Source organism: Hippopotamus amphibius, chromosome 1, assembly GCF_030028045.1.
Source record: "Hippopotamus amphibius kiboko isolate mHipAmp2 chromosome 1, mHipAmp2.hap2, whole genome shotgun sequence".
Lineage (NCBI taxonomy): Eukaryota > Metazoa > Chordata > Mammalia > Artiodactyla > Hippopotamidae > Hippopotamus > Hippopotamus amphibius.
Window position 1 is genome coordinate 110,107,452 of NC_080186.1, and position 72,089 is coordinate 110,179,540.

General features: G+C 40.3%; 1 protein-coding gene across 1 annotated transcript; it reads left to right on the plus strand.

Moving 5' to 3' along the window:
* Nucleotides 1-14,445: 14,445 nt before the first annotated feature.
* On the plus strand, nt 14,446-35,690 carry LOC130835174 (myomegalin-like). Its single transcript, XM_057706569.1, has 10 exons — nt 14,446-14,524; nt 16,487-16,618; nt 18,875-19,064; nt 19,670-19,794; nt 28,274-28,513; nt 29,866-29,982; nt 30,538-30,764; nt 31,911-32,054; nt 33,139-33,277; nt 35,545-35,690. Exons 1-10 carry the CDS (start codon nt 14,446-14,448, stop codon nt 35,688-35,690), a joined length of 1,539 nt encoding a protein of 512 aa, XP_057562552.1.
* The last annotated feature ends 36,399 nt before the right edge of the window (nt 35,691-72,089 follow it).

Genomic DNA, 72,089 nt, shown 5'->3' on the forward strand with positions numbered 1-72,089 from the left:
CATCAGACATATGGCCTTTTGTATTTGGCTTCTTCATTACCATAACGTTTTCATGGTTCATCCATGTTTTTGCATGTCTCATTATTTTATTTTTTTTTACACCTAAATAATATTTCACTTTATGACTCTACTACATTGTGTTTATTCATTCCTCAGTTGGTGGACATTTGGTGTTGTTTCTACTTTTGACGTCTATGAATAATGCTGCTTTGAGTATTCAGGTGCAAGTTTGTGACCATGTTTTCAATTCTCTTGGGTACAAACCTGGGAGTGGAACTGCTCCCAGTATGTCAGTGTCAACTCTATATTGAATTTGAGAAACTGATAACTGTTTCCAAGACAATTGCAACATTTTATATTCCCGCTAGCAGTGTAAGAGGATTCCAGTTTCTGCACACCTTTCACATCTCCCTGTGTATGTTTTTATCACAGTCATACTAGCGGGGGTGAAGTGGTACCTTATTGTGGGTTTCATTTCCATTTGCTTAATGACTAATGGTGTTGAGCATCTTTTCACATGCTTACTGGCCATTTTTAAGTCTTCTAAGGAGAATGATTGTTCAAATCCCTTTTGCATTAATATATTCGGTTTTTTCTCCTTTTCCTCTTGAATTGTAAGAGTTCTTTACATCTTGTGGATACTAGACACTTTGTCAGATATAAGTTTTGCAACACTTTTCTCTGCTTGTGTGGATTGTCTTTTCACTTCCTTATTCGTATCCACTGAAGCACAAAAGATTTTAATTTTTTTTTTTTATAAATGTGTGCTGTTTTAATGTGTTTTGGTTTGTGGTATTTTGTTGTACAATAGATAAATAACACAAGAGGTATGGCCTCTAAAATCCCCAGACCCGCATCTCAAAATTTGGAACTTGAATGGATCTGAAGGCCACTTTGTCACCTTTCTTGTTCAAAAATCCTAACAGAGGGCTCTGAATGGCCCAGCTTGCATCAGGTTTCCACCCTACTAATTACCAGGGAGGTTGGAATCAGTAAGAAGATAGCAGTCCCATTCTGAATTAAACAGAATATTTTCCAGAATAAGAGCAAGTATGGGCAGGCAGAACAATAGGTGTTCATTGCAAAGGATGAATCATATAAACTTGTTATTTTCTCATAATCCAGAGGTAGATATAAATGAGTTAATAGTCTATGAAAATGCAATAGTTTATGGGTTGCAGTTCAGGAAGTACCGGTCAGAAAGGGACCTTTCACACAGGCTTGAGAGTCAGGAAAGAATTTCCAGGCAAAGTGACAACAAGATAGACCCTGAAAACTGAATAAGAGTAATAAATAGGTAAATAAAGGGCAGGTAAGAATGTCTCAGACACAGGGAACATCATGTAGAAAAACCCAGGAGCCAGAGAAAGAATGAAGTGTTTGGTGACTTCAGATATTTTTAATCAGTCAGATCATAGCATGAAGCACGTGGGGAAAGGGCCAAGAGGGAGGCTGAAGAAACTTGTCAGGGCTGGAAAATAAAGACCTTGTATTGGTCAGCGTTCTTATTGACAAATCATACCACTCCCCTCGGTAGCTCACAGGGTTAAGACACCATGAAGCACAAAAGATTTTAATTTTGATGAAATCCTTTGATCTATTTATTCACTGTTGTTTTTGCTTAAGATGCCATCTAAGAAATCATTACCTCATCAAAGATCACAAAGATTATGCCTGGGTGTTTTCCAACACATTGCTTCGGATGAGAACTTCCTTGGGTTTTTAGGATGGGGGACACGTTTGAATTTTGTTTCCTATCAATGAATATATATACATTGTATATATACAATGACAGACCTGATTGATATCCACAGGCTTGTCACCCACTGCAGTGGAGCCTTCATGTGCTATAACAGCGATCTGGGAAACCGTATTAATATCCTGGCTGTGATTCAAGTGAGAGTTCTGGTGATGTGGTTCAGTTTAGCCTTGACCCCTCCTGGTTTCAAAAATTGTTCAGTATCTTTAGCGTGGAACAACTGATTGTTTTTCTGAGGAACACTTGGGAGTCAAGGTTGTTCTAAAGCTATAGTGGACTTCCTCATTTCATTCCAGACAGGGAAGACTGCAGGGGTGAGCCCTGGTCAAGACTTTCATCTCTCTTTTAGAAGGAAACTAGCCATGCTCCAGGGTTGAAGGATGGCTGTTCAAAAGGCTCTTGTCCCTCTCCAATTCTTTCTACTATTAACAGGACTTCTTTCTAGAAATGGTGGGAAAATAGTTATTTTAGGACACATTATGTGTTCTCTGCCAATTGCATTCTATCAGTTTAAGGTGAATAAAGGAGAACAAAGTCAAGTATGTTCTTAGCACTTGTTATAGTTCAAGTGATCATATTTAATCCTCTGAACAATCTTATAAGTCAGGTGTTGTTCTTTTCCTCATGACACAAAAGCTCAGAATGGTTATAAAACTTCCTGACATCAAAATTTGGCAAGGAGAGGTTTGATCATTAGAAACCATTTCAATTTGTCCTTCAAAGGCAACCCTGTACCTTTACATTAAACTGAATGGCAGTACTTTTACAAGACTACATCTGCATTTGTTGTTCTAGGGTGATTTTTCCCAAGGGGGCAGTGTGTCATTTTAATATCATTTGGACTTTTAAATTTTATTACTTTTCTCATTAAGTATACTTTTGAGTGTTTGTTTTGTTCCATTGCTTTGGGTTTCTTCTCAAGGGAGCCTGTTATTTATATGTTGAATATCTCATCTATTTTCTGTCGTTTATCACTTGTTTTACCCTTTGTCATCCCTCTTTTCAATGCCTTCAGTTCTACATTGAGGTGTAATTTGCCTAGAACAAAATGCAAAAAACCTAGAAGTACAGATCAGTGAATTTAACATACGGATGCATTGTATCATCACCATCCAGATCAAGGTATAGAACATTCCCCACCGTTCCCCAAAGTTCTGTTGCGTTACTTGCCAGACCATCCCCTTCTGCCAAAGACAAACATGTTTTGATCTCCTCATCAGAGATAATTTTGTTTACTCTTGCACTTCATATGAATGGCATGATGCAGTATGTTCTCTTTTTCCTGGGTTCTTTCACACGATATCTGGTTTTGAGGTTCAATCTTAATTGGCCACGTCGATAATTTGGCTTTATTTTTATGCTAAGAAATATTCTGTTTTATGATTATAGCACAATTGGACTATCCATTTTTCAGGTAATAAACAGATTTGTTTTTGGCTACTCTGCACAAAGTAAGTATGAATAATGGTGCACAAATTATTTTGTCCACACATCCACGTGTTTCTCCTAGGTACATACACCTAAGAAGAGAATTGCTTGGTCAATGAATGGAAACTGACACAGAGGTTGCAAAATAGTTGCGTCATTTTACATTTCTCCCCCCAATATAGAGCTGTTCCAGTTTCTGTATGTTCCCACATACTTTATATATTCAGTCTTTTAAATTTTAGCCATTCTGATGTCTATAGTGGCTTCCCATTTCGGTTTCCAAAAGCTGATTGGTCATTTGGCTATCTTCTACTGAGAAATGCTGCTTCAAATCTCCTGCTCAAAAATACACTACATTGTTTGTAATTTTCTTTGTGATATATAAAAGTTCTTTATATATTTTACAGAAGTCTCTTGTCAGATATATGTATTGCAAGGAATAACTGCGGGTCTATGGGTTGCCTTTTCACTTTTTAAATGGAAATTATGGTAAGTTAAAGATTCAATAATGTATGAAATCCAGTTTATTCAATTTTTTAATCTGTGGTGAGTGCCTTGGCATTTTGTATAAGAAATTTTTGTCTATGCCTTAGTCAAGAAAACATTCCATCATTCTTTAAAAAGCATTGCAATTTTAAAAAGAACATCTCCAATTAACTTTAGTATATGGAGAGAAGTGATTTTTTTTTTTTTTCTGTTATCCTGTCCCATGTGTTGGCTGGAATTCTTTTTTTTTTTTTGGGGGGGGGGTACACCAAGTTCAATCATCTGTTTTTATAAAGAAGTGATTTTTAATATTAAATTATTTCTAAATGAATAGTCATTTGTTTTATCATATTTTGCAGAAAAGCTTTTCATTACTCTGCTATGCATATTGGTGACTTTATTTAAAAAATCAAATAATTGCATACGGATGTGGGTAAATTTTTTACTCTCTACTCTTTCACATTGATATAATTGTGTTGTGTTTACATATACCAATAGTATAGTGTCTTAATTACTATAGTTTTCACCTGAATTTTGAAATCCAGTAGAGTAAGTCTTCCAACTTAATTTTTCTTCAGTGTGTCTTGGCCAATCTACATACTTTGACTTCATATACATTTCATAATTAGCCTGCAAATTCCCCCACAAAATGCCTGCTGCAATATTATTCGGAATAACATTGATTTGACATTCTAAAAATGTTGACTCATCTAATTTATGTATATGACATATGTTTCCATTTATTTAGGTCTTTAATTTCTCTCAGCAATGGTTTTCAGGAGTCTTCAGTATATGTGTTCTTAAGCATTTAATGATTATGGATGTGAATCTCTATTATGTTTCACTGAATTTTATTTTCTAAACACTGCTAGTATGAAGAAAGAATTGCAGTGGATTTTTATATGGATCCTCTTGAGATATGATACAGGTAGAAGAGACTGCACCACTTTAAAGTATACAATAAGGGACTTCATAGGTGGCGCAGTGGTGACAAATCTGCCTGCCATTGCATGGGACACGGGTTCGATCCCTGTCCCAATGACATCCCACATACTGTGGAACAACTAAGCCTGTACAACACAACTGTTGAGCCTGTGTCCCACAATTACTGAAGCCTGCACACCTAGAGCTGTGCTCCTCAGCAAGAGAAGCCACCACAATGAGGAGCCTGCACACCACAATGAAGAGTATCCCCCACACACCAAAACTACAGAAAGCCTGTGTGCAGCAACGAAGACCCAACACAACCAATAAGTAAGTAAGTAAGGTAGTAAGTAAGTAAATAAATAAATAAATAAATAAATAAATAAATAATTTTTTGCCAAAAAAAAGAGTTAGGAATAGCTCTGTGACTTACTTTGGCCAAAGCAATATGCGTGGAAGTGACATGCTTCACTTCTGGGTAGATGCTGAAAAAAATAAAGTATACAATTCAACGCATTTTGATAGATGTATATACTATTAAAACCACAGCTACAATCAAGATCCAGGGTATTTCCCTTCTGTCACAACTTTCCTGTGCCCCTTTGCAGTCCAGCACTCCCTCAACTCTCAGCCACAGGCAACCACTGCCAGAATAGATGAATCTGCCTTTTTAACAACTTTATATAAGTGGATCCATATACATACTCTTTTCTGTCTGCTTTCCTTCATGCAGCATAATGATTAAAGTATATCCATCTTATTATATGCATCAACAGTGCGTTCTTTTTATTGCTAAGTAGTATTCCATTTGTATGAATATATCAGCTCTGTTTATACATGCATCTTTTCTTTTTATTGGTTATTGTTTATACACCTTTATTGGAGTATAATTGCTTTACAATGTTGTGCTAAATTCTGCTATACAACTAAGTGACTCAGCTATATGTATACATATATTCCCATATCTCCTCCCTCTTCAGCCTCCCTCCCACCCTCCCTATCCCATCCCTCTCGATTGTCACAGAGGACCGAGCTTATCTCCCTGTGTATGCAGTAGCTTCCCACCAGCTATCTATTTTACCTTTGGTAGTGTATATATGTCAATGCTACTCTCTCACTACACCTCATTTTTCCCTTTTCCTTCTGTGTTCTCTAGTCTGGTCTCTACACCTGCATCTTTATTCCCACTCTGCCATGCTATTCGCCAGTATTATTTTTCTAGATTCCATATATATACGTTAGCATACGGTATTTGTTTCTCTCTTTGTGACTTACTTCACTCTGTATGACAGTCTCTAGGTCCATCCACCTCACTACAAATAACTCAATTTCATTCCGTTTTATGGCTGAGTAATATTCCATTGTGTATATGTGCCACATCTTCTTTATCCATTCATGTGTCGATAGACATGACACATGTCCTGGCTATTGTAAACAGTGCTAATGTTTCCACGTACTGGCTATTGTAAACACTACTGCAGTGAACACTGTGGTACATGTATCTTTTTGAATTATGGTTTTCTCAGGGTATATGCCCAGTAATGGGATTGCTGGGTCATATGGTAGTTCTATTTTTAGTTTTTTAAGGAATCTCCATACTGCTTTCCACAGTAGCTGTATCTATTTATATTCCCACCAACAGTTTACTTTCCCTTTTCTCCACACCCTCTCCAGCATGTGTTGTTCCTAGGGTTTTTGATGATGGCTATTCTGACCAGTGTGAGGTGATACATAGGTTTGATTTGCATTTCTCTATCGATAAGTGATGGGCATCTTTTCATGTGCCTCTTGGCTATCTGTAGGTCTTCTTTGGAGAAATGTCTATTTAGGTCTTCTGCCCATTTTTGGATTGGGTTGTTTGTTTTTCTGATATTGAGCTGCATGAGCTGCTTGTATATTTTGGAGGTTAATCCTTTGTTAGTTGCTTCATTTGCAAATTTTTTCTCCCATTCTGAGGGTTGTCTTTTCATCTTCTTAACTTTCAAGTTTCATTAGGTCCCATTTGTTTATTTTTGTTTTTATTTCCATTCCTCTTAGGAGGTGGGTCAAAAAGGATCTTGCTGTCATTTATGTCATAGAGTGTTCTGCCTATGTTTTCCTCTAAGAGTTTTATAGTGTCTGGCCTCATATTTAGGTCTTTAGTCTATTTCAAATTTATTTCTGTGTTTGGTGTTCTCATTTCATTCTTTTACATGTAGCTGTCCAGTTTTCCCAGCACCACTTATTGAAGAGGCTCTCTTTTCTCCATTGCATATTCTTGCCTCCTTTGTCAAAGATAAGGTGCCCGTATGTGCGTGCATTTACCTCTGGGCTTTCTATCCTGGTCCATTGATCTATATTTCTGTTTTTGTGCCAGTACCATACTGTCTTGACTACTGTAGCTTTGTAGACTCATCAAGAAGGTGAGTCAAAAATTATCCACGTTCTGGCTGTAGAATTTAGTTTAACTTTTAGAAAAGACAAATACATCATTTTCCAACATAATCTCCTTGCTTTTCAATACACTTTGTCCGTGTGTTAAAAAACTTTCATTTTCCCTCATTAAAAAATGTTTTAGGCTGAGCTGCGAGCCACGAATGCACCACTGTCTTCACTTCTTCATCAGAAGTGAATCTTCGTCCTCACAGGGATGTTTTCAGGGGACCAAACAGGTGAAAGTTCAATGGAGCAAGATCAGAACTATAGGGAGGCCACTTTAACACCTCAAAACGAAGTAATCCATGATAGACTTAGGTTTCAAAAAGTGTCTGTGAGATGGGTACCCAAAACAACTCATGGAACAGCATAAACAGAAGTGCTTGGATATCTGCAAAGAAAATTTGGAGCCATACTCTAAGGAAGGTGAAAGTTTCTTAAAGAGAATCATTACTGGTGATGAGCTGTGGATTCATCATTACGAGCTTCAGAGTAAATGGAAGAGGATGGAATGGAAACATCCTCAACCACTGACCAAGAAAAAGTTCAAAACTCAACCATCATCAGGAAAATTGATGCTTACAATTTCCTGCGATACCCAAGGGCCAATATTGGAACATTGCCAGGAAAAATGTTCAACAATCAACAGTGGTCGTTACAGTGAGATGTTTATTGAAGAGCTGAAACCTAAACTTCAGATTAAATGCAGAGGACTGCTATCCGAGGGCATGGTAATCTTGCATGACAATGCACATCTGCACATTTCTGCCCACACTTTCGAGACTCTGCAAAAACTTCATATTTCATCAGGTCTTTTGACCAATTCTTTTTTTTTTTAATTAATTAATTTATTTATTTTAATATTTTTAATTTTTTAGAACCTTTATTGAAGTACAATAGACACACAATAAACTGCATATATTTAAAGTGTACAATTTGATAATTATTTTCTTATTAGTAATGTATATATGGCAATCTCAATCTTCCAATTCATCCCACCCCAACCCCCGACCAATTTTTTTATTGCACTGTCTTATTGTACAAAACATGTGTAAGAACAATACAATGAAAACCCAGAACATTACTTTGACAAATTAAAGAACTGAATAAATGGAGAATAAATAAATGGGAAACTTGTAGATTCGATGACTCAATGTTTTAAATGTCAATTCTCACCAAATTAATCAACAGATCTCTACAAACCCAACCAAACTTCCAGAAGATATTTTGGTAGACATTTATAAGCTAATCTAAAAGATATATAGAAATTTGAATGTTCTTGATTCATCAAAGCAGTTTTACAAGAGAAGAGTTAGGTGGATGACTTACATTGCCTGTTTCCAGAATTACTATACAAATCTTTTCCCCAATGTAACGTTGATCTCTTTGTCTTCTTTTTCAGTTTTAAGAGTTTCTGTATAGTCTGGGTATAAGTCCTCTATCAAATATGCAATTTATAAATATTTTTTACTAACTGTGGCTTGACTTGCCATTACTTACCAGTGCCTTTTAAGTATATATTGATTTAGCTGCACTGGATCTTAGCTGGGGCATACGGGATCTTTACTGTGGCATACAGGATCTTTTGTTGTGGCGCACAGGTTCTTTGTTGTGGCATGTGGGCTTCTCTCTCTAGTTGTGGTGTGTGGTCTCAGTAGTTACGGCATGTGGGCTCTGTAGTTGTGGCACACTGGCTCTCTAGTTGTGGCTTGCATGCTCAGTAGTTGCAGCTCGTGGGCTTCTTTGTCCCATGGTATGTGGGATCTTAGTTCCCGGACCAGGGATTGAACTTGTGTCCCATGCATTGGAAGGCAGATTCTTTACCACTGGGCCACCAGAGAAGCCCCCTAGTGCCTTTTAAAGACCAAAAGTTTTCAATGGTTATGAAGTCTTTTTTATCAACGTATTGTTCTATTGATTATATCTTTGGTATTGAGCTAAGAAATCTCTGTCTAAGCTGAAGTCACAACTACTTTCCTCGATGTTTTCTTCTACAAGTTTTACAGTTTTCAGGTTTATATTTAGATCTATGATCTATCTTGAGTTACTTATGGTACATGGTGTGAGATATGGATTCTGCTCATTTAGTTAACTACTTTTCATATGGATATAGATATCCACTAGCTGAAAAGGTTGAAAGAGATCATCACCATTTGAAAGATTTCTTCACCATTTGTTGAAAAGAGTGTCTTTTCTGGATTACCTTTTTTCATTGGTCAAAAAAGGTCAGGCTCTTTATAAATATGGGTTTATTTGGGGAGTCTTTATTCTCTTCCATTAATCTGTTGACTGACCACTACAGAATACCATAGTGATTTGATTACTACAACTTGAAAATAGTTCTTGAAACCAGGTAGAGTTAGCCATCCAACTTTTTTCCTCATTTTATAGAAAGTGTTTTGACTCTGCTATGTCTTGTGCATTTACAAATTCATTTTAAAATCAGCTGATCAGTTACCATCAAAGGTGCTCACTGTGTTTACTAGTTGGATTGCACTGAATCAAACTGGGGAAAATTGACACCTCAAAAATAGTGAGTCTTCTAACTCATGAGCAAAGAATTTATTTCCATTCTTTTCACAGTCCAAACAGTTGTTTCTGAATGTTCTGCCTATTTGACTGGACCCAAAACTCAGTATAAACATAGATTTACTCTCAGTGGTTTATGATCAACCAATTTAAGAGTTATGTACATTACATACCATTGTATACAGTGAGCTGGCTGACCCCGTCCTTTTTACCTGTTTCCTGTGGGGGGTCTGACAGGTGGTATAATGTCACTCACTACTTCCACTGACATTCCAGGATGACATTGTGGCAATCTGTACAAACAATTGCTATACATTGTTGTTTATCAAAATCATCATAAGCTGTGTGTAAAGCTGCATATTAGTGAGCATGATTACCCGTTAATATTTTGGTAGTCAGCTCTTCAGTTAGGTCAAAGACTATAATTTGAAAATGAGAAAGAACTTTATTATTTTTAGCTTGTGAAAAAAATATGCCATTTCCATTTCAGGTATGTGTGCTGATGTGCAGGTTCCTGAACTCCTCTCAAAGGTCCTTGGTGGTCCAAGACAATACAGGTTAATTATGTACAGGATGATTGCAGATAATGGGCTAAACAGTTAGTGTCCATGGGATACAAAATTTTGCTAAACATGTTTTAGTTACATGGAAGGTTCTTCTGAGTGAACTCATTTGCAGCTCCAAAAGCTCAAGACATTTTTCGCCACCACCTGTGGCTATTGTCATAAAACCTGCTCTGCCTCTTCCTAGGTCACCGACCATGGGATCTGTTTCATTCCATGGCCCTAGAGGAAGAGCCATTTTCAAGCTTATCTAATTTAAGTGCATTAAGGGCCCCTTGTTTCCATAAGACCAGTGGAAGTGAAAGGCTCTCTTTGTCATTTGGTAGGAAGGGTTATCATTTGGGTTATTTGAGGAATGTGCTGCCTTCACAAGTCATTAGATGCCTCTAAAGGCAATAAATTTTCTCTCACTGCATGACACTAAACCCCACCTATGCACTGCATTCCCTAAAACCTCACTTCCTGAATGGGATCTTGATCTTTTAAAGATTCATTGCCCAACCACACATTATTCATTCTTTTCAAGTCCAACCCTCTGCTTTTTCTCTTGAATTTGCTACCATCTAAACAGAATCTGGGAAAGGGAACACAGTGAGGGAGCCCATGCCAAGAATTTGTGACAGTCAAATATGACAGTTGGTACCCAGGACACTTTCTGGAGGAGACTCTCTAGGTGCTTTGTGACCTGACTCTTCAGGAGGGAGAAAGCCAGGTGCTGTCATTGCTCCTGTTCACATCTTCCCTTTGATCAGGATGAGGCTATTGCTGTCTGCTATTGATGTTCTCACCTACAGACACCCAGGCTGAGCTGGGCACCATCACCTTTCAACTTCTTTCAGTAAAGATTTATGTATCCTCCTTTTGTATCCTCCAGTGGAATGACCATAGTGATTTACTCACAAGGGCTCAGTAATGTCTTCATGGAGCTCCACTAACTGAGAATCCAAGTTATGTAGACGAGCAGAAATGTTATATTTCATAGAACTTGATAGGACAAAGAAGAGGAGGGAATTCGGGAGTGTTAGGTAATTCTGTTTTTAAGAAAACAAAAGTCATTGGGTTTATCAACCATCTGAATAGCAAAAGCCAGGATTTCAATCCCAGACCATCCTACATCTCACTGCAAACTTGGAGTTTGCTTTACTCCTTTTCACTTTAGTTATTTGATCTACAATTAGAGATAAAACACCAAATTCTACAAGTCTAGAAATATGGCTGATATTTAAATGATTTTTGATATGGAGAGAGAATCTTGAAGACTGGAGAGTATTTAACTTTGAGAGGAAACAGCTAATCACGCATCATGATGACAAGGATGAACCTATAGGACAAATCAAACTTGCCTCGTTGTCTCTCCAGCTGCCCAGGACATAGTCAGTAGCTACAGATATTAGCAGTTATCGCTGAAGACCGTGACAGTGTTGAATGCCTTGAGCCAACATGGAGCCCAGGTGTGAGTTGTATCCTGAGAAGCTGAAATCTGGCTGAGAACCAGGTTCTTGGGCCAGGAGAGACCATGTAGCTGTTGGAAAAAAGAGAAGGGGGACCAGGACCACCCATGAGGTCATCCCTAAGCAGCGCTGATCATCTCTTCCAATGAGCCCACCACCACTACACCTCTCATGATTTTGTTGTTACTCGATGGAGAGCTCCATGAAGTTTGGGACAACATTTGATTCGTCTGTGTGCATGACTCCTGGCACTGAGTCAAGAACCGAGGAGGCTCTCGGCAATATTTGTTCACTGACTGAATAAACATGCTTGCAAGTCTCCACTCATCTTAACGACATTTCTGTCCAACTGTCCTGTCAGGGATGCTCTGCTTTCTCCCAGGATGTAGCATCCCTTTCCTTAATAGGAGCCTTCCCTACGCTATCCTCATCCTAGGACACCTGCCTGTGGTGACTCTGATGAAGACACAACTGTCCTCAGGGATTCCTCTCAATGGTTCACTCTGTCATTAGGAAGAGAAGTCCTTGGCCTCCCCTCCCATCCTCTGGGCTGCCACAAAATCCCAACTGAGGGCCACCACGTTTTGTTGAAACTATGCACTTGTATTCTTCCTCTCACTGCTTTAATCTCCTCATGGAAATATTACTCATATAGGAACTCCAAATTGTTAACACAACATAAGGCAAATTAAGCACTCAACATATAGTTCAGAGATGTTGTATGTAAAGCCTTTGAAACGGTAAATGCAGAAGAATATTATTACTATCTCTGCTTCAGAAACAAGGGTCCCATTAGCTTGGTCCCTGGGAAGAATGAATATCTCTAATTCTTCTCCACACATTATTTATCCGTCTTAGTGAACACTTACTTGGGAGGGCATCCACCACTGGGAAGCTCCAAGTTTGAGTTTGGGGGGTCTAGGACAGAGCATCAAGGTCCCATCCTCTTCCCCCTGGAGTTGGTGCTTCCCAGAAGTATAAGCCAACCCTGAACCATCCTGTGGATCTCCTCGGCAGGTGCACAAGTTCACTGTGGAGTAACTTACTCTCCCAGTCCTCCCTGCTCAGCTGAGGTGCTCCTTGAGGACCTGGACGATGCTCTGTGCACGTCCCACTATCCCTTGATGTTTCTGGACTCAGCTTGTCCTTCGTCTCACCTCCCTTGGCAACCACCTCCCATACCATTACCTTGTTTTTCTCTGGATTTTTCTCATCCTTCAGACCAGTTGATTTTCTTTCTTCCATCTCCTCCCTCATTTCTGTGTTTTTGGTGTGTGAGCTCAGTTGAGGCTCCTGTAGGGGACACACAGAGAAGGGACCAAGGTCAGCTCTTGGCTGCGGGTCCCAGCGCACATTTAACATGCATCTCAGTCTCTCGTGCCCTCGGAAAAAAATTCAGCAAGAAGGGAGTTTGGAGAACCTGAATAACCTTATCTTACTGACGAGGAAGCTGAGATCTGTATGGAGATGTTCCCTACATGCCCATACCACTTGGTGGCAGCAGAGTCACCACACAAACCTTGACCATAAGCCTTTCTGTCCAAAAGCACCAGGAACCCATGGTTGAATTTCAGGGGACATTAGATCAAACATACGTATTTCCATTAGTAAGACAAAAATATCTGAAGGGGGACTTCCCTGGTTACACAGTGGTTACGAATCCACCTGCCAATGCAGGAAACACGGGTTCGATCCCTGGGCGGGGAAAATACCACATGCTGCAGAGCAACTAAGCCGGTGCGCCACAACTCCTAAGGCTGTGCTCTAGAGCCCTCGAGCCACATCTACTGAAGCCCATACGTCTAGAGCCTGTGCTCTGCGGCAAGAGAAGCCACCGCAATGGGAAGCCTGCACACTGCAATGAAGTAGCCCCGCTAGCCACAACTAGAAATAAAGCCCATAAGTAGCAACAAAGACCCAATGCAGCCAAAAAATGTCAAGTAATTAAAAAAAAAAAAACTGAAGGACATTCTCCAAAAATAATTTTATTGCTGTTCAATAGTCTTCTGTTGATACTCAGTTATCAATCCTGGCTGACACAATGGGACCAAGGTACCCATGAGTATTAAATACATCATCGTCATTAATTTAAAAAATATATCAATATGTATGTGATTCTCTACAAACATCTGGCTCCTGTGTTATGGGTCATCTTCCTGAGAGCAGGTGCTCTGCGTGCCTTGTTCCCCCCTCCTCCCCAGTGCCTGCTCAAGAGCCTGCCACATAGAACATTCAGTAAATACTTGTCAAGCAGTATTTATGTACTGCTAGTTACCAGGAGTTACTAACTTTTACCAGTGTCATCTACTCTCTACCCTAATTCCGATCAGTTTCTACCCTAGGTCTGTGCAAAAGCAATGAAAGCACAGTCCTAGGAAAAGCAGTCCAAGATGCAAATACCAACTCCACCAGGCACCTAGCTTGCTTTACATGGTGATTTCATTACCCCCTTGGAACATATGGATTGCAAGTTTAATAGAGAACACTGTACAATGTAAAAGAGAGAAAATAGTATTAACCTTGGATGAGTAACTGTGATATCATGCAGCAGACAGGCTCCAATCCCTGGGCACTAGCTGCACCCTATAGAACACTACGTCACGGTCACTATGGGACTGTTAAAAACTTCTGGGGAGACGGCACAAGAAACTGCATTTCAGACAAAAATCTGAAGGAGATTCTCACGCAAGGAAAGGCCGAACCATTACAGAAACAGCCTAGGAATCCCCAGTGGCAACAAGGATGACGCAGCTTAAGTACAGCACGTCCCTTGGCAAGGTGGCCTCCCAAGGAGAAATGTCTCCTTTCCCAGGATGGGGGCCCAACCCCGCCCAGCCCCACTCTCCTCCAGGGGCAGCACAGCGCTGGTCAGCAGTGGCCATGGGACAGGATGTGGCTTCCTGCAGAGAGCATATGTGGGGACCTCTCCCCTGGCTCCTGCGGGTATCAGCCCAGATCCAAACCCACAGGTAAAGCACAAAGCCGAGCAGCTCAGCCTGTGAAGTGACATCTCGTTGAGGAGCCACCCCTTTCCTACCTGGGTGGCTCTTCCATTTCTCCCCTGGTGTCTGGCTCACGGCGTGGGGATAAAAGGAAAGGGCCCTTTCAGTGCTTAGTCCTTCCTGAGTGCATCCGTTATCCTCCCTGCCCAGGGCCTCGGTGCTGAGCAGGGGTAGGAGCAAGTCCGCGGCCACCTCTGTGCTCTCACATTCATGTCCTTCTCTGTCCCTGCAGCCTGGGCCCCTCGCAGCCCACTCTCAGACCCTTCCAGAATGCCAGGCACCAACAGTCACAGAACATTCTTCCATCAGTCAGGAGTTGTACAGAAAGGGAGGCGTTTCTACACAGATCCCCACCCCATAAACATGTCTTGTGGAGAAAACCCAATTCAAACTCTCCCTCTCACTCCTAGCTCCCCTGGTCAGGTCCAAGAGGCATCTCACCACCTGGACAGGTGTAGCTGTACGGGAGAACGCTGGGATGCAGCTCAGTGCCAACAGCAAGAGAACTGTGATCTTCAGAAAAAGGCTGTGTCTAAAGCAAAATGAGGCAGTTGACGTAGTCTGTCATGAGCACCCCTCCCACTGCTCTTTTCTGCATCCTTTTTCTTTTCTTGGGGGTGTTTCTCCCAACTCTCTAATCAGCTTTCAGACCCCTGGATCGGTGCCATACTGACAAGGAGCAGGCCCTACTGGAGATGTTATTAGGCAAACACAGATGCAGCCATTCGTGTGGTGGACAGTTGTGACCGAGACCTAATTGGCTTTTCTAAATCAGAGTTAGTTTCTGTGTTGGAGGAAGAAGAGCAGAGAAAAGCCATTTTAGTGCTGTTTGCTAGTAAAAAAGACATGGGCCAGGCCATGTCTCCCTTGGAGATGGCATATTCACTTGGGTTACCAGCTTGGAGGACTAAGAATGGCAAGTATTGAAAACTTCAGCCACCAAAGGCACTGGCCTTGATGAGGCAATGGAACGGTTCGTTGAAACACTAAGGGAAGGCAGTAGTACAATCACTCCAGCTCCTCTGCAGTGGACACCACCTGACATGTCCCTGTGGAAACAGTTAAGTGGGCTTTCTTCCTTTCACGTTAAAAGTAATTTGAGGGAAGCATTGAGTAGTAGTCATTAACCACATAGGATGAGCTGACGTGAGGACCTAACTTTTACCTTAAGCCTTCTCTCTAAGGGTGGAGGAAGGGCTTTGTCCCTTGCTAACAAATGTTCAGTCAAGGGTCAGTAAGAGGAAAGGTAGTAGGGCAGAGGAGAGGCCTGCCTCATTACATGCAAACTTAGCTCAGGAGATGGCCAGACGTTTAGCAAGTGCTAGGCTGACTTCCACAGCCTTCAGTGATTTTTTAAAAATTTATTTATTAATGTATTTATTGATTGGCTGCATTGGGTCTTTGTTACTGCACGTGGGCTTCTCATTGTGGTGGCTTCTCATGTTGCAGAGCAGGGGCTCTAGGCGTATGGGCTTCAGTACTTGTGGCACATGGGCTCAGTAGTTGTGGTGCATGGGCTTAGTTGCATGTGGGATCTTCCCAGACCAGGGATCGAACCCATGTCCCCGAACTGGCAGGGGGATTCTTAACCACTGTGCCACCAAGAGAGTCCCTTCAGTGATTTTTTTTAAACCATGTGAAACCCCTGACACTTAGCACCTACCCTAGTAACTGTACATGTGCACTTACAACTCCCTTACACACACCCCTGTATGGAGGAGGCCCATGGGGCTTGGTTAGCATCAGCTGTCCTGTGTTTGAAGCCAACTGACTCTTTAAACCAGTCACCTGAGCTTCTAGATGCCCCTGTGAGAGGACAGTGATGTTTAGGGATCTTGCTGGCAGAGCCCCAGCCCCTAACGTGGGCTCCAAAGGCAGGGGGCCAGCTTCTCATCTCCAACCTCCTCCTGCCCTGCTGGGTGGCTGCAGGGACTGACCTGCTACATGAGCATCTTGGTGAAATCCAGAACCTGCGCCAGCGCCTGGAGGAGTCCATCTGCATTAACGACTGCCTGGGGGAGCGGCTGGAACACAGGCTCAGCTCCGCTGCCCACGGAAGCGGTAGGAGAGGCCCTCGGCTTCCTATTTCTGGTCATAAATTAGGGAGAATATGAAAGTTGCCCTTGGGCAGAGCTTCAAAATTTTCAAAGCACCTTGGTCTGCTTCCCTCCACTTGCTCCTTACAGTCAACAAGGCAGGGGGGTAAGTACTATTCTCCGCCCTTTGCAGCTGCATCTGAGCTCAGAGAGTAGCTTTCCTCACTGCACATCTAACCAGCTATGGTCCCCAGAATCCTCTCTCTCATCCATCCTTAACCTGCTCACATGCTGCCTGCTGACTTCTGTGCCCTGGTCCTGTGATTGGCAAGTGGTAGAGCCAGGTCTGCAGGGCCTCCCCCAGCCGCTTCCCGAGGTGGCCTTCCTCCCCGCACTCTCCCCCAGGCTGCTGACACTTGGAGGCCGTCCCTTCCACACGCCCTTGTCCTGCCCACACCGCAGCAGCCGCTATTTAGGGAGGAGAGCCTCCTGAACAGCTGCAGCCAGGGCATGCGAAATGCATGCAAAGAACCCACAGAGGAGCCCCTCGAAAGCCAGGCATTCGGCCCAACAGGCTTTAGGCCCAGGACTCAAGTCCTCAGGGTTTTCTGCTGGGTTGAGACAGTGCGTTTGGAGACACAGAGTGAGCAACACAGGGAGGCTCTGATACCCAACTGTGTGACTTGCCTGCTTGCACTTCCCGAGACAGGACCCACCTCTAACTTCTACAATCCAAGCCTGGAGTCCACGCCTCAGCTCTGCAGTGAGAACAGAGTCCTCAGGGAAGAAAACCGAAGCCTTCAGGCTCAGCTCAGTCATCTTTCCAGAGGTGAGTGGTCAAAAACCACAAACTGTGGTCACTCTTGGGTCCCTTTTTTCCCTGGCCACACCAGTCAGCAACTGGAGAAGCAAAGAGACAAGAAAGAGAGAACTGAGCTACCCAGACCCACCAACCCCAACTCCCAGAGCTATTATCAGCCTAGAAAGGGCTGCTTCCTGACAATTCCCACCCATGGGTCCTTAGACTCCTAGGCTCCAAGGATGAGGAGCTCTAGTAAACCCACCACTTCTGTGCAACCCACATTCAGTCATTAGCTATCAAACTGGATACCAGTTAGTGCCTGTTCTACCTGCACACAACTCACAGCTAGTTTGGACCCAGGAAAGGAAGGAACATGAAGCCTATGTGCTCTCTCAGGTTTCTCCAGACTTTGCTGCAGCTCTCTGTGTCCCTCCCAGTGCTGATCTGCTATCCCCATGTCTCCTCACCACCTCCCTACTCATATACCCAGGGCTCCTCTTTGGTCCCTAGTCCTCATGACTCTGTGTCTGGAGGTGCTACCAAAACGTCCTCCAGAGCGTTCCCAACACTATTCAGTGGGCATCCACGTGTGGGCATCATTTCCTGTGTGGCCTGGGGGACAGCTGACCTTAGTGTTAGTTGACTTAATGAAATCAATGTTTTCAATCACAAATTATTTTTATTTACAAATATTTATTGAATAGCCATAACAGACAAAGAATAGTGGCTAAGAGGATGAAGCCCAGAATGAAAGAATGCTTGTGGAAAAGGAAAAAGACATCAAGAGATATTGCCAAGTTAGCCTCCTCGGAGCAAGAGATGTGAGAGGAAAGGTCACCATTTGGGAAGATAACAAAAGCCATAGATAAGGGAGAAGGTAGAACTACTAAACTACCACTGTGTGCCTGGAAAGACCAGAACAGACCTCACAGGTGAGAAGACAGGAAGATTTAAATGAGCTCAGTCTGCCAGGCCCAGGTGATTCCACCCCAGACGACTGACAGCACCAGAGCCCTGTTCTCAGAGTCCCTGTCAATAGCCTTTGAGAAATCCTGAAGATCAGAGAGATGCTGCCAGACCAGGAAAGAACAGAGGGCTCTCTTTTCAATATGATGAAAATACTATATACTAAAAACTGTAGTCAAGAAATTTTTATGTTGATCCCTGGAAAAACTCAAGAATGGATTATTGCACAGTAGGTACGTGAGCGGTTAGAAAATAAAGAGCGTTAGGAAGCAGAGTGTTTTCTCTAAAAGCATGGTGGGCCGTATTAAATCAGGGGATCAAAGGGCATTGCAGAGAAAGAGGTTCCCATTCCCCTGAGTGTGTGGACAGTCAGACAGTCACTTTGCCTCCCCTGGCAGCATAAGCTGGCCTTCCTTTTGCCTTAGTTCTGATTGTCATGATGGATATGCTTGGGCTCATCTTCCTGTGACCTTTGGCCCTACAATATAAGTACTCCTGTGTTCTGCTCACCAGAGCACTCCCAGGAAACAGAATGTCTGAGGGAGGCTCTGCTGACCTCTCGGTCCCAACTTCAAGAGCTGGAAATGGAGCTAGAGCACCAAAAGGTGGAACGACAGCAGCTTTTGGAAGACTTGAAGGAGAAGCAACAGGAGATCTTGCATTTCCAGGAGGAACGGCTATCTCTCCAGGAGAAAGACTCCAGGTTAGAGGGAGCCCATTGATAAGGAAGGTGGCCCCATTTTCGGATTTAGAAAAAGGGATATTGGCAAGACAGTTAATGGTCCTTTTTGGAAACCTCAATATCCCCTCTGCTAATCTGGATTTATGGGTAACTTTGAACAGAAGGAAGGACTTCTCTGGGAATGCCTTTTTCACTCCAAAGTTGAGACAGTAAAACCCTGTTATGGAAGCCTTCAGCATATCAGATTCTACAGAAAGTACATTCTTGTGCTTCCAGTTAGTTTTAGGATGTTAGTCCCTCCATAACCTAGGAAGCTTCTACACCAGCCATAATGGTAGTCCCCAGCATAAACCCTGTAACTTCTTGACAACATGAAAAGAGCACTGTGGGGCAGTAAGAATACCAGGTAGTGTGTCCTAGGTATGGTAGCTAATGGCATGACTCCAAGCAAAGTTACTTTACCTTCCTGAGCCTCTGTTGCCACATCCGTAAATTAAAAGCAATGGTTTTCATGACCCCTGAGTTGACATCTAGGGCTGAAATTCTATGATGCCAAAGTTGGCTCATAGCCTCTTGCCCTGGTGGGGCCCTACCAGCTCAGTGGTCCCTTGCTTCTCCCCTGACAGGCTGCAGCATAAGCTGGCCCTCTTGCAGCAACAGTGTGAAGAGAAACAGCAGCTCTTCCAGTCCCTCCAGTCAGAGCTGCAGATCTACGAGGCACTTAATGGCAATTCCAAGAAGGGGCTGAAAGGTATGTTTTCCCCTCTTCCCCACCCTATGAGCTTCCCTGCTCTCGCTAAGGATCCTGATGAATTCTTTACCTTGGGAGTTGTGGAGATCTTGGAAACCTACCTTGTTCTGTCTCAGAAAAAAACCTCAGTCATTGAGGGTCCCAATAAGAAGAGAGGGGCGCTCTCACACACAAAGCCCAGAGGTTGGTGACATGAGCAAGATACAGCCTAGACATCCTTAAAAATAGGCCACAAGAGTCAAACTTCACCCACCTGGATGGTCTGAGACAAGTTAATCAAAGTCCAGATTATACAATGATTCAAAAAAAAAAACAAAATACAAAGAACTGTCCTGATGGTATCATCATTTGAAGACGTCTCAAATGTTGTGAATTCTGATCACCCATGCAGCCAATGTTGCAGGCAACCTGCTCCCACCCTGACCTTTCCCCAGTGAGAAAATTCAAAGATTTTTTAAAGAAATTTTTATTCTGGATATAATTAACCAGAAAAATAATTTGCAGATATTTTCTCCAAGTCTTTTTAGTGTCTTTGAAAGGCAAAACATTTAAATTTTGTTGAAGGTTAATTAATCCATTTTTTTCTATCATTTATGCTTTTCTTCATGTTGTAGCTAAAAAATCTTTATCTCAAGATCATAAAGATTTCCTTGTATTTTTCTTCTTGCAGTTTTATAGCTTTTGCTCTTATGTTTAGGCGTACATTTCATTTTGAGTTAATTTTGTATATGATGTGAGAAAAAGGTTAAAGTTCTTTTTGTCCCATATTGATATCCAGTTTTTCCAGCACCATTTGTTACAAAGACTACCCTTTTCCCATTGAATTTCCTTGGCAGCTTTGTTGACAATCAGTTGACCATAACTGCTGTTAGTAGGATTTTGTAATTTTTGGTATACTCATCATTCTTATTTTAATTTATATATAAATATTTCTCATGTGTGGGATACATGTGTGTGGGATAACATTTTTATTTCAATTGCCAAATAAAATTTTTTGCTAAGATATAGAAACACAATTGATTTTTCATCACCATGACATTGATTGGCATCTCTATTGAAAAACAATTGCCAAGGCAAAAAAAAAAATTACTAGCCAATATATGTGAGTCTACTTCTGAATTCTCCATTCTGTTCCGTTAATCAATATGCCTATTCTTACACCAGTACCAAACTGTCTTCATTGTTAGTTTTATAGTAAATTTTGAAATCAGGTTAAGTCTTCACACTTTTTTCTCTTTTTATTTTTTTTTCTCTTTTAAAAATTTTTTAAAATTTATTTTTTATATTGGAGTATATTTGATTTACAATGTTGTGTTCATTTCAGATGTACAGAAAAGTGATTTAGTTATACATATACATATATCTATGTTTTTCCGAATCTTTTCCCATATAGGTTATTACAGAGTATTAAGTAGAGTTCCCTGTGCTATACAGTAGGACCTTGTCGATTATCTATTTTATATTAGAATGTATATATGTTAATCCCAGCCTCCTAATTTATCCCTCTCCCACCTCCTTTCCCCTTCAGTAACCATAAGTTTGTGTTTTCTAAGTTCATGAGTCAGTTTCTGTTTTGTAAATAAGTTGGTTTGTATCATTTTTTAAGACTCCACATATAAGTGATATCATGATATTTGTGTTTCTCTGACTTACTTCACTTAGTATGATAATCTGTAGGTCCATCCATGTTGCTGCAAATGGCATTATTTTGTTCTTATGGCTAAGTAATATTCCATTGTATATATGTACCATATCTTCTTTATCCATTCATCTGTTGATGGACATTTAGGTTGCTTCCATGTCTTGGCTATTGTAAATAGTGCTGAGGTGAACATTGGGGTGCAAGTACCTTTTTGAAGTATGATTTCCTCCGGATATATGCTCAGGAGTGGGATTGCTGGATCATATGGTAGCTCTACTTTTAATTTTTTAAGGAACCTCCATACTGTTCTCCATAGTGGCTGTACCAATTTACATTCCCACCAACAGTATAGAAGGGTTCCCTTTTCTCTACATCATATCCAACATCTATTGTTTGTAAATTTTTAGATGATGGACATTCTGACCTCATTGTGGTTTTATTTGTATTTCTCTAATAATTAGCAATGTTGAGTATCTTTTCATGTGCTTTTTGGTCATCTGTATGTCTTCTTTGGAGAAATGTCTATTTAGATATTCTGCCCATTTTTTGATTGGGTGGTTTATTTTTTTCAATATTGAGCTGCATTTGCTGTTTGTGTATTTTGGAGATTAATCCCTTGTTGGTCACATTGATTGCAAATATTTTCTCCCAATCTGTGGGTTGTCTTTTCATTTTGTTGATGGTTTCTCTTGCTGTGCAAAAGCTTTTAAGTTTAATTAGGTCCCTTTTATTTATTTTGGTTTTTATTTCATTACTCTAGGAGATGGATCCAAAAAGATATTACTGCAGCCTATGACAAAGAGTGTTCTGCCTATGTTTTCCTTTAAGAGTTTCATAGTATCTGGTCTTACATTTAGATCTTTAATCCATTTTGAGTTTATTTTTTGTGTATGGTGTTAGAATGTTCTAATTTCATTCATTTACATGTAGCTGTCCAGTTTTCCCAGCACCACTAATGGAAGAGACTATCTTTTATCCATTGTATAATCTCGCCTCCTTTGTTGTTGATTAATTAACCATAGATGTATGGGTTTATTTGTGGGATTTCTATCCTGTTCCATTGATCTATAAGTCTGTCTTTGTGCCAATACCATACTGCTTTGATTACTGTAACTTTGTAGTATAGTCTGAAGTCAGGGAGCCCAATTCCTCCAGTTCCATTTTTCTCTCTCAAGATTGCTTTGGCTATTTGGGGTCTTTTGTATCTACATACGAATTTTAAGATTTTTTGTTCTAGATCTGCAAAAAATGCCATTGGTAATTGGATAGGGACTGCATCAAATCTGTAGATTGCCTTGGGTGGTATAGTCATTTTGACAATATTAATTCTTCCAATCCAAAAACATGGTATATCTTTTGATCTGTTTGTGTCATCTTCTATTTATCAGCATCTTATAGTTTTCAGAGTACAGGTCTTTTGCATCCTTAGGTAGGTTTATACCTAGGTAGTTTATTCTTTTTGATGTGATGATAAATGGGATTGTTTCTTGAATTTCTTTTTCTGATCTTTTGTCATTAGAGTATAGAAATGCAAGAGATTTCTGTGCATTAATTTTGTATCCTTCAACTTTACCAAATTCATTGATGAGCTCTCATAGTTTTCTGGTAGCATCTTTAGGATTTTCTGTGTATAGTATCATGTCATCTGCAAACAGTGACAGTTTTACATCTTCTTTTTCAATTTGGTTTCCTTTTATTTCTTTATCTTCTCTGATTGCCATGCCTAGGACTTCCAAAACTATGTTGAATAAAAGCAGTGAGAGTGGACATCCTTGTGTTGTTCCTGATCTTAGAGGAAATGCTTTCAGCTTTTCACCATTGAGTATGATGTTAGCTGTGGGTTTGTCATATATGGCCTTTATTTTGTTGAGGTAGGTTCCCTCTATGCCCACTTTCTGGAGAGTTTTTATCATAAATGGCATTGGATTTTGTCAAAAGCTTTCTCTGCATCTATTGAGATGATCATATCATTTTCATCCTTCAATTTGTTAATGTGGTTTATCACACTGATTGATTTATGGATATTGAAAAATCCTTGCATCCCTAGGATAAATCCCACTCGATCCTGGTGTGTGACCTTTTTAATGTATTGTTGGATTTGGTTTGCTAGTATTTCCTTGAGTATTTTTGTATCTATATTCATCAGTGATAGTGGCTTGTAATTTTCTTTTTTGTGGTATCTTTGTCTGGTTTTGGTATCACAGTAATGGTGGCCTCATAGAACGAGTTTGCGAGTGTCCCTTCCTCTGCAATATTTTGCAATATTTTCAGAAGGATAGGTGTTAACTCTTCTCTGAATGTTTGATAGAATTTGCCTGTGACACCATCTGGTCCTGGGCTTTTGTTTGCTGGAATTGTTTTAATCATAGTTTCAATTTTAGTAATTGTGATTGGTCTATTCATATTTTCTATTTTTTCCAGGTTCAGTTCTGGGAGATTGTACCTTTCTAAGAATTTGCCCATTTCTTCTAGGTTGTCCATTTTATTGGCATATAGTTTCTTGCAGTAGTCTCTTATGTATCTTTATATTTCTGTGGTGTCCATTGTAACTTCTTTTTCATTTCTAATTTTATTGATTTGAGCCTTTTCCCTTTTCTTCTTGGTGAGTCTGGCTAAAGTTTATTAATTTCGTTTATCTGTTCAAAGAACCAGCTTTTAGTTTAATTGACCTTTTCTACTGTTTTCTTTATCTCTATTTTATTTATTTTTCAGAGGAGAAATAAATAAATTTATGTGTAAGTTTAGGTTGTTTATTTGAGCTTTTTCTTCTTTGCTGAGGTAAGACTGTATTGCTATAAACTTCCCTCTTAAAACTGCTTTTGCTGTGTCCCATAGGTTTCGAATCATTGTATTTTTGTTTTCATTTGTTTCCTGGTTTCTTTTTTTTTACTTCCTCTTTGATTTCTTCAGTGATCCATTGGTTGGTTAGAAGCATATTGTTTTGCCTCCACGTGTTTGTGTTTTTTACAGTTTTTTTTTTTCTGTATAGCTGATTTCTAATCATAGTGTTGTGATCAGAAAAGATGCCTGATATGATTTCAATTTTCTTAAATATTTCAAGGCTTACTTTCTGGCCTAGCCTGTGGTCAATCCTGGACAATGTTCTGTATGCAATTGAGAAGAATGTATATTCTGCTACTTTTGGATGGAATTGCTCTATAAATATCAATTAATTCCATCTGGTCTAATGTGTCATTGAAGGCCTCTGTTTACTTATTGATTTTCTGTCTGGATGACCTGTCCATTGATGTAAGTGGAGTGTGCCCCACTGTTATTGTGTTACTGTTGATTTCTCCTTTTATATCTGTTAACATCTGCCTTATACATTGAGGTGCTTCTATTTTGGGTGCATATATATTTACAATTGTTATATATTCTTCTTGGATTGATCCCTCGACCGTTATGTAGTATTTTTCTTTGTTTCCTATGACAATTTTTATTTTAATGTCTCTTTTGTCTGATATGAGTATTACTATTGCAGCTTTCTTTTGATTTCCATTTGCATGGAGTATCTTTTTCCATCCCCTCCCTTTCAGTAAGAATGTGTCCCTAGATCTGAAGTGAGTCCCTTGTAGACAGCATATATATGGGTCTTGTTTTTGTATCCATTCTGCCAGTCTGTGTCTTTTGGTTGAAACATTTAATCCATTTACATTTAAGGTACTTATTGATATGTATATTCTCCTTGCTGTTTTGGTAATTGTTTTGGATTTGTTTTTGTAGGTCTTTTTTCTTCCCTTCCTCTTTCGTTCTCTTCTCTTGTGACTTGATGATTATTTTTAGTGTTGTGTTTGGGTTGATTTTTCCTTTTGTGTGTTTGTATATTAATTGTAGATTTTTGATTTGCAGTTACCATGAGGTTTTGAGATAGCAGTCTATATATATATATATATATATATATATATATATATATATATATATATAAGATTGTAATCAAATTGACAAAAATTAAATTTATATACATATAAAAATCTTTATATATATAAAGATTGTTTTAAGTTGCTGGTCTCTTACTTTCAAATGCATTTCCAATATCCTGCATTTGTACTCTCCTCACAATTGCTGGTTTTGATATCATATTTGTGTGCAGATGATTTCCTACCTTTACAGTATGCTTGCCTTACCAGTGAGCTTTCCCATTCATAATTTTCTTGTTTCTAGTTGTGGCCTTTTCTTTTCTGACTAGAGAAATTCCTTTAGCATTTGTTGTAAAGCTGGTCTGTGGTGCTGAATTCTCTTAGCTTTTACTTCTCTGTAAAGCTTTTGATTTCTTTGTCAAATCTGAATGAGAGCCTTGCTGGGTAGAGTATTCTTGGTTGTAGTTTCTTCCCTTTCATCACTTTATATATATTGTGCCACTCCCTTCTGGCCTGCAGAGTTTCTGCTCAAAAATCAGCTGATAACCTTATGGTGATTTCCTTATATGTTATTTGTTGCTTTTCCCTTGTTTCTTTTGATATTTTCTCTGTCTTTAATTTTTGTCAGTTTGATTACTATGTGTCTTAGTATGTTCCTCCTTGAGTTTATCCTATATGGGACTGTCTGTGCTTTCTGGACTTGGGTGATAATTTTCTTTCTCATGTTAGGGAAGTTTTCAGCTGTTATCTCTTCAAATATTTTCTCAGGCCCTTTCTCTCTCTCTCTCTCCTCCTTCTGGGACCCCTATCATGCGAATGTTGGTGCATTTAATGTTGTCCCAGAGATCTCTTAAACTGTCCTCATTTATTGTCATTCTTTTTTCTTTATCCTGTTCCATGGCAGTGATTTCCACCATTCTGTCTTCCAGCTCACTTATCCATTCTTCTGCCTCATTTATTCTGGTATTGATTCCTTCTAGTGTATTTTTCATTTCAGTTCTTGTATTATTCAACTCTGTTCTTTGTATCTTCTAGCTCTTTGTTAAACATTTCTTGTATCTTCCCAATCTGTGTCTCCATTCTTTTTTCCAAGATTTCAAGTCCTCTTTACTGTCATTACTCTGAATTCATTTTCAGGTAGATTGCCTATTTCCACTTCATTTAGTTGTTCTTCTGGGGTTTTATCTTGTTCCTTCATCTGGAACATATTTCTCTGCTGTCTCATTTTTTCTAACTTTCTGTGTTTGTGGTCTTCTTTCTGCAGGCTGCAGGATTTTATTTCTTCTTGCTTCTGATGTCTGACTCCTGGTGGGTGAGGTTGGTCTAGGGGCTTGTGCAGGCTTCCTCTTGGGAGTGACTGGTGCCTGCTGACTAGTCAGTGCAGTTGGGTCTTGTCCCTTTGGTGGAAAGGGCCAGGTAAAGGGGTATGTTTAGAGGCAGCACTGGACTCTGGACAACTTTATGGAGCCTGTCTGCTGATGGGTGGTCCTTTGTTCCCATCCCCTTGGTTGTTTAACCTGAGGCAACCCAGCATTGGGGCCTGTAGGCTGTTGGGTGGGACCAGGTCTCAGTGCCAAAATGGCAATCTCCAGGAGAGCTCACGCTGTTGACTATTGCCTGGGGCTTCTGCCACCTGTGTCTATGTCCTCGCAGTGAGCCACAGCCAACCCCTGCCTCCCCTGGAGACCCTCCAAGACCTGGAGGTAGGTCTGGCCCAGGTTCCTATAAAGTCACTGCTTTGCCCTGGGTCACAGTGCTCATGAAACCTTGTGTGCCCTCTCTAAGACTGGAGTCTCTGTTTCCCTCAGTCCTGTGGCAATCCTACACTGAAGCCTCACTTGCCAAATGCTCTGATATCTCCTCCTTCCTATTACAGACCCTTAGGCTGGGGAGCCTGACATGGGGCTCAGAACTCTCACTCCTATAATTATTTTAATTATATTATAATATATAAAATAATTATATATTATAATATATAAAATAATATAATTGTTTTCCAGTTTGCAGGTCTCCCACCCACCTGATATGGGGTTTGATTATATCATGAAAGCATCCCTCCTACCATTTCGTTGTGGCTTTGTCTTTGATGCAGAATATCTTTTTTGGTAGGTTCCAGATTTTTTTTGTTGATGGTCATTCAGCAGTTAGTTGTGAATTTGGTGTTTTCATGAGAAGAGGTGAGCTCAGGTCCTTCTACTCTGCCATCTTGTCCTGCACTCCTCTTCATTTATCCCATTTAGTGGGAATATTCACATAGCTCATTGCAGAAATATTGATGTGTTTGGTTAAGGCCTGTGGCCCTGATACAACTGGGTACATGTATTATGTGGTATATGCATCCTACTGCCTTGCTAAAAACCAAAACAAATTTTACCTTTTTAAATACATTTGACTTCAACATTTTTAGATGAGCACTTATGGTCTTGTAAAATATTTCTTAGATCTCTTCTTCCCCCAGTACATAGAAACAGGCTATGAGTGGTGAGTGAAGGTAAAAAGAACTTGAGAAGTCCAATTAGTTATGATCCCTGCTCTGTGGTACCCCACCCCCATTATTATTTGCTGCCCAAAGGCCTGATGTCTTCCTCCTGTCCTTTTGATTCCTAAATGTGGAGGTCATCCATCTCCTTCTCCTTCAGCCCGTTCCCTTCTCTAGTTCGGTATTGATCTCCTGCCCTAGAAGACCCTGCTCTCTAGCCTGCAAGACTAAGGTTAATAAGGAGATGAAATAATAGGCTTGACTTCATCTGCCAATCAAATGCTCTCTAGATGCACAAGGGTCATTTGAGCCTCAAGGAAACTCCATGCTGGAGTGTAGGCCATTTCAGTGTGTGCCAGAGCCCACACAGGAAAAGTGACATCTGTCATAGATGTGTTCCTGGGACCTTGGTAGGAAGGAATGTCAGAGAGGAGTGTTCTGACAAATGCTTGGAAATATTTGGTTCAGTGCCACCAGACTCCCTCCTCTCTCTACTTTCAGCTTACACCTGGGATGCCTGTCACCAAGTCCCTTTGGGCAGTGACTTGAGCCGCCTGGTGGCAGAGATCCGAGCTTTGAGAGGGCAGCTGGAGCAGAGCATTCAGGTGAACAACTGTCTGCGACTGCAGCTTGAACAGCAGTTGGATGGTGGTGCCAGCAAAGCCAGCCTCAGCCCCTCCTCTGTTAACCAGAAATTCCCCAACAACACTGACCCTGGAAACAAGCAGCTGCTCTTCCAAGGTAGGAAGGAAAAGGAAATCAGCAAGCCCTCAGCCGATGAGGAGGTCCCCAGGATGTCTGTGGTGGAAGGGACAATCTTACTTCTTCCACACTCCTTAAGATCATGGTGAAATCGAAGATGCTTTGATACAGTGCCTGAGATGATGGGATTTAGGGTCAGATCTGGCTCCAGATTCTGAGTTTGCCACTTACATGCTGTTTGCCTTGGGAAAAGTGTTTAAACTCCTCAGGCATTTAAGCCTTAGTTTCCTCATCTTTAACATGAAGATATGTATAATATATACTGTGCATAGTTATATGGAGCATTAAATGAAATAATTTACAACTGCCTGTCACAATAAGTACTCAACAATTAACAGCTATATATGTTAATGCTTATTCCTTATATTTGCAGAGTGCTTTAAAATTTACCATGTTTTCAGATAATTTTTCAAATAATTTCATCAGAGCTAGGGGAGGATTTACTATCTCTGTATTTCACATGAGAAAACTTAGGCATTGAGACAATTAACTGACGTGCTAAGGAGTTAAGAGGCCAACCCAGGATTCGAAGCAGAGGTTTTGATTTCCTGTCTGTTCCTTCTGCCTCCCTATGCTCTGTCTTGGTATTGCTTCTGCTCCCTCTCAGGCTTTCCCTTCTCAGTGCCTCTGCGCAACACCAGCCAGGACTCATCCCCACTGGCTCAGTCACTCCTCCTCCCCATCCTACAGCACAGAGGCCTGAGCTGGAAAGCAGGTTCTAAGTCACAGTTGCCTGAGCAGGATTATTTCTGTCTCTTCAGATATTTTCCAATTACTCCCCTGGAGGATTGCTGTATGGTCTCCAATAGGGCACCTCAAATTCACCAAGGCTTATGTCTCCTATTCTTCTTATACTACTACATGCCTTCTAGTATGTCTCCCTTCTTATACTACTACATATTTTCTAGTACTGACTCACCAGAATGGTGATTAGAGTGCTGAGTTTAATCTGCCCATAAATCCATTCATTCTTTGATCAAATATTTTTAACATGTATACTGCATATATTTATGCATATTTATATTTAATTACAAAGCATTATATTAGACATACTACATACAATATTATATTCAAATCTGGGGTTAGAAAAATATACCTAATAATGTTTCAAACTAGAAGTTGCTTTCTCATGGAACAGCCCTCAATTATAGGAACTTGATCCAAACTAAGTGATTTGTTTGCTATTGGTTTTGATTGTGGTACATGGGTGATGATTTTGTAAGAGGAGAGTCATGTTGCTGTAGACCCCAGTGGTGAAAACAGGCTGTGCATGTGTTTGGGGAGCAGTGTGTTCCAGGGTTTCTAAAGTTGTGGTTATTTGTACTCCCTAGATTCAGTTGCCTCCCCTCCAGTTCAGGATGTGGGCATGAATTCTCCAGTTCTGGTCCTCCCCAGCTCCTCTTCTGCTGCTTCTGGCTCAGGGACCACAACCTTCAACAGGAAAAATGGTAAATAGGGCAACTATGGGATTCAGGGTCTAATGATGGGAAATGACACTGCAAGTAACTTTTGGTTCTCTATAGGCACATTATCTGAATTTAGAGATTTTTCTCCACATGTCCCAAGGCCTTTAGCCCTACTCATTCCACCTTCTGTGGCTGCCTTTTTGGTCATTTTTCTTCTTCCTGTGGTTTTCCTATTGCTCTGGTATTGTTTCATTGCACTATAATCTCTTCCTTCTTGAAAGTGCTCTCTGTATCCAGCTTAATTTCCTTGTCTGTGTCTTCTCAACCCCCAAATTTAAAATTTTTAAATATCTGTCCTGAATATTTCATTTGTCAATAAGGATAAAATTTGCCTCCTGGCAATTTTATCATTATGAGATGATGTAAGAAAGATTATAAAAATCTAGAACCCAGAATATCTATGGACTTCACACTTGTACTTTCCAAGACTGTCATTCTTGTTTGTGGCCTCTTTCACTATCTGATGTCCCTTTTGGATTGAACTAAGAATGACTATAAATAACAGTGTATTCTGTGTTATTGTGGTTTTATCTTCAGAGCTGGGTTTGGATGCTTCTCCAGTAATGAAGAACCCTCCCAAGCTGGAGGGTGATGCTACTGATGGCTCCTTTGCCAATAAGCATGGCCGCCATGTCATTGGCCACGTTGATGACTATAGTGCCCTAAGACAGCAGATTGAAGAGGGCAGACTGCTGGTCAAGAAGGTAGCATCCCTCATGAGATCAACCTGCGACTTCCTTGGCCTTGAAGCTCTAGGCACAGAGGTAATCACGTTTGAGCTCTTAGGTGCACCTTTTCCTTAGGCCATTTCTTCTTCTGATTTTAGCTCCTTCTCCCACTATTTTTTGCCTGCTCCACATCTCCTACCAACTGAGGATACATTTTCCATTTAATCTAGCTAGGCCTTTCATCTTCATCTGCTAATTTCACTACAAGCTCTGTTCTGGTTCCAGATGCAGCTGACTTGATATTTCCCCTCAGAACCACAGAATAGCAGGTGCAGCATTGCCATCCTCATCAGTAGAGCACATTAAGCATCAACATACATACAATGCTGCACCCAGTACCCTTTGGTAGCTTATTATCTGCTAAAGTCACGCTGGCATATGACCATCTGTGGGCAGCATAAAATCACTTAATCAGTTGGCTGGAAATGGAGAATCTGCATCCATATGGGCAGATGTGTAGAAGGGGTGAGGAGCGTGGCAGACTGAGGAGGGGAGGAGAGCAGGCAGCAAGGTTTCTCAGAGCCCTTTCCCAGGGAGAGATCCAGGTACCAGCTGCTTTGCTATCTGAGCTACTGGAGATGCACAGGCATGCAGGGACAGCCCTGCCCCCTGGAGCCCCCACACTAGAGAGGGAGCCCCACACCATACAACAAGGAGCTCCAGGCAGTGTTAGAAGTGCCCTGGGTATGAGGGCATGAACCCAGAATCAGCTATTATCCCAGGCAAGGAAAGTAACAGGTTCATGGGGTGGGGGGTGCCACTAGGGAATGTTCAGGTTCTCTGGGAAGGAGAACATGCCAGGTAAAGCGAGCGGCACCTCAGTCCTTTGAACCACAAATGGTGCAGCCCATTTGAAGCATAAGGTGTGATTCAGGGAAGGGCAAGGGGGACCAGTGCAAAAATAGGGACCATAGACTCTTGAGCATGAAGCAGGACTAGAAGCTAAAGAGTGTGCGGGAAGCTGGAATCAAATGAATTCTTGCAAGTTGGGTGGTCCCTCCTGAGGTCAAAGAACCTTGGCTTCCAGGTTAGGAAAGGATTTCACAGGTTCAAGCAGGCCCATGTCCATACCTCACTCACAAAGGAAGCTGAGGCCTGGGCTCAGCAAAAAAAAAAAAAAAAAAAAAAAAAAGTGATCTCTCAGCTGCAGGGATGCTCATGGCTACCACCCTCTTTTCCCAGGTGATGGGCAGTGAAGCCATCCATGAGCTCAGGAGCAGTGCCAACGCCCTGCACCACTGGCTGGAGGAGTCCGCCTCCCTCCTCACCATGTTCTGGCGAGCAGCCTTGCCAAGCTCCCATGGCCCTGCGCTGGGTGGCAAAGTGGTAAGAAGCCAGCATTCTCTACTGGATCTGCCCCCAAATATCCCCTGCCTCCTTGGTCGGCAGATCTTGAAGATAAGGAGCCAAATGGTCAGTTGGAACAAAGGGCACTTGAAGAGAGTGTCCCTGGAGGGAGGGAGACCTCTCCTCTGTGGTGGCTGCTTTCAGTGCAGCTCTGACTACATCCCCTCTCCCCCACCTCTGACCCCCAGGAGAAGTAATCAAAGAGGAAAAGGAAAGGACATGGAGGAGGCAGAGACATGAGAGCCCTGGTAACCCATAAATGTTCCATCTCTTTAACTTTCTGAAGTCTCGCTGAGCTGAACTTCAGGGCCGTGTTAAAACATCAACATTCCCTTTCCCAACCTAACCCCACCCCCACCCCCAGGTCCACATCGTCAGGCAGGATCACAAAATGTCACCAGCAGTTGCCCAGCCTCTTTCAGCCCCCCACTGGAATCCCAGAAAATCACTTAAATCTGCATCTCTGGGTCAGGCCTGGGGAGAGCCAGCCTCCCCAAGGTGCTCTCAGACCTCAGGCAGCTCTCTGGTTGGTGAACTTAGATAGGCAGGTTTGAGAATCCCTCCCAGGGGTTCTAACTCCAGACTAAAATCACTGACACTTTAGGGGACTCATTTATGCTAAGTCCAAGGAGGGAGTGTTTTCCCATCTTGAGGTTCCCAGATACATTTACAAACTTGCTGACTCTCTCAGGTCAGACCTGTCTCTCAGGCATAATATTCCTAATGATCAAGTCTTACTTGTGATGCCCAAGTGATATAACCATGTCAGCACTAAATCGGAGCTCTTGTTCACAGCTGGGTTTCAGTGTGGCCTGGAGTCAGGTTCTCTGCAGCAACAGGCGTGTAGCCTGTGCTAATCTGCACGGGGGCTTCCAGGTCCTCAGTGTTCCCACCTCATGGCCCATCCTGAGCCATCACCAGCTGGAGGGTTTGAGAGGCTTTAACGAGGGGAATCTGATCCAGAAATAGTTAAGAAGATTGTAGAACCCTATTTAGAGTTGTAAAGAGCCACGAAACACAGGGTGCTTATGCCTTCTGACAGAGAGCCTGTTTTTCTTCCCAGGGAGAGTCCATGAAAAGGGAGCTTCTGGAACTGAGAACCAAACTATCCAGACAGGAGAGTCTCCTTCAGAGCACAGCTGAGCATCTGAAGACCGCCAACCAACAGAAGGAGAGCTTGGAGCAGTTCATCTTCAGCCAGTGTGGGTGCTCCCAGCCAGGGAATGGGGCAGGGAATGAGGGGACCCTTCCAGGCTCCCCACTTGTGCTGTGAATGGACAGTGACCAGAGAGCCTAGGGGATGGGGGAGACTGATATGATGTCCCTGAACCTCCTGTGCCATCAGTAATCATGGAGGCAGAGGAGGGGATGCGGGCAGTTGAAAGGGGGCAGGCGGCAGGAGACCCCGAGCTGAGTGGCCAGTAAGACAGGCTTTACGAGAGAGTAGCACCGACATATATATACTACCAACTGTAAAATAGATAGCCAGTGGGAAGTTGTTGTATAACAAAGGGAGTTCAACTCGAGGATGGAAGATGCCTTAGAGGACTGGGACGGGGAGGGTGGTGGGGACTCGAGGGAGGGTGGAGGGGGAGTCAAGGGAGGGAGGGAATACGGGGATATGTGTATAAAAACAGATGATTGAACTTGGTGTACCCCCAAAAAAATTATAAAAAAAAAAAAAAAATACAGGCTTTAGAACACATAAGGCAAGTATAGGCCATGCTGGTAATTTTGCCTTTGGGGGCTGTTTTGTTGTTTCAGTGACCAGGACACATGATGTTTTAAAGAAGGCAAGGACTAATCTGGAGGTAAGGAAACCATTGCAACAGTCAGAGCCATAGAGCCCACCCCAAACTTATCACCATGTGTCATCAGAGTGTGCAGGTGATCCTTGACCTGCTCTGACCTTCCAGGAGGAGATTGCTGGTCCATCTGTAGGAGCACAGGTCCTCAGTGAGCATCCCTCTAGATTCCATCCCCATCAGCCCTCCCACTCCAATCGGCAATCTCCCCTGACCTCTCAGTTGACTCTCACTTTGCCATAATCTTCTCTCTTTATCCCAATTCTCTTTCTTTTATGCCAGGTCAGGAGTGGGGAGAAATGCAGTTCAGTTGATTATCGAGGTCAGAGGACATATGGAGTCTGCCCTGTGAGCTTTCAGTAAAGGGATCCTGAGGGCACTCATGTGTTCTTGGGTTTCCTAAACCACTATGTGAAAAAATCATGGAAAGATGCAACCTAATAAGTTGATTTCACTGCACACCATTGGGCTGAAAACAGCAATTTAATGTTGACATATTTTTCTTTAAGCAACAACACAAAAGAAAATCGTTGGGTTTTAGTGATCTAAAAGAGAATTTGGTAATAAGTAAACACTGAAACTTAAAGGGAAAGATATTATCTATATGGTAGACATTTCTTTACCTTCATTTAAAACTAACATATTCTTTAGCAACCACTTTGAAGAAAAACTTGAGGTCTTAGAAATGGCTTAGAAATCAAAATTAAACCTTTTACCTTGGACTTTAAAGCTTTACCATAAGCAATTGAGTGTATTCCTAGGAATGTTCGTAAATTGTAACCTAAGGGAATGTTGACCCCACAGTGTGAAAATAGTTTGGGCCATAATTTAACTCTGTTTTTTTGTTTGTTTGTTTTGGTTTGGATTTTTTTTTCTAATTTCTTCTGTTTTTCTCTGTAGATTCCTTTCTTTCCTGAGCCTTTCTAGAAGAATACTTACAAGATTGCCTCTGTAAAGCCTTATTCCTGTCCCAGTAAAGGTAACCCAACAGCCTCTCTTACCCGCTGGCTTCCCCAGTTTGGAAGTATCCTTCCCACTTCCCCTAGGCCATTGGAAAGATCCTGAAGCCTGGGTTCTAATCCCAGGCTTCTCACTAACTGCCTGTGTGGCTTTGTGGTCTCTCACAGAGACCCAATCTCTATGAGCCCACTGACCCTCATCTGTAAGATGGGGCACTAGACTTAGATGAACTCTGAGGTCCCTGCTGACCTGGCCCCTCCCTCTCCTCATCAAGTAAACAGAACGTGAATGTAACAGGGGGACCTCCATGCAAAATGTCCTCTCCTCCCTACAACAGGCTGTCTATATGTGCCTGTTTCATACTAAGCACGTCTTTTGCTGAGCAATCACAAAAGCCATCCTTTTGCTCCAAAGTGAATTGGAGAGTGAACTGGAACCTGAAGAGGGGGTGGTAGGATCTGGCCACCCGGTGTGCAGTGGCTTTGAGCAGAGATATGACCACAGGAGGTGGTGGGAAGCTTGTCCTCTAACCTGGTGGCACCAGTTGCTCCTCCAGACCTCAGCCCACCCCTCAGCTCATCCTCTTGACAGGCTCTCACCATGCTTTTGGCTTCTGTCACCACTCAGTGCTCGCTCCAGCCTCAGTTAGCCACCAGCAAGGCCTGATAATGGACTCAATTTGATTGTGTTCTTTTGGCCTCCAGGTGAAATCCCTAAGGGCTCTTCCATGCACCCCAGTCCTGTGACCCTTGCCTTCCAGGAGCCAAGCAAGAAGCGAAGCCACCAGAGGTCCTCCAAACAGCAGGAAGGATGGGCCTTCCCCCCTTTTTCACAGCTCCCTGTCTGCTGAGGAGGATCTGGGCCCCACTCCTCACCTGCTGGAGGGTCTGGAAGGAGTCACAGATGTGGCCTGGTGGTGCAGGGTGAAAGGCAGAGGGGCTTTCCTGCAGTTGAGGAATAACCAGCCAAGGACCACTGGGCCCAGCACTAAGCAAAACAGGCACAGTTTGTAAGGACCTTGTGACACTGCTTTGAACACCCAAGGGGCATGGGAACCAGGAATAGTACATTTCTCACCCCTCATCATCTATCCTCAGAAGGTCAACTCAGGGGAAATGGGACCTGCTCCCCAGCAGTGGAGCATGTGGTCCCAACACTGGAGTGCCACGGCAGATCTAAAAGCACAGGACTGAGCAGCAGTGCCCTGCAGGACAGTGTTGGCAGGGCCCTGATGACCTGACCTGGGTCAGTACAGCTGGGTCACAGTTACACTGGGGGTCAGTCTACACGGCAGCACCTGAGAGCTTTGAATCCACATGGTGAAAGGGATGACTTCCAGATGCCATCTCATGCTTAGCCTAGATCTCCTATTTCTATTCTATTATGATCTCCAAAAAGTGTACTGACCTTACTCTAAATATGCTGTCCAATTTTGTCATCCCAAATTTTCTCTGCAAACTGGGGACTGATGGCCACACCAAGCCCACTGAAAGTCTTGTGTAAAGCAAACCAGTGATCATTTTTAAGTGACATGTGAGGGGCCCCCAGTTGTGCTAAAGCCTAGTCTGTGTCTCCACAGTGCTTTTGAATGTGTGTATGTGTGTATAAATGTATGATATATATTTATATATGTTGCTATAGCGATATGTTGAAGGCTAGCATAACTGGTGGACAGGGTCAGTGAGAGGAAATGAAACAGTCTTTTTGGTGGCTATTAAAGCAAAATGTGTATAAAGAAATAAAGTTTTCTTTACCTGCTTAGTTTCTAATTTCTATACCAGTCCTCAGGGCGAAAGTGTAGAAATAGGAAAGACAAACTGTCATTTAAAAGCTCACCATCTGAAACAGAATCAAAATGGTGGAGGAGGTGGATGTGGCGCTCCCATCCCCCACAAACACATCAAAAAATACATTGACATGTAGAGCACTTCTCACTGAAAACTGGCAGAAGAACTCTTGTAAACTAATGCTGCAAGAAAGATCTGCTTGTAACTGGGTAGGACAGAAGGAAAAAAAGAGAAGAATCAGGTCAGGACCTGGGTCCCTGGGAGGCATCTGCAAGGAGGAAAGGGTTCACAAGGGTAGACCCTGGCTCTGGGGAGTGAGCAGGTAGAATCACAATCTGGGTATCCCAGTCATGAGATCCTATATGGATTGGCCAGGCCCCCTTGCCTCTTGGGACATCTGCTGAGACAGAAGGTTTGGAGAAGGCTAGACTCTACTCACCAAGAGTACATGCTGGCTTTGTCAACAATCAGGGCAGAGAGTCTTGCATCAGGAGCACCTTCCTTGCTGTACTTCCCAATCCGAAGGGGCAAACAACCTGGCCCCACTCACTCCGTGCTACAACCTGGCACAAGATCTTGGCAGTGACTCAATCTAGCTGTACAGAGACAGACCAGGATACATGGGGTGTGACCCAAGTGTGGCCTCAGATGCCATAGTCAGCAAGGGCTCAGGGTGACAGGTGTAGACGTGGTGAACATTAGTGTGGGAGGTGGCAAAACAGGAGTGTGCAAGGGCCAACCAATGAATCTTGAGCAGACAGGCCCTGGGAGAAGACATGATCTAGCTAGGCAGAGACAGCCCAGAGGGCCTGGGGTGTGGTCCAGTTGGGGCTGCAACAGCCATTGTGAGCACACTCAGGAGTACACAGTGGTTGGGCTTCCAGCTTTGCACTAGATCTGGGGCAGACAGGTCCTGGGTGAAGTCTGCCAGAGAGGCAGCCTAGATCTCAGGTGGCAGTGCAGCCATCTCAATCCCTACAGTCACAACCCCCCAACTTCCAGCCCCAGCTCACTCCACACCACAGTCTTACACTAGATGTGGAACAAACACAATAAGGACACCATCTTGGGCTGCCTCTGAGTGGAGCTGTAGATGCCTACACAGGTGGAGAATAGGTCCTCTGTGACCACACAGGCCTCACTTGCTTCAGCACTCACCTCCTTTGGGGCAGGGCATGTACCCAAGTGCAACAGAGTCTGATCAAACTCAGCCCTCAAGGCTTCTACTTCAACAACTGGAGAGCACACCCGGCCCCTGACCAGGCCATGACATGGTGCAGAGAGGAAGCTCCACCTCACATCCAGCACAGGCTATAGATACTACACCACCCATCACACCCTGCTAACAAGGGGATAATGGTCAGCACACACAGAGGAAAGGCATGGCTGGCATCCCTACTGAAACCAGCTCTCACACCAAAAATATTAGACTTATGGAGGCTACACAGGGACACTCCCATAGTAGATAAATATTTCTCCTAAAATCATAGAGACGGAGAAATTTAAGTAAAATGAAAAGGAAGAGGATCTACTCCCAATTAGAAGAATAAGAGAAATCCCCTGAAAGAACAAATAATGAAACAGACCTCACAAGTCTACTAGACCTGGAGTTCAAAAAGGAGGTAATAAACTCAAGATAATAAAAGCTATTTATGACAAACCCACAGCCAATATAGTACTCAAAAGACTTCCTGCTAAAATCTGGAACAAGACAAGGATGCCCACACTCACCTCTTCTATTCAACATAGTATTAGAAGTGCTAGCCACAGTGATCAGACAAGAAAAAGAAATGGTATTCAAATTGGAAGGGAAGATGTAATATTGTCATTATATGCAGATAACATGATACTATATATAGAAAACCCTAAAGACTCCACGCAAAAGCTACTAGAACTGATAAACAAATTCAGCAAGTTAGCAGGATACAAGATTAACATACAGAAATTGGTTGCATTTCTTCACACCAACAATGAATTATCAGAAATGGAATGTAAGAAAATGATACCTTCTAAAATTACAACCCCCAAAATACACTACTTAGGAATAAACCTCACCAAAGAGGTGAAAGACTTCTTTGCTGAGAACTATAAAACATTAATAAAGAAAACTGAAGATGATGCAAAGAAATGGAAAGCTATCCCATGCTCTCAGATTAGATGAATTAATATTGTTAAAATGGCCATACTACTCAATGCAATCTGCAGATTTAATGTGATCCCTATCAATTTACCCATGACATTTTTTACATAAGTAGGCAAATAATCCTACCATTTATATGGAACCATAAAAGACCCAGAATTGCCAAAGCAACTCTGAGGAAAAAGAACAAAGCTGGAGGCATAACCCTCCCAGACTTCAGACAATACTACAAACCAATAGTAACCAAAACTGCATGATATTGGCACAAAAACAGACATCTGGATCAATGGAACAAAATAGAGAGCCCAGAAATAAACCCACACACCCATGGTCAATTAATATTTGACAAAAAAGGCAAGAAAATACAATGGGAAAAGACAGTCTCTTCAGCAAGTGATGTTGGGAACGTTGGACAGCTGCACATAAATCAATGAAGTTAGAACACACCCTCTCACTATACACAAAAATAAACTCAAAATGGCTTAAAGACTTAAACATAAGACATGACACCATAAAACTCCTAGAAGAGAACATAGGCAAAACATTCTCTGACATAAATCATACCTATGTTTTCTTAGGTCAGTCTTTTAATAGAAATAAAGGCAAAAATTAACAAATAGGACCTAATCAAACTTACAAGCTTTTGCACAACAAAGGAAACCACATACAAAATGAAAAGACAACCTACAGAATGGGAGAAGATATTTGCAAATGATGCGACTGACAAGACCTCAATCTCCAAAATATACAAAGAGCTCCTACATTCAATAACAAAAACAGCAACAAACAACCCAATCAAAAAATGGGCAGAAGACCTAAATAGACATTTCTCCTAAGAAGACAAACAGATGGCCAATAGGCATGTGAAAAAATGTTCAACATTGCTAATTGTTAGAGAAATGCAAATCAAAACTACAATGAGGTACCACCTCACACCAGTCAGAATGGCCATCATTAAAAAGTCTACCAATAACAAATGCTGGAGAGGGTGTGGAGAAAAGGGTACCCTCCTATAGTGTTGGTGGAAGTTTAAGTTGGTGCAGCCACTGTGGAAAACAGTATGGATGTTCCTCAGAAAACTAAAAATAGGATTACCATATTACCCAGCAATTTCACTCCTGGGCATATATCTGGATAAAACTATAATTCAAAAAGATACATTCACCCCTATGTTCATAGCAGCACTATTCATAGTAGCCAAGATATGGAAACAACCTAAATGTCCATGTCCATCAATAGATGGATGGATACATAAGATATGATACAGAAAATGTGAGATACATACACAGACAGACAGACACACACACACACACACACAATGGAACACTATTCAGCCATAAAAAAGAACAAAATAATGCCATTTGCAGCAACATGGATTCAGCTAGAGATGATCATACTAAGTGAAGTCAGAAGGAGAAAGACAAATACCATATGATATCACATATGTGGAATCTAAAATATGACACAAATGAACCTACCTATGGAACAGACTCACAGACACAGAGAACAGACTCTTGGTTGCCAAGGGGGAGGGTGTTGGTGGAGGTATGGAATGGAAGTTTAGGGTTAGCAGATGTAAGCTTTTATATGTAGAATGGATAAACAACAAAGTCCTACTATATAGCCCAGAGAACTATATTCAATATCCTATTATATGCCATAATGGAAAAGAATATATAAAGAATGTATATAAATGTGTAACTGAATCACTTTGCTGTACAGCAGTAATTAACACATTGCAAATCAATTATACTTCAATAAAAAAGGAGGTAATAAAAATGCTAACTGAATTAAGAAAAATTATCAACAGAAATGCAGGTCACTGTAACAAGGATCTAGAAACTATAAAAATGAACCAGTCAAAAATGTACAATTCAATTGCCAAGATAAAAATCCAACCTAGAAGCAATGAATACCAGACTAAATGATACAGAAGAATGAATAAGTGATCTGGAAGATAGACTAATGGAAATCAACCAATCAGAAGAGGAGACAGAAAGACAAATTTTTTAAAAACGAAGGCAACATACAAGATCTATGGGACAATAGGAAACGTGCCAACCTTCACATAATAGGGATTCCAGAAGGAGAAGAAAGAGAAAAGGGGATTGAAAATGTATTTGAAGAAATTATGGCTTGAAACTTTCCAAACCTAAGAAAGAGACAGAAATCCAGATACAAGAAGCACTGAGGATCCCAAACAAGAGGAACCCAAACAGATTCACACCAAGACATATCATATTGAAAATGGCAAAATTTAAGAGAGGATTCTAAAAGCAGCAAGAGAAAAATGGAGAGTCAGTTACAAGGGAGCATCTATAATACTATCAGCTAATTCTCTGCAGAAACTTTGCAGGCCAAAAGGAGTGGCATAATATATTCAAAGTTCAGAAAGGGAAAAACCTTCAACCTAGGATACTATACCCAGCAAAATTATCACTTAGTATAGATAGAGAGAGAGAGTTTCCCAGGCAAGTGAAAACTAAAAGAATTCAGCAATATTAAACCTCCCCCAAAAGAAATATTGAAGGGTCTTCTCTAAATAGAAAAGAAGCAAGAATCTATAGAAAATGAAAATCACAATATGAAAGGTATACATAAAAGGACTGAAGATCATTTAAATAAGCCAGTAGAGATTTTAAACAATAAAAAAGCATGATGAAGGCAATTATAAATACAAGTAACAGTAAGAAGATAAGCACAAAGATATGAAATAGGACATCAAAGTCACAAAATGTGGGGGAGGGGATTGTAAAAATGTAGATCTTTTATAATGTGTTTGAACTAGTATGACTTCCAGTTTAAAGCAAGTAGATATAGTTATGGGTCAACATACTTGAAAACCAGGGTAACCACAAATAAAAAATACATAATAGATTCACAAAAATCAGTAAGAAAGGAACTTAAGCATACTATAAAAGGAAATCATCAAACTACAAAAGAAAAACAAAAAAGAAGAAATGAACAAAGAACTACAAAACAACTGGAAAATATGGATTTAAGTGGCAATAAGTACATACCTATCAATAATTACTTTGTGAATGGGCTAACAGCTCCAATCAAAAGACAGAGTGGGAGATTGGATTAAAAAAAAACCCACAATATTCTGCCTACAAAAGACACTTCAGGGTGAAAGACACACAGACTAAAAGTAAGGGAATGGAAAAAGATATTTCCATGCAAATGGATACAAGAAAGTGGGGGTAGCAAAACACACACCAGACACAATAAACTTTAAAACAAAGTCCATAAAGAAAGACAAAGAAGTACACAATATGATGATAATGGGATCAATACTAGAAGATATTACACTCACTAACATATATGCACCCAATATAGGTGCTCCTGAAGACATAAAACAAATACTAAAAGACATAAAGGGAGAAATTGACAGGAATACAATAAGAGTAGAAGACTTTAACACCCCACTAACATCGATGGACAGATCTTCCAGACAGAAAATCGATAAGACAACAGAGGTCCTAAATGACACAACAGACCAGTTGGTGTTAATTGATATCTACAGGACGCTACATCCAGAAAACCAAAAAAATAAAAACAAAAAATACCCACAAACCAGAATACACATTCTTTTCAATTTCATGAGGAATAGTCTCTGGGATAGATCACATACTAGGTCACAAAAGAATCCTCAACAAATTTAAGAGGATAGAAATTATTTCAAGCATCTCTTCTGACCACAATGGTATGAAATTAGAAATCAATCACAGAAAGAAAAATGGGAAAAGGATAAATACATGGAGAGTAAACAACATGCTACTAAAAACCCAATGGGTGAATGATGAAATCAAAAGAAGAAATCAGAAAATACCTTGAAACAAATGAAAATGAGAACAAAACCTTTCAAAAATCTATGGGATGCAACTACTGGGCATATACCCAGAGAAAACCATAATCCAAAAAGAAACATGTACCATAATGTTCATTGTAGCACAATTTACAATAGCCAGGACATGGAAGCAACCTAAATGCCCATCAACAAATGAATGGATAAAGAAGATGTGGCATATATATACAATGGAATATTACTCAGCTATAAAAAGGAATAAAATGGAGCTATATGTAATGAGGTGGATAGACCTAGAGTCTGTCATACAGAGTGAAGTAAGCCAGAAAGAGAAAAACAAATATTGTATGCTAACTCATATATACGGAATCTAAAAAAATAAAAAAAAAAAATAGTACTGATGAACCCAGTGACAAGACAAGAATAAGGATGCAGATGCAGAGAATGGACTGGAGGACATGAGGCTGTGGGGGCGAGGGGCAAAGGGGAAGCTGGGACTACGTGAGAGAGCAGCATAGACATATTTACACTACCAACTGTAAAATAGATAGCGAGTGGGAAGTTGCTGTATAACAAAGGGAGATCAACTTGATGATGGGTGATGCCTTAGAGGGCCGGGATGGGGAGGGTGGGGGGGAGTCACAGGAAGGAGGGGATATGGGGATATATGTATAAATACAGCTGATTCACTTTGGTGTACCTCAAAAAGCTGGTACAAGAGTATAAAGCCATTATATTCCAATAAAGAGCTTAAAAAACTCTATGGGATGCAGCAAAAGCATCCTAAGATAGAAATTTCCCTCTTCTTCTAAGAGGGAAATTCATAATGATACAGGCTCACTGAAGAAACATTAAAAAAGAAAATCTCAAGCAGCATAACCTAACACCTAAAAGAGTTAGCAAAAGAAGGACAAACAAAATCCAAAGTCAGCAGAAGGAAGGAAATAATAAAGATCAGAGAGGAAATAAATGGAGATTAAAAAACAAAAAAATCTATAAAACCAAGAGTTGGTTCTTTGAAAAGATAAACAAAAATTGACAAACCTCTAGCCAGGTTCACCAAGGAGAAAAGAGAAAGGACTCAAATAAAAAAATAAGAAATGAAAGAGGAGAAATAATAAGTGATAGCACATAAAAACAAAAAATCTTAAGAGAATACTATGAACAGTTGTATGCTAACAAATTGGACAACCTAGAAGAAATGGACAAGATTCTAGAAGTGCATGGCCTGCCAAAACTGAATCAAGAACAAACATAATTTGAAGACACATATCACTAGAAGTAAAGTGGAAACTGTAATTAAAAAAAAAAAAAAAACCCACATCTCTACAAATGACCTAATTTTTTTCCTTTTTATGGCTGAGTAATATTCCATTGTATATATGTACCACATCTTCTTTACCCATTTGTCTGTTGATGGATATAAAGACTGTCATACAGAGTGAAGTAAGTCAGAAAGAGAAAAACAAATAATATTAATGCATATATGTGGAATTTAGAAAAATGGTACATAGGAACTGGTTTGCAAGGCAGAAATAGAGACAGAGATGTAGAGAATAGATGTATGGACACCAAGTGGGGAAAGGGGTGAGGTGGGATGAATTGAGAGAATGGGATTTACACATATATACAAATATGTATAAAATAGATAACTAATGAGAACTTGATGTATAGCACAGAGAACTCCACTGTACAGTATAAACTAACACAACATTGTAAAACAACTATACCCCAATAAAATAAAATAAAATTTAAAAACTCCCTGCAAACAGAAGTCCAGGATCGAACAGCTTTCCTGGGTATTCTACCAAACATACAAAGAAAAACTTATAAATATCCTTCTGAAATTATTCCAAAACATTAAAGACAAGGAAACACTCTCACATTCATTCTAGGAAGACACTATCACCCTGATACGAAAACCAGATAAAGACATTACAAAAAAGAAAATTACTGGGAATTCCCTAGTGATCCAGTAGTTAGGACTCCATGCTTTCACTGCCAAGGGCATGGGTTCAATCTTTGATTGGGGAACTAAGATCCCACAAGGCATGCAATGTGGGGAAAAAAATTGCAGGCCAATATCTTTAATAAATATAGATACAAAAATCCTCAACAAAGTATTAGCAAACTGAGTCCAACAATACATAAAAAGGATCATACACCAGAATCAATTTGGATTTATTCCAGTGTTGCAAGGATGGTTTAACACACACAAATCAATGTGATACACCACAAAAACAAAAGACAAAAACAAATGATCATCTCAATAGATTCAGAAAAATCATTTGACAAAATTCAGCATCCATTTATGATAAAAACTCACCAAAGTAGGTATAGAAGGAACACACCTCAACATAATAAAAACCATTTATGTCAAACCACAGCCAACATAATACCAAATGGGGAAAAGCTGAAAACCTTCCCACTAAATTCAGGAACAAGACAAAGATGCCCACACTCACCACTTCTATTCAACATAGTATTGGAAGTCCTAGCCACAGCAATCAGACAAGAAAAAGAGATAAAATGTATCCACATTGGAAGGGAAGAGGTAAAACTGTCAGTATTTGTAGATATTTATATAGAGATCCTGAAAGACTCCACAAACAAATGATTAGGACTAAAAGATGAATTTAGTAAGGCAGCAGGATACAAGATTAATATACAGAAATTTGTTGCATTTCTTTACACTAACAATGAAATATCAGAAAGAGAAAGTAAAAAAAATGTCTCATTTAAAATCCTGTCTAACAGGGCAAGAATAAAGATGCAGATGTAGAGAACGGACTTGAGGACACGGGTGGTGGGGATGCAAAGGGGAAGCTGGGATGAAGTGAAGTGAGAGAGTAGCATTGACATATATACACCACCAAATGTAAAACAGATGGCTCGTGGGAAGTTCCTGCATAACATAAGGAGATAAACTCGATGATGGGTGATGACTTAGAGGGCCAGGATAGGGAGGGTGGAAGGGAGTCATGGGAGGGTAGGGATATGAGGATATATGTATAAATACAGCTGATTCACTTTGGTGTACCTCAAAAATTGGCACAATAGTGTAAAGCAATTATATTCCAGTGAAGAGCTTAAAAAAATAAAATAAAATCCTGTCCAAAAACAAAAAAACAAAACCCGACAAACTATGAATAAATTTAATCAAGGTGGTGAAAGACTTATACACTGAAAACTGTAAACATTATTAAGGAAACAATATGATTCAAAGAAATGGAAAGATAGCTCCTGATCTTGCATTAGATTAATATTATTAAAATCACCATGCTACCCAAAGCAACTGGACAGATTTAATGCAATCCCTATCAAAATACTTATGATAATTTTAACAGAACTAGAATAATCCTAAAATTTATGTGGAACCACAAAAGGCCCAGAATTGCCAAAATTCTGAGGAAAAAGAACGAAACTGGATACATAAACTTCCCAGACTTCAGACAATACTACAAAGTGATAGTAATCAAAATGGGCATGGTATTAACACATAAACAAACACATAGATCGGTGGAACAGAACAGAGAACCCAGAAATAAACCCACACACCTACAGTCTATCTTCAACAAAGGAAGATGGTGGAGGAATAGGGGGACATGGAGGAGTAGGGGGACATCAGGAATGCATCTATAGATGCGACAATTCTCATAGAACACTAGCTGAACAGTAGCAGAAGACTTTGGACACCAGAAAGGACTGGAAATATCCCTTCAAAACAGTAGAATGAAAAAAAGAAGGGAGAAGGAGGAGGAAAGGAAGCAGGATGGGACCTGCACACCAGGGTGGGGGAGCTGAAGCAGAAGAGTGATTCCTGAATCCGGGGAAATGCCTGTTCCAACAGGGGGATTGATTGGGACATAAGGGAAGCATTTGAGGCTGTCAGAGGAGGATGAAGTGGCCAATCTGTGGCAGATGAGGCAGAGTGAGAACTACACAGATGGTCCGTTCCATGGCCCTACGTTCCCTGGACTGGACATGTGTTCACAGGTGTGGGAGGGGGATGGGAGCCGGAGTGTGGGTATTGGAGAACAAGCCTGGAGTGAGAATTGCTGTTGGCTGTGGGGAGACGGACTGAGGGGTTAGGAGGGAGGAAAACCACAGCATGGAATGCCTTCAGAGGAAGACCAGACTGCCATGGAAGCAGGGTGATATTGCTGAGTCACACACAGGGGTGAAGCCACTACTGTAGCCTCTCTCTCCCCTGACATGCCAATGTCTGCTGACAGACAATAAAAGAAGCCCTCTCAGGGATAGCCTTCACAAGCCTGCTTCCAGGCTCCAGAAAAAGCCCAGCCAGGGCTGGCCCTCACATGCCTTACACCAGAAAAGGTCCTCATTAGGGCCATATCTTTTGCACCTGTGGCCACTGGCTTCCTGCACATTTGGTGCCACTGGAGGTCCTGTGATCCAAGCAGTCATATCACCTCTGCACCCTGTCCTTACTGGGGCAGACCCAAGAGCTCCAGGGCAGCCTCAGGACCAGGCTCCTGTGGGTGGATCACATGCAAAGGTGGAGATAAAACCAAAGCTGAACCCGAGTGATGGGGCGACTAAGGAAGAGGATTGAAAATCTTTCCATCAGCTGCACAAGCTGCAGACTAAGTCCTCATGATCAGCTAGGTAGACCTTGTGTCTATGGAATATCTGAGTAAACAATGAGTGTTCCCACAAATGAAAATGGTCTAGCTCTGGCAGCTGTGAACTTTAGGGGCAAGCACACACAGGAATTGGGCCAGATGAGAGTCTCAGTGGTCCTCACAGGGTCCACAGTAGGTCCAGGGACCAGCCCAGAGACAGAGGAGGGCCTCTTGGGGAGGCAGAGGTGGATTGTGGATCATGGCATATGCAGGGACACTTATAGCTGAGACCTCAGGGAAATATAATTATTACTAATATTTTTATTATGTTCTGATTTATTATGTTGCTGGTTTGGGGCTTTTTGTTGTTGTTTTAGTATTTTTTTTTTAATTTAGGCTTTTGGGATCTTCATGTTTATTAACATTTTTTTAAATGTATTTCTATTTTTAATTTGTTTCTCTGTTGTTCTGTGTTCTTTTCCCTTATTTTTTCTTCTTGCTTTCTTTAATATATATTTTATTTTTTTAATATTCCCATTTCTACTTTGCTTTTCTGTGTTTTTCCCTTTTTATTAGTATATTTAAAATTTTCTTAATATTTCTATGTTGCTTTTGTCTTGTTCTGTTTTCTTTCCCCTTTTTCTTTGATTTTTTTTAAATCATTTTTGTTGGTTTGTTTCTTTGCTTTATTCTTCAGTTGGCACTTTGCTTTTGTATTTTGTTTTTGTGTTTTTCTTAGTTTTCTTTTTAATCGTTTGATTTCATTCTTGGGTTCTTTTGTTTCTCTGATTGTTCTCTTTTGGCTTTATTTGTTTCTATTTTTGTTTCTTTTGTGTATGTGCATGTTTCCTTGTTTCTGTTTTTGTTTGTTTGATTTTACTGTTTATCATTTGTCTAGGGTTTTCTTAGCCTTTTTAATTTTAATCCCCTTTATTGCTGTGATGAGTGACTTGAGGGGCCTTGGTTCCCTGACCAGATATCAGGCTTGAAGCTCTGGGGGGGGGGGGGAAGCACTGAGTACAGGATGCTGGACCACTAGAAAATTCCTAGCCCCAGGGAATATTAATCACCAAGAGATCTCAAGAGGCCTTTATCTGAATCCAAGATCTGGCTCCACCCAACTGTCAGTGCTGGACACCTCACACCAAACAACAAACAAGACAGGAACACAAACCCACCCATGAGCACAGACTACCTAGAGTCACCCTAAGCTCACAAACACTCCAAAACACAACCCCTGACATGGCCCTGATCATCAGAGAGAAAAGACTCACCCCCACACACCAGAACACAGGCACCAGTTCCTCCCATCAAGAAGCCTATGCAAGCCACTGGACCAATCTCACCACTGGGGCCAGAGAACAGAAGCAAGAGGAACTACGACCCTGCAGCCTAGGGAAAGGAGATCTCAAATACTATAAATTAGACAAGAAGACACAGAAATATCTTGTAGACAAAGGACAAAGATAAAACCCCACAAGACCAAATAAATGAAGATGAAACAGGCAAACTACCCGAAAAAGTATTCAGAGTAATGATATTAAAGATCCAAAATCTCAGAAGTAGAATGGAGAAAATACAAGGAAATGTTTAACAAGGACCTAGAAGAACTAAAGAGCAAACAAACAGTGATGAACAACACAATAACTGAAATTAAAAACACTCCAGATGGAATAAATAGCAGAATAACTGAGGCAGAAGAATGGATAAGTGAGCTGGAAGATAGAATACTGGAAGTAACTCACATGGAACAGAATAAAGAAAAAAGAATGAAAAGAATTGAAAACAGTCTCAGAGACCTCTGGGACAACATTAAGTGAACTAACATTTGAATTATAGGTACCCCAGAAGAAGAAGAAAAAAGAAAGGGTCTGAGAAAATATTTAAAAAGACTATAGTCAAAAACTTCCCCAACATAGGAAAGGAAATAGTTAATCAAGTCCAGGAAGCACAGAGAGTCCCATACAGGATAAAACCAAGGAGGAACATGGTGAGACACATATTAATCAAACTAAAAAAAAATTAAACACAAAGAAAAATATTAAAAGCAGCAGGGGAAAAGCAACAAATACCAGACAAGGAAATCCCCACAAGGTTAATAGCTGATCTTTCAGCAGAAACTCTGCAGGCCAGAAGGGAGTGGCAGGATATATTTAAAGTGATGAAGGGGAAAAACCTACAACCAAGATTACTCTACCCAGCAAGGATCTTATTCAGATTTTCAGGAGAAACCAAAAGCTTTACAGACAAGCAACAGCTAAGAGAATTCAGCACCACCAAATTAGCTTTACAACAAATGCTAAAGGAACTTCTCTAGGCAGAAAACACAAGAGAAGGAAAAGACCCACAAAAACAAACCCAAAACAGTTAAGAAATTGGTAACAGGAACATACAAATCAATAATTACCCTAAATGTAAATGGATTAAATGCTCCAAGCAAACAACACAGACTGGCTGAATGGATACAAAAACAAGACCCATATATATGCTGTCTACAAGAGACCCACTTCAGACCTAGGGACACATACAGACTCAAAGTGAGGGGATGGAAAAAGATATTCCATGCAAATGGAAATCAAAAGAAAGCTGGAGTAGCAATACTCATATCAGAAAAAAATAGACTTTAAAATAAAGAATGCTACAAGAGACAGGAAGGACACTACATAATGATCAAGGGATCAATCCAACAAGATATAACAATTGTAAATATGTATGCACCCAACATAGGAGCACCTCAATACACAAAGCAAATGCTAACAGCCATAAAAGGGAAAATTGACAGTAACACAATAATAGTAGGGGACTTTAACACCCCACTTATACCAATGGACATGTCATCGAAACAGAAAATAAATAAGGAAACACAAGCTTTAAATGATACATTAGACAAGATGGACTTAAACAATATTTATAGGTTATTCTATCCAAAAATAACAGAATACACTTTCTTCTCAAGTGCACACAGAACATTCTCCAGGATAGATCACATCTAGTGTCACAAATCAAGACTTGGTAAATTTAAGAAAACTGAAATTGTACCAAGCATCTTTTCCAACCACAATGCTGTGATACTACATATCAATTACAGGGAAGAAAAGCTGTAAAAATTACAAACACATGGAGGCTAAACAATATGCTACTAAACAACCAAGAGATCACTGAAGAAATCAAAGAGGGAATCAAAAAATATCTAGAAAAAAATGACAATGAAAACATCATGACCCAAAACCTATGGGATTGAGCAAAAGCAGTTCTAATAGGGAACTTTTTAGAAATACAATCCTATTTCAAGAAACAAGAAAAATCTCAAATAAAAAACCTAACTTTACACCTAAGCTATCAGTGAAAGAAGAACAAAAAACCTCCAAAGTTAGCAGAAGGAAAGAAATCGTAAAGATTAGATCAGAAATAAAAGAAAAAGAAATGAAGGAAATAATAGCAAAGACCAATAAAACTAAAAGCTGGTTCTTTAAGAAGATAAACATAATTGATAAATCACTAGCCAGACTCATCCGGGAATAAAGAAAGAAGACTAAAATCAGCAGAATTAGAAGTGAAAAAGAAATTAACAACTGACACCACAAAAATATAAACAATCATGAGAGACTACTACAAGCAACTACATGCCAATAAAATGGACAACCTGGAAGAAAGGGACAAATTCTAGGAAAAGTACAACCTTCCAAGACTGAACCAGGAAGAAATCGAAAATATGAATAGACCAATTACAAGCACTAAAATTGAAACTGTGATTAAAAACCTTCGAACAAACAAAAGCCCAGGGCCAGATGGCTTCACAGGCAAATTCTATCAAACATCTAGAGAAGTGCTAACACCTATCTTTCTCAAACTCTTCCAAAATATAGCAGAGGGGAACACTCCCAAACTCATTCTATGAGGCCATCATCACCCTGATACCAAAACCAGACAAAGATGTTGCAAAAAAAGAAAGTCACAAGCCAATATCACTGCTGAACATAGATGCAAACATCCTCAACAAAATACTAGCAAACAGAATCCAACGGCACATTAAAAGGATCATCCACCATGATCAACTGGGGTTTATCCCAGGAATGCAGGATTCTTCAATATATGCAAATCAATCAATGTGATACATCATGTTAACAAATTGAAGGACAAAAACCATATGATCTTAAGGGAAGTCCCCAAAGAAACTAAACTTCTTGCCTCTAGGAAAAACAAAAAAAGCCATATGATCATCTCAATGCAGCAAAAACGTTCAACAAAATTCAACACTCATTTATGGTAAAAAAAAAAACAAACAAAAAAAAACCAAAACAAAACAAAAAAAACAAAACAAACAAACAAAAAACCTCTCCAGAAAGTGGACATAGAGGGAACCTACCTCAACATAATAAAGGCCATATATAACAAACCAACAGCCAATAGCATTCTCAATGATGAAAAAACTGAAAGCATTGCCTCTAAGATCAGGAACAAGACAAGGATGTCCACTTGACCACTAGTATTCAACATAGTTTTGGAAGTTTTAGCCACAGAAATCAGAGAAGAAAAAGAAATCAAAGGAATCCAAATTGGAAAAGAAGTAAAACTGTCACTGTTCACAGTTGACATGATACTATACACTTAAAATCCTAAAGATGCCACCAGAAAACTACTTGAGCTAGTCAATGAATTTGGTAAAGTTGCAGGATACAAAATTAACACACAGAAATGTCTTGCATTTCTATACACTAACAATGAAAGATCAGAAAGAGAAATTAAGGAAACACCCCCATTCACCATTGCAACAAAAGAAGTAAAATACCTAGGAATAACCCTAACTAAGGAGGTAAAAGACCTGTACTCAGAAAACTACAAGACACTAATGAAAGAAATCAAAGATGACACAAACAGAGGAGAGATATACCATATTCTTGGATCAGAGGAATCAACATTGTGAAAATGACTATACTACCCAAAGCAATCTACAGATTCAACACAATCCCTATCAAATTACCAATGGCATTTTTACAGAACTAGAACAAAAAATCCTAAAATTTGTATGGAGACACAAAAGACCCGGAATAGCCAAAGCAATCTTGAGGGAAAAAAGCAGAGCTGGAGGAATCAGACTCCCCGACTTCAGACTATACTACAAAGCTACAGTAATCAAGACAATATGGTATGGCACCAAAACAGAAATATAGGTCAATGGAACAGGATAGAAAGCTCAGAGATAAACTGTGGTCAACAAATCTATGACAAAGGAGGCAAGGATATACAATGGAGAAAAGACAGCCTCTTTAATAAGTGGTGCTGGGAAAACTGGACAGCTACATGTAAAAGAATGAAATTAGAACACTTCCTAACACCATACACAGAAATAAACTCAAAATGGATTAAAGACCTACATGGAAGGCCAGACACTATAAAACTCCTAGAGGAAAACATAGGCAGAACACTCTATAACAACCATCAAAGTAAGATCCTTTTGGACCCACCTCCTAGAATCATGGGAATAAAATCAAGAATAAACAAATGGGACCTAATGAAACTTATAGGCTTTTGCACAGCAAAAGAAACCATAAACAAGACAAGAAGACAACCCTCAGAATGGGAGAAAATACTTGCCAATGAAGCAACAGACAAAGGATTATTCTCCAAAATGTACAAGCAGCTCATGCAGCTTAACACCAAAAAAGCAAATAACCCAATCCACAAAAGGGCAGAAGACCTAAATAGACATTTCTCCAAAGAAGACATGCAGGTGGCCAACAAACACATGAAAAGATGCTCAACATCACTCATCATTAGAGAAATGCAAGTCAAAGCCACAATGAGGTATCACCTCACACTGGTCAGAATGGCCATCATCCAAAAATCTAGAAACAATAAGTGTTGGAGAGGGTGTGGAGAAAAGGGAACTCTCCTGCACTGTTGGTGAGAATGTAAGTTGGTACAGCCACTATGGAAAACAGTTTGGAGGTTCCTTAAAAAACTACAAATAGAACTACCATATGATCCCGTAATCCCACTACTGGGCATATACCCAGAGAAAACCATAATCCCAAAAGAAACATGTACCATAATGTTTATTGCAGCACTATTTACAATAGCCAGGACATGGAAGCAACCTAAATGCCCATTGACAGATGAATGGATAAAGAAGATGTGGCACATATATACAATGGAATATTACTCAGCTATAAAAAGGAATGAGATGGAGCTATATGTTATGAGGTGGATAGACCTAGAGTCTGTCATACAGAGTGAAGTAAGCCAGAAAGAGAATAACAGATACTGTATGCTTACTCATATATACGGAATCAAAAAAGAAAAAAGAAAAAGGTACTGATGAACCCAGTGGCAGGGCAAGAATAAGGATGCAGATGCAGAGAATGGACTGGAGGACACGGGGTTGAGGGGGCGGGGAGCAAAGGGGAAGCTGGGACGAAGTGAGAGAGTAATATAGACCTATATACACTACCAACTGTAAAATAGATAGCTAGTGGGAAGTTGCTGTATAACAAAGGGAGATCAACTTGATGATGGGTGTTGCCTCAGAGGGCCGGGACAGGGAGGGTGGGAAGGAGTCGTGGGAGGGAGGGGATATGGGGATATATGTATAAATACAGCTGATTCACTTTGATGTATCTTAAAAGCTGGTACAAGAGTGTAAAGCAATTATATTCCAATAAAGAGCTTTAAAAAAAGCGTACAAATAATAAATGCTGCAGTGGGTGTGGAGAAAAGGCAACCCTCCTAAACTATTGAAGGAAATGTAAAATGATGCAGCTTCTATGGAAAACAGTCTGGAGGTTCCCCAGGTGATTCTGATGCAGGTGGGCTGCAGACCATAGTCTAAAACATATAATTCTATCACACTGAAACAAAACTATAAATAAATACATTTTCCTTTCATTAAGAAACTTTAATTGAAAAGTGTATGTCACACCATAAATATTGACATAGAGATCTTAAAACATTCCTTGGGAAAACGTTCTCAGTTATGTTCTTTTGCCTTCCAGAATTAAAATAAAACTATCACCCTGCATTTATATCCTAGAGGCAGTAATAAATTAAAGCAACAACACGAACAAAAAACTCAACCATGAACATCACAACCACCACCAACAATAACAATAAGATTCATCAGTAGACTCAGCCCTGAGGTAGACACATGCTCCACTTTCACAGTAGATGGAGTGACCTCGACTTCTGCTTTTAGACTTGGTCTTTTTAAGTATTTTCCATGAGCGCCCCTGGCTGTCAATACAGAGGAACTCATTGGAAGAATCAGCAGAATGGATGAAAAGTCAGCCAAACTATGAAGTATTACTTAAAGACAAAGTAGGCAAATTTGAGTGCCTCTTGCCCTGCAGTTATTCAAGCATCCCAGCAATTCTTCCCTCATCCCTGTGCCTCCAAGGCTGGAAGGCATTGATGATATGATCAGTAATCAATGGAGAACTCAAATAGTACTTCTAAGAACTTCATTGTATGGACATAACATTTATGAAAGCAACAGCATTTAATCATATAAATCTCAGACCTTGTCAGGATCTGGTCACAAATTATTTGGGGGGAAAGTCTTAAAAGCCATTCTGGTGTTTCACTCTTTGAAAAGTAGTACTTCACTCTAAAAAAAAAAAGTTGCTAAAAATATATCTTTTAAATGGATGATTCTCCAATATTTAACTTTTCATAAATTATATTCTTTCCTTCCATGTGTCAGAGAAAGAGCCCATTCTGAAAAACAAAAGAAATCAACCTGTGTGGCTACCTGTGTCTTCAAATTTGCCATTAATTCAAATAAGAACTATGTTGGATCCTGTGCAGAAAATAGAGTGAGAATCCCCTAGAAAAAAATGGAAAGGAAAGAAGATGGCAGTTACCTAATATAATGCTTTAAACGTGTACAAATATCTCTTGATCTGTGAATCTAAGACAGACAAACAAGCTGAAGAATGTATACAGCGTTTCATACTGCTAATGTGAATGAAAGAGATACTTGAATTGGTTTTCTATTGCTGCTGTAACAAGTAATCACAAGTTTAGTGGCTTAAGAGAACACACATTTATTATATTTCAGTGCTATAGTTTAGAAGTCCAGCAAAGATCTCACTGGACTAAAATCAAATGATCAACAGAGCTGCCTTAACTTCTGGAGGCTCTAGGGAATAATCTGTTTCCTTGCTTTTTCTAAAAAAATTTTAGCGGCCTCCCACATTCTTTGGCTTATGGCCCCTTCCTCCATCTTCAATACTAGCAACAGCAGATAGAGTTCTTCTCATTACACATCATTCTGACTTTCTTTTCTACCTCCCACTTTTAAGGCCTCATGTAATTACACGGGGCCCACCTGAACAGTCCAGGAGAATTTCCTCATCTCAAGGTCTAATCACATCTGCAAAGTCTCCTTTGCTATGTGATGTGATATACTCACAAGTTCCATGAATTGCAACAGGGATATCCTGGGAGGCCACAATTCTGCTGGTCACAATACTATTAAATTAGGTGCCAACTAATACTGGAACAAAAAACAAAAGAAATAAACAAACACCTTTTCTAAGGTCAACAAAGTTTAGTAAAATTAAGACACTAACAAAAGGCACAATCTAGAACAGCAAATCAAGACAAAGCCAAAGTAGAACCCTAGAAGTCCTCCCTTGATGTCCACAAAATTGCACAAGTACTAGTCTCTTTAGATTATGTTGTTTTCTTTTTTCCAGACGTGGCTTTTTTTCCCTCTCAAAAGCCTATAATGGTAGAAATCTCATGCAAGACAAAGAGCATGTGACGGAGGATGTGAAGTTCGCAGCGGAGTCAGTGTACTTGGGACCCCAGTAACTTATGACTTTGAACTTTCAATTGGTCTGAATGTGACATATGGGATGGTTTTCTCAGACCTACCCTAGCATGAACAAAGGGATCCTTGTGTGCCTCCCCCAGGAAGCCACGAGAGCATACTGTGGTCCTTCTCTTGGAACTTGCCTTGTAAAGAAGCAGGTGTCAAGATAACATGTCTGGGATCCTGTGGACCAGATGTTAGCTGTCCATGTCCAGAGACTCCTGACTTATCTAAGTGCATTAAAGGGCCTCTTGTTTCCATAAAACCAATGGAAGTGAGTTGCTCTCTGCCTTATTTGGTAGATAGGGCCATCATTTGGTTCACTTGAGGAACCTGTTGCCTTCACAAGTCATTAGATACTGCTAAATACAGTAAATTTCTTCTCAATACATGACACTAAACTCCCCTGATGCATTGTATTCCCTAAAACCTCACTTACTAAGTGTGATCCTAATTTTTCGTCATTGCCCAATCATGCATTATTCATTCAAGCCTATCCCTCTGCCTTTTCTCTTGAATTTGCTAAAATCTAAATAGAATCTATGAAATGAAACACAAGGAGGGAGCCCATATTAAGAATTCATGACAGTCAAGGATGACAGTTGGCACCCAGGACACTTTCTGCAGGAGATTCTCTAGATGCTTTTGACCAGACTCTTCAGGAGGTAGAAAGCTAGGCACTGTCATTTCTCCTCGCCGTATCTTCCCTTTGATCAGGAGGAGCCTATTGGTATCTGCTATTGACATTCTCACCTACAGACACCCAGGCTGAGCTGAGAACCATCACCTTTAAACTCTTTTCAGTAAAGATTTATATACCCTCTTTCTGTATCCCCCAGTGGAATTAGCAATGATTTACCCACAAGGGCTCAGTAAATGCTTTCGTTGGAGCTCAATTAATTTAGAATCCAAGTTATCTAGATAAGCAGAAATGTTATATTTTATAGAACTTGATAGAATAAGAAATGGAGGGAATTAGGAAGTGTTAGGTTATTCTTATCAAGAGAACACAAGTCAGTGGGTTTTTCAACCACTTGAATATTGAAAGCCAGGAGTTTAGTCCCAGGAGTTTGCTTTACTCCTTTTTTATTTTAGTCATTTGACCTAAAAATTGGGGTTAAAACATCACGTTCTTCAATGCTAGGAATATGGTCAATATTTAAATTATTTTTGATATTAAGAGAATCTTGAAGTCTAGAAAGCATTTAACTTCTCAGGGAGAAAACAGTTAATCACTAATCATTATGGCAAGTATAAAACTTTAAGACATACTAAACTTGCCTTGTTATTTCTCCAACTGGCCAGGACATAGTCAGTAGCTACTGATATTAGCAGTTTTCTCTGGAGACCTTGGCAGTGTTGACTGATTTAAGCCAACTTGGAGCACAGGTGTTAGCTGTATCCTGAGAGGCTCAAAGCTAACTGAGGACCAGGGTTCTTGGACCAGGAGAGACCATATAGCTGTTGGGAAAACAGAAGGAAGACCAAGACCATCCAAGAGATCATGCCTAGCAGACCATGCCTAGCTGAACCCACCACCACTATATCTCTCATGATTTCCCTGTTACTAGATGGAGAGGTCCATGAAAATTTGGGATCATATTTTATTCCTCTATGTTTATGACTCCTGTCACTGAGTCAAGAACTGTGCAGGTTCTCAGCTACATTAGTTCACTGATTGAATAAAAGTGGCTGCAAATCTCCAATCATCTCAACTACATTCCTGTCCAACTGTCCTGTCGGGGATGCTCTGATTTCTCCCAGATGTAGCAATCCCTTTATTTAGGGAGAAGACTGCCTACGTTATCCTTGTCCTGTGACACTCACCTGTAGTAACTCTGATGAAGACACAATTGTTCTCAGGGATTCCTCTCAATGGTTCACTGTCATTAGGAAGAGATGTCCTCAGCCTACCCTCGCATCCTCTGGGCTGCCACACACCCCCACTGAGGAGGGCCACCACATTTTGTTAAAACTGTCAATTTGTATTTTTTCTCAGTGCTTTGATTTCCTCAGGGAAATCTTACTGATAACTGAACTCCATGTACTTAACACAGCATAAGGCAAATTAAACACTCTCCATATATTTAAGAGATATTGTATGTAAAGCCTTCCAAACCGTAAATGCAGAATATTATTACTATCTCTGTTTCAGATGGAAGGGTCCCATTAGCCTGGCCCTTTATTTAGAGTAAGAATGAACATCTCCGACTCTTCTCCAAACATCATTTGTCCATCTTAGCCCACACTTACTTGGTGGGCATCCACGTGAGGGCAGATCCAATTCGAGACTGTGGTGTCTAGGGTAGAGCCTCATGGTGTATCCCCCTCCTCTTGGAACTGGTGCTTCCCAGCAGTATAGACCAACCCTCATCCATCCTGTGGATCTCCCTGGCATATACACAAGTCCACTGTGGAGTTACTCCCCCAGGCTTACCCGCTCAGCTCAGGCTGCTCCTTGAGGATCTGGATAATGCTGTGTGCATTCTTCATTTTCTCTTGATTTTTCTGAACTCAACTGGTCCTTATTCTCACCTTCCTTGGCAACTACCTCCTCCACCATTACCTTTCTTTCCTTTGGGTTTTTCTTATCTTCCAAACATGCTGATTTTCTTTCTTACATCTCCTGCCTCAGTTCTGTGTTTTCAGTGTATGGACTCAGTTCAGGCTCCTGCAGGAGACACACAAACAAGAATCTGCCTGCAGTTCCTAGGCACATTTAACACACATCTCAGTCCTTCATCCACTGAGAAGTAAAAAAAAAAAAAAAAGCTGAACAGGAAGGGACTTTGGAAATTTTGAATAACAGCCTTATCTTACTGATGAGGAAAATCATGCCCAGAGAGATATGCAGATTCCCACATTCCCACACCACTTGGTGGCAGCAGAGCCACCACACAAGTAAGTCTTGGCCACAGGCTTTTCTATCCATGAGCGCCACGAACCAACAATGGTTGAGTTTCAGGGGACACTAGATCAAAATATGTATTTCCACCATTAAAACAAAAATATCTAAGGACGATTTATAAAAATAATTTTTTAATCACTGTTCAACAGTCCCATATTTATACTCAGTGTTCAATCCTCCTGACACAATAGAACTAAGGAATACACAAGTATTAAATACATCACAGTCATTATTAAAATATATATGTGATTCTCTGTAAAACATCTGGCTCCTGTGCTAGAGGTCATCTTCCTGAGAGCAGGCACTCTGTGTGCCTTGTTGACCCCTCCTCCCCTGCCTCCTCAAGAGCCTGCCAGATAGAACATTCATTAAATATTTGTCAAGCAGGTAAATACCAGGTACCAAGAGTAACTAACTTTTACCAATGTCTTCTAGTCCCAACCATATTTCCATTCAGATTTTATCCTAGGTCGGTGCTAAAGCAATAAAAACACAGTCCTAGGAAAAGCCGTCCAAAATGTAAACACCAACTCCACCAAGTACCACGTATGTGTCATGTGATGATTTCATTACCCTCTTTGAACATATTGAACTCATGTATAATAGAGAAGAATGTATCATGTAAAACAGAGAAGGCAGCATTAACCTTGTATAAGTAACTGTGGTATCATGCAGCAGACAGGGTTCCAATCCTTGGGAACTGGCTGCACAACTAAAGAACACTTACATCACAGTCACTACAGGGCCTGTTAAAAGCTTTTGGGGATGAGGCCCAAGAAACTGCATCTCAGGCTAAAATTCCAGGGAGATTCTCATGCAAAGAAAAAGCCTGACCATTAAATAAAGTCTAGAATGTAGATCCCAAAAGCCTAGTGGAAATAAGAATGATTCAGCTGGATCAAAACAAGTCCCTGGTCATGGTGGCCTCTCAAGAGGAAATGTCCCCTTTCCCAAGATGTATCCCCACCTGTGATGAAAAATAAAGAGGACCTTGATTCCCCAGTCTGGGCTTTTAGTGCCTCCACTGTCTTTTAGATTTTTCTCCCTTGCTCTAATCACTGGGGCATCTCAGCCCTCATATGGGTCATGTTTTATGAAGACCTCTGTTATTTTATTCTCTTCTTGGAGAAAGAGATGGCAGAGATCAGTTCTGGGCCTCAACAGTTCCAGGCTTTCTCCTAAGCCACTTTCTTTCAGGTGAGCTGCAAGAAATTGTGGGGGATAGAATTCAGGTCAATAAAGAGGATCCCAGGGGAGCACGAGACCATGAGGGCAGCGCCTCGTGGGAGATGGTGACACCACAACCTGGTCAATATCAGCCCTATTCAGGTGGGTAGGACATACTGGCCAATTGTGTGAGCAGAGAACACAGCCACGCCATTCCAGACTTTTGCTCTATAGAACATTGATAACAAATGTGCATTGCATTAAACACCCTTTGTAATCTGCTAATATGCAGTGATAGGGACTAATTCAGATGCTTATCTCTACTCTCCTGATTTTTTCATTTTTAGAAATATGTATGCAAGTCCCTGTAAAGCAAAACAAAACAAAGAACCCCCCACCAAAACAAACAAACAAAAAGTTCGAAGAATCACAGGAAAAAGCTTGTGCTCACCTTCATGTGACTGTTTTTAAGCCCTTGTAACATGTAGGACACTACGAAGAAAATTGCAGGTGTTGAAATAATGTCTCTTTATTGTTACAAACCAAACCTCTCATGGACTAAAGAAAAAAAAATCAAATTGTACACCTTAAATATATGCAGTTTATTGTATGTCAAAAAAATACAATAATAGTAAGGGAATTTGAGCCCCCCACTTGCATCAATGGACAGACCATCCAGACAGAAAATTAATAACTCCATAGTAGTCTTAAATGATACAATAGAGCAGCTGGACTTAACAGATACTAAGACATTACATCCAAAAACAGCAGAATACACAATCTTATCAAGTGCACATAGGATATTCTCCAGGATAGATTTCATGCTGACCACAAAACAAATCTCAACAAATTTAAGAGGACAGAAATTATATCAAGCAGTTTTTCCAACCATAACTGTATGAAACTAGAAATTAATTGCTGAGAGAAAAGTTGGAAAAGAACAAACACATGGAGACTAACAACATGCTACTAAAAAGCCAATGGTTCAACGAAGAAATCAAAGAGGAAATCAGAAAATACCTTGGGACAAACGAAAGTGGAAACTACACTCCAAAACCCATGGTATGCAGCAAAAGTAGTTCGCAGGTGGAAATGTAGACCATTACAGGTCTTCCTCAAGAAACAAGAAAAATCTCAAATAAACATACTAACCTACCACCTAAAGGAATTAGAAAAAGAAGAACAGGGGACTTGGTGGTCCAGTGGTTAAGAATATGCCTTCCAATGTAGGGGATATAGGTTTGATCCCTGGTCAGGGAAATAAGATCCCACATGCCTTGGGGCAACTAAACCCACACACCACATCTACTGTGCCTGTATGCTCTGGAACCTGCATGCCACAACTACAGAGAACCCCAAGTGCCACAACAAAAGATCTCACATGCCACAACTAAGACCCAACAGAGCCATAAATAAATAAATAAATAAATAAATAAATAAATAAATAAATGAATATTATAAAAGAAAGAAAAAGAACAAACCAAGCCCAAAGTTAGCAGAAGGAAAAAAAATAACAATGATCAGAAAGATAATAAATAAAAAAGCAGTAAAAAATAGAAAAGTTCAATGAAACCAAGAGGTGACTTTTTGAAAAGAAAAACAAAATTGGTAAACCTTTAGCCAGGCTCACCAAAATGAAAAGAGAGAGGACCCAAACAACAAAATAATAAATGAAAGAGGAGAAATAACAACTGATACCACAAAGATACAAAAAATCATGACATTAATATGAAAAGCTATGTGCCAACAAATTGGACCATCTAGAAGAAATGGACAAATTTCTAAAAACACACAACCTGTCAATATTGAATCAAGAAGATATGGATAATTTGAACAGACTGATCACTAGTTGTGTAATTGAGCTTATAATAAATAAACTCACACCAATCAAAAGTCCAGGACCAGACATCTTCACAGGGGAATTCTACCAAATCTATAAAAAAAAGAGCCAACATCTAGCCTTCTCAAACTATTCCAAATAATTGAAGAGGATGGGACATTCCTAAATTCATTGTTTAAGGTATCACCACTACCCTGATACCAAAACCAGACAGAGACACTACAAAAAAGAAAATTACAGGGCAGTACTTTTGATTAATATAGATGAAAAAGCCTTAATAAAATATTAGCAAATAGAACCCAATAACACATTAAAAGGATCATATACCAAAATCAAGTTGGATTTATTCCAGAGATGCAAGGATGGTTCAACACAGGCAAAAGTTGATCAATATGATACACCACATTAACAAAAGGGAGGATAAAAACCACATGATCATGTCAAGAGACACCAAAAAACAAGCATTTGACAAAATTCAACATCCATTTATGTTAAAAATTCTCATCAAAGTGGGTACAGATAGAACATATCTCAACATAATAAAGGCTATTTATGACAAACTTACAGATAACATCATACTCAGCAGTGAAAAGCTGAAAGCCTTGCCCCTAAATTCCAGAACAAGTCAAGCATGCCCACTCTCATCATTTCCATTTAACATAGTATTGGCAGTCCTAGCCATAGTAATTAGACAAGAAAAAGAAATAAACGACATCCAGATTGGAAGGGAAGAATTAAAATTGTCTCATTTGCAGATGACATGATACTTTATATAGAAAAACCTAGCTTTCTAGGTAGCTCAGTGGTTAAGAATCTGCCTGCCAACGCAGGGGACACGGGTTCAATCCCTGCTCTAGGAAGATCCCGCATGCCGTGGAACAAGTAAATCCATGTGCCACAACTATTGAGCCTGTGCTTTAGAACCCAGGATCCACAACTATTGAGCCCATGTGCCGCAACTACTGAAGCCCACATGCCTAGAGCCCATGCTCCACAACAACACAAGCCATGGCAATGAGGAGCCTGCACACCACAACAAAGAGTAGTCCCCACTCGCCGCAACTAGAGAAATGCGGCAATGAAGACCCAACACAGTCAATAAATAAATAAACAAACAAACAAAAAAGAAAACCCTAAGATATCCACCAAAAAACTTAGAACTAATAAATGAAATTAGTAAAATTGAAGAAAACAGGATTAATATATAGAAATTTGTTGCTTTTCTATACAATAATGAACTATCAGAAATTTAAAAACAATCCCATTTAAAATCACATCAAAAAGAATAGAATAATTAGAAATAAACTTAACCAAGGAGGTGAAAGGTCTATATGCTGAAAACTATAAACATTGATGAAGGAAGTTGAAGATGATACAAAGAAATAGAAAGATATGCCATGCTCTTGGGTTGGAAAATTAATATTAATGGCCATACTACCCAAAGCAATCTATAGATATAAGGGAATCCCTGTCAAAATACCCAGGACATGTTTCACATAACTAGCACAAATAATCCTAAAATGGATATGGAACCACAAAAGACCAAAATTGCCAAAGCAATCCTGAGAATAAAAGAATAAAGCTGAGGTATAACACTCCCAGATTGCACTATACAGTAATCACAACAGCATGATACTGGCATAAAAACAGACACATAGATCAATGGCACAGAATAGAGAGCCCAGAAAAAAATCCACACACCAATGGTCAATTAATCTACAACATAGGAGGCAAAAATGGAGGAAACACAGTTTTTAATAAAGGGTGCTGGGAAAAGTGGACAACTACATGTAAACAAGTGAGATTAGAACATTTCCTCACACCATATACAAAATAAACTCAAGATGGATTAAAGACCTAAATGTAAGACCTGAAACCATAAAACTCTTAGAAGAGAACATACTCTTTGACATAAATCATAGAAATATTTCTTTGTATCTGTCTCCTAAAACAAAAGAAATAAAGGCAAAAATAAATTAAACTTAAAATTTTTGCACAGCAAAGGAAACCATCTACAAAATGAAAACACAACCTATGGAATGGGGAAAAAAAACTTGCAAATATGGCTGACAAGATGTTAATATCCAAAATATAAAAACAGCTCATATAACTCACTATTAAAAGAAACAAAGAACCTGATCTAAAAATAGACTGAAGACCTGAATAGATATTTTTCCAAAGACAACATATAGGTTTTCAACAGGCACGTGAAACCGTTTTCAACAACACCAATAACATCTCTAAGAAATGCATATCAAAACCACAAGACATCATCTCACACCTATCAGAATGGTTATCATCAAAATGTTTACAAACAACAAATGTTGGTGAAGATATGGAGAAAAGGGAACCTTTGTACAATGCCAGTGAGAATGCAAATTCATGTGGTCGTTACAGAAAACAATATGGAGCTCACCCCTCCCCCCAAAAAAAACCCTAAAAACACAACTATCATATTACCCAGCATTTTCACTCTTGGGTGCATATATAAAAATCACCAAAAACAGTAATCCAAAGAGATACATGGACCCCAATGCTCATATCAGTACCATTTATAATAGCCAAAAATGGAAGCAACCCAAGTGTCCATCAACAGATGAAGCAATAAAGATGTGGTATATACACATACACAATGGAATATTACTCAGCCATGAAAAGGATGGAATTCTGCCATTTGCAGCAATGTGTCTGTACCCAGAGAATATTTTGCTTAGTGAAATAAGTCAGAGAAAGACAAATACTGTGTGATGTCACTTACGTGTGGAATCTAAAAAATATATAGCAAAAAGGAAATATAGTCACAGATACAGAAAACAAATTCGTGGGTTTTTTTCTTCTGTTTTTAGTTGTGGTATAGTTGATTTACAATGTTATATACGTTTTTGGTATACAACATAGTGATTCACAATTTTTAAAGGTTATACTCCATTTACAGTTATTATAAGATATTGGCTATATTCCCTGTGCTGTGCAATATGTCCTTGTAGTTTATTTTGTACATAGTAGTCTGTATCTCTTAATCCCCTACACCTATGTCCCTCTCCTCTCCCCTCTTTCCACTGGTAACCCCTGGTTTGTTTTCTATGTCATAATTTTGTTTACTATACACTCCTCAACCAGTTCTGTGTATTAACTTGTAATCATACAGTATATACGCTCTTATACCTGGCTTTTTCACTAAAAAATTATAGATTCAATAGTCATCAGTGATTCCTCCCTTTTTGTTTCTAATTAAATATACCAGAATTTAGTTATTTAGTTATCCATTCCATTAATGATAGACATTTGAGTTGTTTCCAACTTGGGGCTCTTTTACAGAGAAAGATATGGCTCTACTTGTGCAAGTGTCCTGGACACAGTAGATTACAGAACATGGAGTGGAATTTTGAGGTCCTGTGTTATGCCTATCCAAGCCTTTCTGAGGTTAAAAAAACCTATGAAGCAAAGTATGCAGGCTATATAATTCATATGAACATCAAAAAACAAAACTGAATGTATGTGATATGTTGGATATATAGATTCAAGGTTACATATTAAAGCTCTAGTCAATGTCTTTACTGTGTACATACTTCCCACTCCACTAAAGTTTGACATCTTCAGAAATCCACCTGAATGTCCTGGGACTGCTTGTGTCAATACAGCAGGGAGACCCTATGACTCCATGAGAAGATCTGGCTTCACTTCCTTTTCTCTTGGGAGATATTTATGCTTTGGGCTCTCCAGAACCACAAGACAAGGGTAGCAATGAACGTCTGTGCAGGTGAGGGTTTAGTGGGGACAAGTCTGCTATGGGTGAGGAATTTGGGCCTAAGATTGGAGAGACCTAGTGGAAAAGAAAAGAATCCCCAGAAGCAGGGCATGGGAGGAGGAATGAGAGGCTGTTTATATGGGAAGAAAGGCAGCTGGAGGATAAGGGGCCAGGGCAGGATGTGTTTGTGCAGCATCAGGTACGGGGGAGTTGCAGAGATGGGCTGCCATTCTGGGGCCAGGGAATAAAACCACCTTGGTATTCAGTTCTCCCTCCTCCTCTGCCCCCCGTACTCCTCCCAAGTCTTGCATCTCCATCCACCTTCCCTTTCTCCTCTATCTCATCATGGCACATAGGGGGCCAGGAAGCACAGGAAAAGGTTTTAATTCATTTTAAGATAAGAAGTTAATTTTCTTTTAGGTCAACAAAATGTTTTAACATAACACTAATACATTCTTTCTGAGTGTGGCAAAAATGTACTTTTAAAATATTTTATGAATGAAGGGACCCATGAAGTCAAAAGTGGCTAGGGCCCATGAAAGTCATTGTGTGAACTGTATATTTTAAATGTGTGCATTTGTAGTGAATGTCATCTGAAAGTAAAGACCTATACATGACACCAAACAAGGCAGAAGGACTCATCAGTTGTAGTCCTTTGTCCCTGATGGCATTTCACAAGAAGATTCCCCCCTTCAGGGAAGCTGGACCTACCTCAAGGGTCCAGAGTAGATTCTTCAAACTGAGCCTTTAGTTCTTTCAGTCCAGCTTCAGCTTATCCCTTTTCCTCTTAGTGCTGGAGGTTGTCAGTATTCAGGGGAAGAATGTTTTCTTAAAAACAAGGGTTACTGCTTCTTCTATTGGGAGAGATGGAGAAGAGCTGCATTAGGCATCTTATCAGCGACCCAATTTTCTCCAAGTCCGTGCAGATGAGATGAAATGAAACAATGGTTTAAAGAGGTCAAGTGAGAAGGAGATCAAGATGGTGGAGTAGAACACCATTGAGCTCACCTTCCCCCCCCCTCAAAACACATCAAAAACGCATCTACCTGTGGAACAATTCTCACATAATATCAACTGAAAGCTGGACGATCTTTCACACAACCAAAGCTGCAAGAAGGATTCCCACATAACCAGGTAGGAAAAAGGGGGGGGGGGAGAAAAAAAAAAGGATCAGGATGGGACCTGCACCCCTGAGAGGGAGCTGTAAAAGAGGAAAGGTCCCCTCACCCTGGGAACCTCCTGCACTGGTTGGAAGGTCCACTGCAACTCTTAGGAAGCTGGAATGGCCTGGAATTTGCTTAAGAGAAATGTGTGGGTGCTGGCTTGCTGCCAGGCAGAGTAGAGACGGACTGGCACTGACGGCTGCGATGTTGCCACACTTCCCAGCCCAAGCCATATGCTGCTGGTGCATGGAGTGGCTAGGTGCTGAAACTCAAGCCTCAGCAGACAGACCTGGGGAAAGGACTGTTTGGCTTCACGGAGACAGCCCAAAGGGCCTGCAGTGTGGTCCAGGCCACCATTAAGTGTGCACACAGGACAGAGCACAGGTCTGCCATAGAAGCTCCACTGTCAGTGCGCCCAAGGTTGGGGCATAGCTCCATCCCTGGTGGGCTTTGATAGCATAAACATGGACCTGACATTAAAGCTGATTATTGGAGTTCCTGCAATGGGGGTGGCTCTAGGGGTAGCGCCAGCAGCAGCGTACTTTGTGGGTGCACACTTTGGTTGGCAGGCAGCATCAGAGTCCAACTTCCTGGCAGACAGCCCCTGGGAAGGAATACATGGCAACTTTTCCCATCAGTAGCACTCCAGTCCCACCTACCTCATACCACAGCTGAGAACTGGATCTGGGGGCTTCTATTCCAACAACTGGGGAGCAGTCCCTACCCCCAACAGGGCTGTGACAGCCACAGAGCAAAAAGGGGGCCTGCCCAACATCCAGTGCAGGCTCTGCTCACCACAACATGAAACACACCTCCTATCAGGGCACAACAGCAAGCAGCTCTCAGGAAAGACATGATAGGCATCCACCCATACCAAAAACAGCCTGTGCACCAAAAATACTGGACTCACACAGTCTACACAGGAATACTCCCATATAAAAACAGCCCTTCAGGACCACAGTAGATAACTATTTCTCCTAAATTCATAAAGTCACAAACATTTAACTAAACTGAAAAAGCAGAGGATCTACTCCCAATTAAAAGAACAAGAGAAATTCCCCAAAGAACAAACAATGAAACAGACATCTCCAGTCTACCAGACCCTGAGTTCAAAAAAGAGATAATAAAAATCTAACTGAATTAAGAAAGACTATCTACAGAAATGCAGATCTCTGTAACAAGGAACTAGAAACTATGAAGAAGAATCAATCAAAATTAGACAATTCAACTGCTGAGATAAAAATTGAACTAAAGGCAATAAATAGCAGACTAAATAATGCAGAAGAACAAATAAGTGATCTGGAAGATAGAATAATAGAAATCACCAAAGCAGATTACCAGACAGAAAGACAAATGAAATAACAAGGTCCCACTGTATAACACATAGAACTATTTTCAATATCCTGTAATAGACCATAATATCATACACACACACACACACACACACACACACACACACACACACACAAACACACACAAACACACACAAACACACTTTGCTATACACTGGAAATGAACACAGCACTGTAAATCAACTGTACTTCAATTTAAAAAGACAAAAAAAAAAAAAAACCCAGAAAACTACACAAAAGGCCTATGAGATAATGTAAAGTATGGCAACCTATGTGTGATAGGGATTTCAGAAGGAGAAGGAAGAGAAAGGGGTATTAAAAATGTATTTGAAAAAATTGTGGCTTAAAACTTTCCAAACCTAAAGAAGGAAACACATATTCAGATACAGGAAGCACAGAGAGTCTGACACAAGATGAGCTGAAACAGACCTAACCAAGACATATCATAATTAAAATGGCAAAAGTTAAAGATAAAAAGAGGATTCTAAGGGTAGCAAGAGAAAAACAGAGTCAATTACAAGGCAACCCCCACAAGGCTATCATATGATTTCTCCACAGAAACATAGCAGGCCAGAGGGGAGTGGTATGATATATTCAAAGTCCTGAAAGGGAAAAACCTACAACCTAGACTAGTCTAGGTTATCCTTTAGATTATCCTTTAGAATCAAGGGAGAAACTAAGAATTTCTTAGACAAGCAAAAACTAAAAGAACACAGCAACACTGAACCTAACCTAAAAGAAGTATTGAAAAGTCTTCTCTAAATAAAGGAGCAAGAATCTATAGAAAGTGGAAAACACAATAGGAAAGGAAAACACATAAAAGGACTGAAGATTGCTTAAGTAATCCAGTACACAGATTTTAAAAACTTTTTTTTAAACTTGTGAATGTAATTGTAACTACAGTGAACAGCAAAAGGATGAAAGTGAGATGTAAAATAGAACTTCAGAATCACAAAATGTGGGAAAGGGGAGTAAGGAAATGTAGAATCATTAGAAAATGTTTGGACTTATATGACCATCAGTCTAAGGCAAGTAGATACTTGAAAAACACAGTAACCACAAATCAAAAATATACAATAGATTTACAAAAAATGAAAAGAAAGGAACCAAAGCATAATGCAAAAGAAAACCATCAAACCACAGGAGGAAAAACAAAGAAAAAAGAAAAGAACAAAGAAGAACTACAAAACCAACTGGAAAACAAGGTTTAAAGTGGCAATAAATACAAATGTGTCAATAACTACTTTAAAGATCAAAAAACTAAATGTTCCAATCAAAAGACACAGAGTAGCAGATTGGATTAAAAAAAAAAAAGAACCTACAGTATGCTGCCTACAAGAGACAGACTTTAGGGCAAAAGATACATATAGATTAAAAGTGAGGGGACGGAAAAAGATATTTCATACAAATGGAAACAATAATAAAGTGGGAGGGATCATTAAACATCTCACTCAAGACTTCCGGGACAAGATAGCAGAGTAGAAGGACCTTGAGCTTACCTCCTCTCATGAGCACACCAAAAAACTAACTACTGAACAACCATCAACTAAAAAGACTGGAACCTACCAAAAAGATAGTCTATTTTCAAAGACATAAAGAAGAAACCACAAGATGGTAGGAGGGGTGCACTTGCAATATAATTAAATCCTGTACCCACTGGGTGGGTGACCCACAAACTGGAGAACATTTATATGGATGAAGTTCTCCCACAGGAGTGAGAATTCTGGGAGCCTGATGTGGGGTCTGGAGGAAGAGACTCCAGAGCATGTGGCTTTGAAGGCCAGCAGGGCTTGATTGCAGGAAGTTCACAGGACTGGAAGAAACAGAGACTCCACTCTTGGAGGGTGTACACAAGGTCTTGTGTGCACCATGAGCCATGGCAAAGGCAGGGACTTCATAGGAGCCTGGACCAGATCGACCTGCTTGTCTTGGAGGGTGTCCTGAGGAGTCAGAGGGTGGCTATGGCTCACTCTGGGGACAAGGACACTGGTGGTGGAGGCACTAGAATGGTATGCATTGCTGTGAGCCTTCCTGGAGGCTGACATTTTGGCACCAAGACCTAGTCCCACCCATCAGCCTGTAGGCTCCAGTGCTGGTATGCCTCAGGCCAGATAATCAATAGGGTGGAGACACCACCACACCTATCAGCAGACAGGCTGCCAAAGACTTTCTGAGCCTGCAGCCACCTCTAGACACACCCCTTGACACAGCACTGCCCACCAGATGGCCAAGATCCAGCTCCACCCCTCAGTGGACAGGCACTAGCTTCTCCCATCAGGAAGCCTGCACAAGCCTCTAGACCAGCCTCACCCACCAAGGGTAAAACACCAGAAGAAAACTACAAGCCTGAGGCCTGCAGAACTGAGTCTGCAAACACAGTCCAGACTTTACCCTGGGAACAGCTGGCCCCTGATCCTTGGGTGACAAGAGGGGAGTGCACTTCTGGGACACACAGGACATCCCTACAAAGAGCCACTTCTCCAAAGCTGAAAACATAACTAACCTTCCATACACATAAAAATACAAATAGAAATTTAGACAAAATGAGATGGCAGAGGAATATGTTCCAGACGAAGGAACAAGATAAAACCCCAGAAGAACAACAAAGTGAAGTGGAGATAAGAAAATCAACCTAAGAAAGAGTTTAGAGTAATGATCTTAAAGATAATCCAAGACCTCAGGAAAAGAATGGATTACAGAGTGAAAAGTTACAAGATTTTTTTTAAACAAAGAGTTAGAAAACATAAAGAAACAACTAAACACACTTGAAGAATACAGTAACTGAAATGAAAAATACTCTAGAAGTCAATAGCAGAATATGAGGCTGAAGAACGAATAAGTAAGCTGGAAGACAGAATGGTGGAAACCACTGCCATGGAACAGAATAAAGAAAAGATTAAAATGAAATGAGGACAGTTTAAAAGACTGCTGGGACAAAATCAAATGCACCAACATTCACATTATAGGGGTCCCAGAAGGAGAAGAGAGAAAGAAAAAGCCTGAGTAAATATTTGAAGAAGTGATAGCCAAAAACTTCCCTAACGTGAGAAAGGAAACAGTCATCTAAATCCAAGAAGTGCAGACAGTCCCATCCAGGATTAACCCAAGGAGGAATACAATAAGACACACAGTAATCAAATTGAAAAATTAAAGATAATGAGAAAATATTAAAAGCAACAAGGGAAAAAGCAACGAATAATCTACAGGGAATCCCCATAAGGTTAAGTGCTGATTTTTCAGTAGAAACTCTGCAAACCAGAAGGGAGTGGCATGATATATTTAAAGTGATGAAATGGAAAAAACCTACACCAAGAATACTGTACCCAGCAAGGCTCTCATTCACATCTGATGAAGAAATCAAAAGCTTTACAGAAAAGCAAAAGCTAAGGGAACTCAGGACCACAACACAGCTTTACAACAAATGCTAAAGGAGCTTTTCTAAGCAGAAAAGAAAAGGCCACAACTAGAAACAAAAAAATTACAAAATAAGAAAGCTCACTGGTAAATGCAAACAACCAATAAAGGTAGGAAATCATTCACACACAAATATATCAAAACCAGTAATCAACAAAGGAGAGTACAAATGCTGGATATTTGAAATGCATTTGAAAGTAAGAAATCAGCAATTTAAAACAATGTTGTATATATATAGATTGCTATATCAAAACCTTATGGTAAGGAGTTCCTTGGTGGCCTAGTGGTTAGGATTCTGGGTTTTCACTGCCTTGGCCCGGGATCAATCCTGGTCATGGAACAGATCCCACAAGCTGCATGGTATGGCAAAATAAACAAACAAACAAACTCTCATGGTACCAAAACCCCCAAATCTATAATAGATATGCACACAGAAAAGAAAAAGGAATCCAAACAACACTAAAGATAGTATTCAAATCATAAGAGAAGAGAACAGAAGAGGAAAAGAAAAAAGACAAACA

What these genes read in the sequence shown, in the direction of transcription:
- LOC130835174 (XM_057706569.1), top strand. Translation starts at nt 14,446, where the DNA reads ATGTGGCTTCCTGCAGAGAGCATATGTGGGGACCTCTCCCCTGGCTCC. An exon ending in CTCCAGGAGAAAGACTCCAG is followed by an intron (nt 19,065 to 19,669) that starts GTTAGAGGGAGC and finishes CTCCCCTGACAG; the next exon opens with GCTGCAGCATAAGCTGGCCC. An exon ending in TTCCAAGAAGGGGCTGAAAG is followed by an intron (nt 19,795 to 28,273) that starts GTATGTTTTCCC and finishes CTCTACTTTCAG; the next exon opens with CTTACACCTGGGATGCCTGT.